The sequence below is a fragment of the Mixophyes fleayi genome, chromosome 7 (assembly GCF_038048845.1).
Source record: "Mixophyes fleayi isolate aMixFle1 chromosome 7, aMixFle1.hap1, whole genome shotgun sequence".
Classification (NCBI taxonomy): Eukaryota; Metazoa; Chordata; class Amphibia; order Anura; family Limnodynastidae; genus Mixophyes; species Mixophyes fleayi.
The window spans coordinates 114,562,163-114,623,897 of NC_134408.1; the positions used below are offsets into that span (position 1 = coordinate 114,562,163).

At 40.0% G+C, this 61,735-nt stretch overlaps 1 protein-coding gene across 3 annotated transcripts; it reads left to right on the plus strand.

Moving 5' to 3' along the window:
- Positions 1 to 20,637: 20,637 nt before the first annotated feature.
- Positions 20,638 to 56,411, plus strand: SH3BP4 (SH3 domain binding protein 4). Of its 3 annotated transcripts, XM_075180419.1 has the most exons (6): positions 28,300 to 28,370; positions 30,022 to 30,204; positions 44,441 to 44,644; positions 48,065 to 50,421; positions 51,177 to 51,365; positions 53,530 to 56,411. In XM_075180419.1, exons 3-6 carry the CDS (start codon positions 44,527 to 44,529, stop codon positions 53,752 to 53,754), a joined length of 2,889 nt encoding a protein of 962 aa, XP_075036520.1. In that variant the 5' UTR covers positions 28,300 to 28,370; positions 30,022 to 30,204; positions 44,441 to 44,526; the 3' UTR covers positions 53,755 to 56,411. The 3 variants fall into 3 exon arrangements, with proteins under 3 accessions (XP_075036522.1, XP_075036520.1, XP_075036521.1); XM_075180421.1 differs by lacking the exons at positions 28,300 to 28,370; positions 30,022 to 30,204 and adding an exon at positions 20,638 to 21,070; XM_075180420.1 differs by lacking the exons at positions 28,300 to 28,370; positions 30,022 to 30,204 and adding an exon at positions 40,770 to 40,854.
- The last annotated feature ends 5,324 nt before the right edge of the window (positions 56,412 to 61,735 follow it).

The following is a 61,735-nucleotide window of genomic DNA, read 5'->3' on the forward strand; positions in this document are numbered from 1 at the left end:
TCAGAGCACAAACCAAGCATGAAGTCAAAGGAATTGTCTGTAAACCTCCGAGATTGGATTACAATTCTAAATCAGGCCCATGGCTGATAAATACATAATTATTATTATCACTGTCATAATCCAGCAGTCACCTGAGCGTGTGTGTGTGTGTGTGTGTGTGTGTGTGAGACAAAGGGTTAATCAAATATAACCACCTGGTCTGTTTGAAAACGGTTAAAAATTATTTTGTTTCTGACCAAACTCACCCTAGTGTGTGTTCGTGTGGTAGGGAATATAGACTGTAATATCCATCTGGGCGGAGCTGATGGGAATGATTATATATTCTCTGTAAAATGTTGTATAATATGTGCAGTCGGGGCTATATAAATAAAGGATAATACAGAAATACAGTATCATAGACGACGTCCTTAGAAGCACCGGCTTAGCATCAAAATTACTGGGAAACCATTTTAGAATCTTGGGAACATTTAATACAATATATCACATATATCAGACCTTTTAAACTGTTTTAGGGAAAAAGTTAGTGCTTGTAGTAAATGAGCCCTACAGTTTTCTTTCCGTCTTTTTTTTCTGATTTGCAGTCCTACTTCCTACTCCTGTTATGATCTCTAAAATCCATTTGAATGTTTTTATTACATTGATAGAAATGCAACTAGAAATACAATTTCCATATAACTTGCTCCTGGAAGGTACATAAGGCCATCTACAGCATAGACAAGGCCTGCTGTCACCCACCTCTGAATATCCCCATAAAAGTGTCCTATTTTTGTATGCTGGTGTAAATCAGGCACACTAATTATGAATGCCTCCAGTCTGCCCAGCTCCTCCCACCAGAACATGCTAAATATTATTTGACATTTCAAGGAGCTTTTGTATTAACTGTGTCCTTCCTTTAGGTTCTCATCTTTCTTTTGCTGTGGAATCATATTTCCTACACATCCTCTCCCTTCCCATCTGGTGTTCCTCCACTAGGGCGCCGGCACCGGGAAAATGTTGCTGTAGTCCACTGACACAGCTTCTCCATGCTGTTCCCCCTTTGGAGTTCATTCAGAACCCTATTTGCTAGAACAGAGCTCCAAATGAACATTACCCTTTGTGACGCAAGCATGGGAAGACTTTCCCCTCTAGTATCATGACTGCTGATGTATCGCCTAGGAGCTGTCAAGCAGAAGCACATAGTCAGCAGTATCTGGAAGGAAACCTACTATGGATGGCTCCTCACAGACCATTCACCACTGCTACCAACAACAGCAGTCCACTACTTCTGAGTCCCGAGAGGTTGCACAGGGCTCTGCAGGCTCCTCTAAATGGGATGCGTTTAAACCTTCATGGTGCAATTCATACAAGAAAATTATTTCCAGATGCATTACAGGCAATCATCATCATCAGCTTCAGTTATTTATATAGCGCCACTAATTCCGCAGCGCTGTACAGAGAACTCACATCAGTCCCTGCCCCATTGGAGCTTACAGTCTAAATTCCCTAACATACACATACACACAGACCGAGACAGACTATGGTCAATTTAATAGCAGCCAATTAAGCTACTAGTATGTTTCTGGCTTGTGGGAGGAAACCGGAGCACCCGGATGAAACTCACGCAAACACGGGGAGAACATACAAACTCCACACAGATAAGGTCATGGTCAGAAATCAAACTCATGATCCCACCTAACCAATAATCCACCGTGCTGCCCTGTATATAAGGAGAAAACTGGGTAATGAAACCCCCCATTACCTGAAGGGAGGACCCAACTAGTGTTAAATCACTTTAAAAAAAAGAATGCTTTGCACACAGTCCATAGTTCTACAATAAAGCTCTAGGGAAGAGATCGCGTAGAGCTCTATTGTGAGCTGTGTCACAGCAAGAGACTTTGTTCCAAAAATACAGGGGTCGTCCAGATGAACCCCTATTTGCTATATGTAGGAGCAGCAGCAGCAGAACTTCTGTCCCTTCAGGTGTTCCGCCCCTATAAGGGGGATGGTTTATTCAGAAGAGTTTGTACTACATTTACATTGGTCCTAAATTGATGGTTGGATGGACTTTCAAGTTACACTTTCACACTTCTGCCATGTGCAATTCTAGTCACACCCACAATCCCATAACAATAAGCACTGATTGATATTATGGAGGCCCTAAGCAAAATGGAATATGGGAGTGCACTGATTTCTGCTTAAAGTGGACAAATAGACACATTAGAGTACAATTAAAAGCTGTGCATGCAATATTTTGTACTTTGTAAATAATCTTTACAATTTAGAGACACTTTACTGCTTGGCATGTACATTTAATCAGGTTGCACTTTCAGTGGAAGTAGACAACTGCAACATAGTTGCCAATTTTCCCTAATTTCCAGGGAGTGTCCTAGGGTTTAAGGATCTCTCAGTGGAATTTGTTGTCTCCTGAAATTTAAAATTTTGACAAAGTGTCATTTCTCATATCTTGTATATGAAAATAAAATTAAAATGCAATTATTCATTATTATCCATTCCTATTCTCTGCAGTTTATATGTTAATATTTATTTGCAATATGAAAACATTGCATTCTAATAATTTTAATGAACATGCTATGATTGTGGTTGCAGTGCACTATGTTCTGCTAAGACTGCACCACATGTAATATACTCAGATATCAGCAGAATAATCATTTTAAATGATTGGCAGCTATGGATGAGAATGGCACATATCTGTCTGCACATACTCTTCAGGACAAAAATATACACATGCAAAAGATGCATATGTTCCAACAAATAAAACATGGTTTTCCCAAAATCAGCATTAGTGCATGAAGATCCACATAGACACCCCAATCTCAAATCAAACTATATTGCATCTGGAGAAATTTTGTATAGTATGTACCCAGCAGGATGGCAGCTCGTAATTGTAGAACTTCAGTGACCGTTTAACGGTATGTTAGGTCCTGCAAGTTATGAGATCTCCAAGTATTGATGATTGTAAAGTAGAAAATTAAGGCTAGGTATACACTGGAGAATTTTCCGACCAATCTACAAAAATTGTAACTATGACTCAAGGTCCAACCGGTCGGGAGATTCATGCGTACACACTACATGCGATTTAACTTCAGATATGTGCTCTTCATCTGGTCCTATAGTCATTTAGAGAATGACAGCACAATATTCATTCATTCATTTCACACTGATTAACCACCTTGTTATAGCTATCCACATGTCATAACGAATTTAGTTACGTTAGCTTCTGTAACTCTGAAACAAACTATTCAGTCTCAGCATGAACAAACAAATGATTCCATTACAGCACTCTCTACATTTACTCACCAGGACATGTTCATTGACGGCATTGGCTGAAAAGACCATGGAGTATATTTACTAAACAGTGGGTTTGAAAAAGTGGAGATGTTGCCTATAGCAACCAATCAGATTCTAGCTGTCATGTTGATGAATATACTAAATAAATGATAGCTAGAATCTGATTGGTTGCTATAGGCAACATCTCCACTTTTTCAAACCCGCAGTTTAGTAAATCTAGCCCCATGACTCTGTAAACTCTATGGAGATCATGATCGTGAGTGCATACACACTATTTGATCGGAAGGTGATTGGAGCAAGATTATTAAACAGTACAACCAACCAAATGAAACGACAATCGGCACATTGGTGTAAGTATACACATTTACGTCATATGCGGTGAGCTGTCGTTTATCCGGTGATTGTCCCGATAATCGGCTCAAAAACCTCCAGTGTGTACCTTTTGTGTTTTTCGGTAGAGGGTCACTCACAGTACTGCTTCTTAAGCAGAGGCAGGGCTAACAATTTCCCTAGATGGCAGTCAATGTATGGGTATTTTTACTTTGAAAGATAACCACTGTTTCTGCTGAAAAATTTATGATATTGATATTAGGTTAAAAGCACAGATTCAAAATTAAAAAATGATTCCAAGTTGAGCTATACCCAAATTATTGGTGCAGTAATTATTTTACGGGTGGGGGGAGGGGACTGTATTTGCTTATTAGTTCATCACAGTGTATTGGTGAATTCATAAACTTACAGCTTATTCAGTTAGTGTTGACCCTAACTCCATTACTGAACTAATTTGTGCCTAAAACACAACAGAAGCTTTATTGATAGACAGACACATATAAGAGGTGGGTGCATAAATAAAGGCAAGACAGCCAATAAAACTTCAGTGTGATAGGGGAATGGGATGTAGGGGGTAAGGGAGGGGGGGTCACAGGCCCAAAGCTTTATTGAAGGGGAAGAGCGAGAAGAATTTAGTCCTCCTCTTCTTCCTCAGGACTGTCCATGATGTTATAGGCTGGATCAAACTGCGTTAGTCCTGGATGGACATCTTCTCCCTTTTCAAAATGAGGTGATTCCTGGCAAGCCATAAAGCGTCCTTAAAACAATTCATAAGTTGTCAGTCTCCTAGATTGCTCCATAAGCCTGTGACACATGTTGTTCCTTCTGATGGGAGGAGCTAGGAAGATCTGTCTAGTCCTTGCTGAGTGCAGACTGGATGCAAAAATCCACCTTTATTATTCCCACATTCCAAAATCAAAGTTCATGTTTCAGGATGAGATATTTAAATGAACGTTAGGCTATGTTCCTGGTTTAGTGGCTAGTTGCAGAGCCTCTTTTCCCCATAATTATTTCATTGAAAGAATGTAGAAATTGTAATCTATTTGGGGATAGTAGGCAGGACTTTGAAGCAACATTTTTCTCTGACATGTGCATTCCATCTGGGTGTACAATCCTGCAAATAGCTACATAAAGCATATGGACAGAAGCACTTTTGAAAACCAAAATGTGGACATGCTCCTATTTAAAGGCAAGGCAGTATAATAATGGTATTTCAGCAAAACTAAATGTGCTATGCAAATATATATTCTGTGTTTTGCAAATGACCTTTACAGTGCTCAAAACAATTAACGATTATTTATCTTTTGTTCTTTTGGTGTACTTTACCTATAAAAAAATAATACTATACTATTTGCTTGGGACTAATTAATATCTCTGTAAACAAAGCAAATTTAACAAAATGTTGGTACTGTGTACATAAAAGATAATAGTAATAGCACCAAGTCAGACTGCTATTTTCCAATGTGCATATGTCCTGGACAAAACAGATTCAGTAGCCACAAATTAATGTAGAAAAGACGTGGATTATCTGCAGTGGATTACGCCGGCTACTGGGCAGACAGAGGCCGCTTTTAGAATGTGTGTTCATGCTAATCTGAGACAGCAGAGATGAAAAATCAGATTAGTCCTCAACAAACCAGTCATGCAAAGTTTTAATCTTTGACTCAATTGTACAAAATAGATTTTCTATTATGTAAATGACAAAAGTATAGTGCAAACCGGAGGGGACTAATGATTAGGCAAAGGGAGGATAATTGTTCCCCATGTCCTGCACTTCACAAGACAATTGGCTCACCTGAGTCTTCATAGACTGCTTAGTCATGATGGCCACATATAGTGAATTTGTCTGTAGCAGTTTGGTCTTTTCAGAAAACATTGACTGAATCTGCTGTTTGTATGGGTCCAAAAACAAAGTCTGCTCAAAATAAGATGGAATTTTGATCAAACTGGACAGTAAATCCTCTATCCCATTCAGAGCCAGATTTAGACCTCATGGGGCCCTAGGCAAGATACTGGTGTGGGGCCCCCTCCCTGAAAAAATCCATAGCACTATAGTTTTTAGCATAACATATACCCCTATTCAGGGGCTGGCTGGCAGACTTTAGCCCAGGGGGGCAAGCACATAGCACTGGCCCATAAGTAGCGGCCCATTTTTAAAGGTTGGTCTCACCACCGGCCCTTGGAGGGCCCTCTGGGGACCGCTGGGCCCTAGGCAATTGCCTAGGTTGCCTAGTGGTAAATCCGGCCCTGATCCCATTGATCAGCTTATGTACACAGTCATCAGACAACAGTATACACCTGCTACTGTACTACTGTTATCTCTTTGTTCAGTCCACCCACCAAACACCAATATCTCTAACAATTTGACCCTTTCATGTATGACCATAACTGCAGTCATAAGTATTTCTCAAACAGTTCCCCCTTGGTCCATTACTTACAGGCAATGTTTACTCTAATTTATTCCAAAAACATACTAGTTGGTTAATTGGCTGCTAACAAAATTGACCCTAGTCTGTGTGTGTGTTAGAGAATTTAAACTGTAAGCCCCAATGGGGCAGGGACTGATATTGAGTGAGTTCTCTGTACAGCGCTGCGAAATTAGTGGCGCTATATAAATAAATGGTAATAATAATAATAATAATTGAGAATATGAATAGACTTTTTTCTGGTGAGAAAAAATATTGGCAAGAACTAAAGACAGGAGAAGGGGAATGTAGTGTACTTGGTGTGTGCTAGCAAGTCGGAGTGGCTATGCAAAATAGGAGGTGTGGCCACAATGTTCTATTCAACAATTGACCGCAACTTGTCTATGCAGCAAATGACCATCAATCTCTTATCAAACAAACACCTGATATTATGGTATCCAGCATCAAATGACAAACATTCTTCTATGCAACATATTGTTAGCCATTCTCTTACCGAGCAATTTATGGCCACCATTATTCTACACAGTAATCCATTTACACAGTAAGGGCATGATTCATGTTCAGATGTCCGTCCATCTACGTAGCGTATCTTGCACTAAATAGCTCTATTATTATTATTATTATTATTATTATTATTATTATCTTTTATTTTTATTTATTTCTCTATGAATGCCCATAAATAGACCTTATGCCAATGAACGCAATTGAATGCTATTCATGTCCGAGTGCAAATGACACTTACGGCTGCCTATGATTTGTGAGGCAGAACGAGAGGGAAGTGGAGGACTAACATAGGCCAGGTACACTAATGGCGTTCTGACGCAAGTGCGGCCGATTCAAGTCATGGGTTTCTCGTAAGTGCGCTTGTTTTCATTCGTATCATTTGCACCCACAATAGGCTGGTGTAAATGCTGATTGATAGTGATATCTGTCATGGAATTTGATTGAAAAAGTACACATATGCATTGCCACTAACTAGCACAGAACAGCTGTGTGCACGTAACATACACTCTATTAACGCATGTATGTGCAGTTCGCATTGAAATCATTTTTATTGATGTAAACAATGTAAAATTAAATAAAAAAATAATATTTGAAATGTAATATTTATGTAAATGATTATGCTTGTAACACTCCCTTACACTTACTTAGGAGTGTACACTTACTTCTTCATGCGCAGAGCCTCCACCTAATCATCTTAGTCTGGGTATGTATGAACGTGGATGTAATGACCATCAAGGGGACTTGAGGACCCCCTGTAACCATACACACTTTGCACATCTCTGACACACGATAAGATTATTCTTTTATATAAAAATATTGACTTTTTTTATTTTAAATAGATGTACAATTAGGGAATAAATAAGAATTAAAATCACAAACACTTTTATGAGGTTGCGTATTATTACTCACTATAGATATATTAATAAATGTGAATACTATTTGGTATTATGCTATTTCTAATAAAATACAAAATTAATATTATGACATTTTGATTCTTGCAATATTCCTCACTTCCAGACCAGGCTGTCATTAGTGCACCTGTGATACCATTGGTAGCTACTTTTCATTTAATTATATGCACATTTTATTTTCTCCAGGGGTAAATGTATCAAACTGCGGGTTTGAAAAAGTGGAAATGTTGCCTATAGCAACCAACCAGATTCTAGATTTCATTTTTTCAGTGCAGAGCTTTGTTTCCGAACATGTTCTCCCAATTAAGGCTCCACACAGATTTGTGCTCAGAGCAACTTCACAATAAATTATATATCTTTTATCATCTTTAGTCTTAGGACTTTTAACGTTCGCTATGGCATTTTATTGTTCAGTTATTTCAGTTATTTCAATATACAATGTTGGTTTTGTGCAGACCTTACCTTTTGAGGTCATGCATTTTTAATTTGCAATACATATGGTAGTTTTTAATCATAGAATTACATATTTGAGTGCTCATATATTGATCAATATCCAGTGAAACCTCCTTGGGTGCAAGACTATTACATTTTTCTATTTTCCGTCACTTGTGTATTGGAGTTGGCACCTGTACTTAGCCTTAGCCGACTCAGTTTGAGTTTCTAACACTCCATTAAATCAATAGCAGACACAGAATTATGATAAGTCTGGTTTGTGGTTTCTCTGCTACAGAGGATTACAGATGTGTGTGGGAACACTACTTGGCATATTCAGAAATATCATGAACAATAAAATTGCAAACCAAACTGTATGCAAATATTGTCTGGTTTGAAATGTTCCATGTTATCACAGATAACACATTTGTAACTCAGGTTGCTTAGCCTCTATCTAATACTGACTGTAGCAATCTGCTCACAATATTGTGTTTTCCCAAGGGAAAATATCTCACATGGGGGATGACCTCACTTCAGAGGAGACGGCCAAGCCCAGAAGTCCCACGTCTGTAGTAGTGTTTTTCCTTTTTCTCATGTTTGTTCCTTTTCAACCCTATCTGCTAGAGGGGTTTGTTCTTTCCATCATTCCTGATTCTTAAAGCGTGACAATTAGTCAATGAACTAGTGCTGGCTGAGGCTCACAAATCCTTCCCTAAAAATGTATAAAACTGCCATATAAATTAATAATAGCCCTGCTAAAAATAATATGACTGTATACCAATTGTTGCTATTATATCGTAAACTGCTTCAAATTAATATAATATATCAAATATAAGTGCACTACCCAGAAGGTGAACGTGTGTGCTGCTTGGGAACTAGAGACTGGGGCATTATTTGTACACTGAAATTTAAAGTTGATATGTGTGTGCTACATTATTATTATTATTATTATTATTATCATTTATTTGTTAGGCGCCACAAGGTGTCCGCAGCGCCGTACATAGTACAAACAGTAAACCATACAGGGTTAAACAGTACAGAACAGTAAACACAAAGTACCAGTGCTTCAGAAACTCCGGGACAGACAAATGGAGTAAGGACGGAGCAGAAGAACAGGTGTGGAGACACTAGGGAAGAAGTGCCATGCTCAAACGAGCTTACATCCTAAGGGAGGGTGGACGAAACAGACACAAGATGGAGCAGTGATACCAGGGGAGAGAGGGAAGAGCGAGCAGAGTAGGTGAGGGGTTAGGTGGATGATTGGTAGGCTTTAAGGAACAGGTGAGTTTTAAGTGCTCGTTTGAAGGAGCACAGGTTGGGAGAGAGACGGATGGAGCGAGGGAGGTCATTCCAGTGTAGGGGGGTAGCTCGGGGGAAGTCTTGGATTCTGGAGTGGGAAGTGGTAATGAGAGTGGAAGAGAGGCGACGGTCAGTGGCAGAGCGCAGGGATCGGGCAGGAGTGTGAATGGTGAGGAGGTCGGAGATGTAGGGGGCAGTAGACTGGGAGATGAAAAACAGCCAGTATTTATCTTATGTGCAAAATAGAAAACTAGTTTGCACCCCTTGCATTGTAACATGGTTTTGCACAGGAGACTACTTACTCAATTTTTATACTTAACTTTCCTTAATAAATTAGGCCCATAGTAGCTAAGTTTGTCTGTAACATGGAATAGAAGTCTATTTGGCCATAGCTGAAATGGAAGTTTTATGTGTTAAATCTGTAGATGTTAACTACCTTTATCCTGATTTAGAGTTGAATGTTAGTGCATTTGCACAACTGCACACAACTTGTGTCCATATACAGTGTTGCACGTATCTGGCACTTGCACTTTGGCTGAAGGGTGTTGACGTACAAGAACAGTACAGGTAGGGACGTGCAGAAACAAGTTAACCATTCCCCTTTCAGATATTTGATATTTCATTATTTCTTATTTTATATAGACACAGATTTTCAAATGTGTTTAGCTATAGGGTATAAATTCTGCACCTACATAAAGTGGGTTTTGGACTTGCATATGATGATTGTTGCACCTTAGCTTCAGCCATATCTATATGTTGGCTTTGAGGTTGCAACTAAAAATGCAGGTGTGGAAAAACAAGTGTGCAGACAGGTCTTTGCTCATACGCAAATGGGGGATCTTTTTGTAAAACTCTACATCAGGCACTTTGTCAGTTATTTCACTGCCAAAAATGAGTCCAACCCTTTCACATCCTTTTCCTAGGTCTGTTTTTTTATTTCTTATCAACCAGTGTTAAAACACAGTCATCTCCAGGAAATATCTGACTAACACTGCATGTTACAGGGCCATAGATAAGAAATGTTTGTAGGGTATCGGAGAAGCTTCAAAAAATATCCTAAAAAAGCTACACACATAATTAAATGAAGAAAAATGTTCAACTAAACCTCTTGCCATGCCCAAGATTTTCAAAGAGATCCTGGAATGTTGGCAGAACCCCAGAGAAGTCTCCTGTGCCAAAAAGGCAGAAAGTTTTAACTTAAAATGTCAAGTTTCATATGACTCATGTAGTTGGTAATCCTGCAGCCTAACAGTCAGTATTACTGTATAAATTTAATCATGTTATCCAGAAAGACCGGTATAGTTTATGTATGTATAACACAAACCTGAAGATACACAGGCATATGATATCAACCAGCCTCAAAATGCTCTCTATTCCCCATATGCTAAAGCATTGCTTCTACTCACTGTAACAATCCCCTACATTACACACCTCTGCTGTACCCTAGGCTGATTTCCCCATATATTCACCACATAGCCAGGAAAATATGCAAATCTGAAAGCTAACACTGGAACACAACTTGTTCACACTGCATAAACGCTTTACACTCTCAAAGTTGCTTTCATCATCTACTACACATGGATGTAGTAATCCTAATTCTAGCCCTCTGATGCATTGTGCTTATCACCGCTTTACACAATTAAGGTGCACAGTTGTAGCTTAAACAGCACTAAAAGTTCTGATAAATTGAATATTATATTAGCTATTAAAATAAGCCAATAATGACTTTTATTTTTGGTTAGTTACTGAGAAACCAGGAGGCTGTGTCATTCGTGTTGCGGAGAAACTTTTCATCTGTAGGGTTTCTCCCCTCCCATGGATTAAAAGATAGGAGAAATTAGAACCCCCTCCCTGGATTTAGCTGATTAATAAATGGGTAAAGAGGGTGTGTGGGAGAGTTATAGAAAGTTTAATAAAATATTTTATCATGGTGTTTTTTATTTAAAAGTATTATTTATTTACTGGTGCGTGCTGGAACTTATAGTTCCACAAGCGCCAGCGCGCTCTGGCAGCCATGGGTATGCTGGTACTTGAAGTTCTAGAAGCACAGCATATCCGCGCACTATATAGCTGCCAAAGCTGATTTTTCTACCTTTTAACACTTTATTACCCCAACACCCACCAGAAGGGGAGTTGGAAGGAGCCCTGGTGCTTACAGCGCAGAGCTGTTTTTTTGTAGGGAATTCAGCCCCATGCTCAACAGACTAGACCTGTAACGTTATTACAGGGGAAACCCTGTCATAGTCTAGAGGCTTTTTCTAGATGACCCAACGCTGTTTATCCCCCTGAAATCACGGCTACGAGTGCTGGTGCTGAGAGCACATATTTTGGAAAGGTGGTCACATTGTTGTTTTGTAATCTATGGGCGGTTGGCTAACTTTAAGTTTAATCCTGGGGAGGTCTTCAAAGCTACAGCAGGCCTATCAAGACTACTGGATATTTCTCTTTCAGTCTCAACATTTTATATGGTATATAAGTCCCTAGCATATTATTTATAATGTGTATGGGCCATTAGAATGTTCTCTGTATTGTATATTAGTCAATAGAATAGGGTCTCCATAGTATACTGGTCAGAAACATACATCCACATTTTTTGGCAATGCCCATTTATTTCTCTATATTGTATATTGGCCACTAGAATGCTATCTTTATTATATAATGGTCATTAGAAGACTCCCTGTATTATTTATGCATCTCTAGATTGGTCTTTGTATTGTATATTGGTCACTAAAATACTCTTTATATTATATAAGGGTCACTAGAATACTCTCAGTATTGTATATTCGGGAATAGAATAGGTTTCCAGTGAATACAAACACCCACCCACATGTTATTGACCCTGTTTATTTCCACCAAGTGCTCCCTCTGAGTTTCATTGTCCTAAGTTGACGTCTCTGCTGTAGACAATTATGCAATAACTCAATACTGCTTTTATGAAGCAAATTATTTAGTAATGTAAGAGAGCCAATTAAAATGTTAACCTTGACCATAAACCCTTAGTTTTCACCCATCCACACTCTCTACTTTGAAAGAAAATATAGCCACAAGATGTGGATGATCTGAGTGAAGGAAGGGGGTACAGCCCAATCATCTCCTTCACTCTAGCCAATCACAGATGGACATGCCCCCCCCCCCTCCTCCAAACATCAAATTTAACTTTTAATTTGAACAAATACATAGCTGTGGCTGGTTTGAGTGAATGAGTAAATTGTTGTTTCAATCTTCCAACTCCTGATTGCCTGATAACTGATACATTTCTGTCCTTCACTGAACTCTATTATTGGATTCTTTCCCCTTGAAGCACGCTGGTGGAACTAAATCAAATCAGATATAAATGTGATAAAAATATATTTTCAGTATAAATGCCTTTAGTCCATCCATAGATTATTTCAGTTTCTCCCTCCTGCTGGATATGAAAAAATTCCATGGGTTCCTCTGTCACATTTGGTCGGATTGCAGATTTTTTACCCTCTCCAGGACAGAAGTTGTTAGACTTTCCAGCGTAACGATTGGCAACCAAGTCCCGCCTAACCCTGGTTTCTTTTTGTCTCAGATATACCAAAATTCAAATACAAGAAATCTTTATTGAAGTACTTGAACAATGCAGTCAAAGCCTTAATTCCAGCCCATAGGCGCTAACATTTTCCACCAACAATTAAGGAATGATTTAAATTTCTATATGACAATGGTTGATATCACACTTTCAGCAGGAGAAAAACAGTCCGATTTTTTTGCAGCCTGGTTCAGCTGGTTAGAATTTAAGGACACCCATGTATACACAGAGGGCCTTGCAGGTCCTCTTTAAGATAAAGATTCTCCTCCAAAGGAGGCTACTGTAACCCCTGGCATGAGTGGCTCAGCAGCCTAGTAGGAATATTTTAAAGGAAAAAAATGCAGTTGGCCCAGTGACCCAGCCCAAGACAGCCCACTATGGGACCAGCCCGGGTAGCAAATGCCCCCATGCCCAGCCAGTCCCTGTCTGGTGTGTTGGACTCCCCTACAGCTCTTCCCTTGAAGCTGAACTATAGCTACAAGATGATGTCTTGGCCATCCTCATCCTCTCCTCATTTACGCTCCAGAATTCTTTCACTCTTTCAGGTCTCCCATATTTGATAAGTATTCCAAACTTCCCGGGTTTCCTCTCTTCCCATCCCTCTTTCTTTTTCTTTCCCTCTCCCACTTTCCCCAATAATTTGTAAAGGAACATTTTTGCTACATTATATTTTTCCTTTTGTTCTTGCACAACTTAAGTAAAGATAAATGAAGACCTGCATAGAGATAAAGGCCGTTAAACGCCAGGCTTATAAGAGTACATTGCACTTATCTTCAGAGGTTAACGTTTTACTAGCTTGTTTTAAAATTATATCCAATAGCCTGCCATTGGGCGTGACATACAAGTCTTTATATTATCCAGTAACAGGACGTTCCCTCTCTTTGGCTGCAGTAAATCCCTCCACCCCACCCTGTCACAACTTGTATATTACTTGTGTGTTATTTGTATTGTCTTTCTAACTTTCTTTTTCCTCATTCAGAGAAGGCATTGTCAGCAGGATTGCAGTGCAGTCAGCAGCTAATACATGGAGCAAGAATTATGTTGGGCCGCAGAATTCTTCCCTTTCGATCCATGTCTCTGTTAGGGTCATTTTTTGCGAATGCCCTGAGTGCCGTTTGTGCGAGCACGCCCTTTGAAGCCAGAAAAGGGGTGTACCCTCTCTGCCGCCGTTAAAGAAGCGCTTGGGGTTCTGGGCCAGTTGGCCATCCCTATGTTTGTTTGTATAGTATTAGCTTGTTAGCTGACTTACATTTGCTTTCGATGCCACCATCATTTATACAATTAAAACTCTGACCTTAGAATTTAAATCTGTGTCCATGTCTTATCTCAGGTATTTAGGTAATTATCTTTATCCAAAGGGTTAGAAGGTGAACGTGTAGCTGGAGATTATCAGCAGTTTGGCATTTAAGAATATATAAAAAAATATATACATTTAAAAAAATGATATGAAAATATAAAAAATAAACATTTAAATGAAAATGAAAATGAAAAGGGGGAGCTCAGATGTTTTTGGGTATCTATGTTGCTGGCAGAAGTTCCCTGACCGAGAAGGCTTTAGCCCAGCAACTAGACACATTTAGGTTAACTTCACATACTCTTCAATAAATCCAAATATAACCTGTGACAGGATGGACCTCCTATGCCCAACTCCTATGCCAGTCTAATCCGTTATCCGGCTGTATGCCACCCCTGCTATAGTGCCGCCAGCCCTGGTTGGCAAAGCCTAGTGCTGGTACTAATAATAACGGGGGAACCCCACACTTTTTGTCCTCTTGAATTTGCTACTATCCTATTATATATTATATCAACTAAATTATATCCTTCAATCTACTTAAATTTTTCGATTCTACTTTTATTTTATTTTACATTCTAATCATTTTACTATGTTTTTATCTCCACCTTATTTCCTTATTTTTACTTTTCTTTTAGACTATTCTTCACTAGTTATCTCTCACTTTTCACTACTCATATGTATCCTTTTATATCTTAGCATCTCACTTCCCAAACTACGATCTTCAGAAAGAAAACTGGAGAACAACACCTTCCCAGACATTGATCATCAGGACCACTAAAAGCGCTTCGCGGCTATGATCAGATAACGATCTACATATTCATCTTAGCACCAGATATGAATCTGTATATTATTGTCGGCATCAGATATGGCTGCACATATTAGTTTAGACACCATACATGGCTGCTCACATTACTGATGCCAAAATACATGGTTCTGCCCAGTCGTCTTGGCACAGGGCCATAATTAGAATTTTGGGAGCCACATAACATAATTTTGAAGGTGCTCCCAAGATTTCTAGGCAGGGACATCCCTTCCTCATCTCCCCCACCAATTTCCTCATTTACCATACCAAGCTGCTGGTTGCCTCTTTTTTCTCCACTGTGTGCTGTTCTTCACTTCAGAGAAGAACTTTGGTATTATCTGGGAAGAATTTAATTTTGGAACCCCAGAATGCTCATTCATATGGCATTCTGAGGATTCAAATATTTTACAGCATTGGTGGTCACACAGCTAGGAGGACATTAATCTCCCTTCTGACTGTGAATAGCTCAGAGGCAACTAAATGGGGCTCTGATTGTCCCCCTAGCTGCTGAGCTCCATGGTAGCTGCAGTCTCTGCTAAGCAGGTAATTACACCATCCTCTTGGCACCAGATATAGCTCTGGATATCAGTCTTTACACCAGCTATGGCTCTCCATATTAAACTTGGAATCAGATATGGATCTGCACAGTAGTTTTGGCACCATACATGGCTATATACATAGGCCTTGACAACAGGCATGTATGCCTGCCCTGCAAGTTCTCTCTACTGAACTGAAGGGAAACCAGTAAACTGTAGTCGTATAAAGTCAGCTTCGATCTGGTAAATATACAGCAAGGCAGGCTCTGTGAGGCAATGAAGAAACAGGAGGCAGGAGCTTTAAAATTATAGCAAGTAATACACTGAAATACTCTTTCAAAACACCTACTATACTTAATACTACGCTCCTCATAACATACTATCACATCTGTCAAATGGTGAGGCACTTGCTAAATTGGGTACATGATCATCTTGTCTAGGACAGCTGGTTTATCATTACCTAATATAGGTTTATAACTAGTCCTCACTCTTCTTTTTTTACTTCTATGAACTGGTATTTTTCGCTAGTATATAACTAAGCAACGTAAGAATGGTTATGTAATTGTTCTGGACTGCAAGGGAATTGGGAGTGCAGAACACTCTTAAACAATAGGCCTAACATTTCATCAACAACTCTTGGTTACTATGACTATATCTCATGTATGAACTTTGAGAAAGAGATGGAAAACTGCCAATGTAGTGTCTTACCTATTGCTATTTTAATCTATCAGTATTTATCTAGGGATCATACCAATTCTGTGCTTTTTTTTATCTGACTGCTTTGTCATAGCAAAGCCTAGCCTTTTATTAAAAATGTTCAATGAATACCTTTACACCCTAATTTGTGGAGAGGAATTAAGGTAAATCCTCTGCCTTGAACATCGCCATGATAATATCCCACTTTTTCCCCTCACCACTATAGCTTAGGTACCCACTGGTGTTGCATTAGAATTTATAACACTATTAAAAATAGGAGTGGCAATGCATGTCAATGAAAATGAGGTAAACATATTGAACAAGATTGTATTGAAAATACCTGAACACAAACGGAACACTAGCAAATTTTAAGCTAATAAAAATAGCAGTGACTATTGTGATACTAGAAATAATGGTTTCTCACGTCAGACCCTGTTATATGTGTTTTATTAGTGTTTTTGTCGAATGTAATTAATACCAGTAGAAACAAACCCATGGAGATTAAGATTCAAACTCATTTTGAATTCCACACGGCACATAGATGTTTTTACCTGAAACAATGAATGATTTAATCTACGACTCCCTGGAATTATTTTCAAGAACATTGTGTTTCACAGAATAACAGGATGAGAGAAATAAAAAATACATAATAGACTCTATGACACTGAAAATGTGCATGCAATGAAAATGAAATACTGATTATATTATTCTTGCTGAGCATAAGGGTATTCTGATGTCTGTTGTTTTGTAATTTCAAACAAACCATTTTTCACATTTTAGTTTCTCGGTGGTATTATTCTATTGTTGTAAATAGAATTACAGTCTAGAAGAAAATATGAGTTTGATGAAGAAGGGAGCAGCGAGCAGCAGCTGCAACATCTCTGTAACTAAGTATTCTTTACAGATTTTTTTTCAGGTTTTTCTGTTTAAGGGGGGGGGGCGCTCATCGGGGGGAGGGGGCACGCATCGGGGGGGGGCCTGGCCCGCGTCATTTGTTCTGGGCCCGCCTCATTTGTACTGGGCCCCATGATATCTGATGGCGGCCCTGCATATCATCATCATCTATTTATTTATATAGGTCCACTATTTCCGCAGCGCTGTACAGAGAATTCATTCACATCAGTCCCTGCCCCATTGGAGCTTACAGTCTAAATCCCCTAAGATACATACACACAGACCAAGAGAGACTGAGGGCAATTAAATAGTAGCCAATTAACCTACCAGTACGTTTTTGGAGTGTTGGTGGAAACCGGAGCACCCGGAGGAAACCCACGCGAACACGGGGAGAACATGCAAACTCTGCACAGATAAGGTCATGGTCAGGAATCAAACTCATAACCCCAGTGCTATGAGGCAGAAGTGCTAACCACTAAGGATGAATGAGGATGACAGGTGCAGACCTCTGGCAGAGCAGAAGGTTCGAGTTTGGAATTTGTAGGAGTAATCGCTCATGTTTTGACAGCTTGGGTTAGAGGTAGCATGAGGGCAGACAAGATGAAATGGTATTCAGTATTGGTGAAAGATCCATAGAGGATAGATAAATGTCTGTGTCATCTGAGTACAAGTGGTAGTGAAACCCAAAGGTTCTTTTTAGTTTTCCAAGAAAGGTGGTATAGATAGAGAAGAGCTGAGGGCCTGGGGCTGAGCATTGCGATACTCAAAAAGATAGGGCAAATGTAAAAGAGCTGGATACAGATAAACAAATACTTAAGCAGCGGTTTGATAAGAAGGATGAGAACCAGGATAAGACATTGTCCTGAAGACCTAGGGAATGCTGTGTGTGTGTGTTTGAGAAGTGAATGGTGAACAATGTTAAATGCAGCAGAGAGTATTGTCCCTTAGACTTAGCAGTGATCAAATCAAAGACCACCTTAAGCTGGGTACACACTACAGAAATTTTAACCAACTTTTTATGCCGTGCGATTTTACATGCGATCGATGATCCGATCGCTCGGTCCATGGACTGCATACACGCTAGCCTTGTTTAGGATGATAAAGGGAAGAGCGGACGTCCCTTTAGCGACTTTTTACAGCTATGTTGTCGTGAGCAATGACTGTAATTTCATACTCACTGTTGTGGATCGGTCAGAAGTTTATACATAATACACAGCGGAAACGAGATTGAAACGAAAATTTTAAACGGTACGACCAACCAAATGAGGCGAGAATCGCCCACTTGGGCAGACTTTCGACCATCGTGTCACTGCACACACTGACCCGACTTTTGAACGAGCGGTCGTATGTCGGCTGTTTGAGCCGATTATTGGACGAAAACAGTGTAGTGTGTACCCAGCTTTAGCTAGTACAGTTTCTATAGAGTGTTGGGAATGAAAGCTTGATTGAAGTGGGTCCAAGTAATTAATGCTTGAATAATGATGGCTATATACCAGTGGAAAGGGAGAGATTGCCAATGATAGTTGTAGTAGCTGGGTTGAGTACAGGAGAAAGCGAGCAACTGATTTTTGAGGGAATAGTGTCAAGTGGGCAAATAATAGTGTAGAAATAGAAAAGACGGTTGAGACATCATCTTCATCTATTAGTGGGATGAAATGAAGATGACGTCTTGGACAGTTGCTCTGGGAAAAGACCATTTCATACCAGATCTTGTCAATTTTGCCCTTCAAGTAGGAAGTAAGATCTTGGCCGCGATGATGGTCAAAAGGGGTTTGCTGATGTGGGATGGTTGAGAAGAGGTTTAATTATTAAAGGGAAATTTGGGGTTAGAAGACTGAACTGAGATTAGATTTTATTTGTTTAGCAATGTCAAGAGCATTTCAGTAATACTGGTATACAAGGAATCAAAATTGTGGGCCTTGCCAGTGATGTTTCAATTTGCTGAAAAGTTTTTCAAGGCAGAACATTTATTTTTGGTGTTATGACTGGAGTCGTGGTTGACCCTGGGAAGAAAGAGTCGATGGAACTACTTGATCGAGGTCTATTTCTAGTTTGTGACAAAGATTAGAGACTGCCAGATCAAGACAGAAAAATGTAGAAATTGGAGAAAAGATGTTGCAGAAGTTGATTAAAATGAATAGAACCACAATTTCTACAGGTGGCTTGGTTGAGTTAGAATGAAAAGAGGTTAAAGTGGTAAAGGAAAGACTAAAGGTGATCAAGCGATGGAGAGTAAAAGGAGTGTTAAAAAATCAGAAACTGAACAAAGACGGGTATTAAAATGTACCTTCCAAGCTTTATTTTGGGAATTTACCAATGTCCTTAATGGGTCTAAAGATCTGTTGCTGTACTCAACTCTCTTCTACTGTAGCTTGACCTGCTTGAAACAAGTCGAACAGGTGTTGAGTCCCCTCATCCATAAATTCCCATTCACGTGGGATGGTGGAAGTAAACTTTTGTTTTTATTATATCTCATCAAACCTTACCCAAAATCCTAAATGATGTTATTCGTTCATTCTGTCAGCAGCAGTGGTTGAAGTGGGCTGATATACCGTGGTATGCCATACCGCCACTTCTACTACTGCCTACATTGTAAAACTATCAAATTCCATTTGCTTACATTTTCCATACCGTCACTTCTAAATTTCTACTTAGAGCACTGGTCAGCAGGATATATTTGTAAACATCCACAAGTAACGCATATGTGCCGTTTGACATTTCTAAACATCCATTAAAGAGAGTAACCAACCATACACTCATGCTATTATCTGTAGTCCATTGGCCGTTAATGACAGTTTGTGGGACTAATGAGAGAATCATTTCTGGTTCCCTTTCTTAAATAAAAAGTGTGTGTGGGGAGCAGGAAGGGGGAAGGGGTTTATAAAAATATAAATAAAATAAATAAAAATAATACTGTTTCGTACTTAAAAGTATGCATATTTGTATATCTAAATTTGACAAAACTAGTAAATTAAATTCTGTAGTTAATTATGAACTGAATTGAATAAAAGTAAATGTGAGCAGCATCTTGAATTTTTCACTTGCTCCTCCCATATACTGTGCATAAAGTAAGAAGATTTTGATCTAAATTACTGTTATAAGAATGCCCAATCAGTCCTGACAAAAACACTGCACAGTTTTATTGAATGGTATAAAATTAAAACAGCTTCCTGGCAAAACTGATGCATGGCCATATCTGTGTGGAGTTTGTATGTTCTCCCTGTGTTTGCGAGGATTTCCTCCATTGCCTCCACACTCCAAAAAAACACACTAGTAGGTTAATTGGCTGCTATCAAAATTGACCCTAGTCTCTCTCTCGCTCTGTGTGTGTGTATATTAGGGAATTTAGACTGTAAGCTCCAATGGGGCAGGGACTGATATGAGTGAGTTCTTTGTACAGTGCTGCGGAATTAGTGGCGCTATATAAAATAGCTGATGATAATGATGATGATGCATCACAAATTTCAGAATAAACTTTTGCCATAAAGAAGTTAATCTGTATTAGTATTGCCACAGAACATACTATATTACATTGTTGCAATTTATCTGGCACTATGTGATTATTTTCCTGCAGACTATTGTTAATCTCATGCAGCTTTGACTGTCAGACTCTTCCTGTAGGTTCTGCTGTGACGGTTCACAGATTGTCCATATATTCGGTGACTCACCTCCGCTGTCTGTTTTAGCATTGTGTGGCTCAGTTTAATTCAGTCACTCTTTGCAGGCCAGCCATGGCTTTCTGTCGTTGTATGGTGTTCTTGTTGTGCAATATCTTGATTAGTCACCTCTCTCTGGACAGTCTTCAAGACAGCCCATGATTGGCTGAACATACGTACAATTTTTATTTCACGTCCTCAAATATATTTTTATTTCACGTTACCAAGCCTGTGGATTTAAAGGGATAGAAGAAGCCTATAGGATTTGTTATAGGAAAATGCACTTGTTTCTCCAGTATTACTGTCCAGTTTCACACTTGAAAATGGCTGTTTGTTTGGAGGCAACGCCATGTCATTAAAGTGGATGTTCTGCAACAAATTCGGTTCTGCAACAAATTCGGTGTGTGTTCCCTCTCCTTCTATCTCTCGTACTATTGGAATGCACCCAGGTATTTAATACTGAAATGTATGATTGCATTGTATATGGACATTGACAGTATCCTCTACTTTTTGAAAATAGAAGGAACACTATCACAAATAACTATGATTACTGCATAATTTTCTTTGATATACTTTTAAACTTGTTGAAAGTTTCACTTTTTAGTGTAGGCAGGTAACAGTTGACTTTGCAACTTAAATCTTTGGGGCATATTCAATTAGGTTTCCGGTCTGCAGTAACACGTCGGAACGGGCCGCAAAGGCAATCCACGGTACCGCAATAATGTGGATTTTCGTGCGCACCCCATAGGGTTGCAAAGGAAAATCTGCGTTATTGGGTATCATATTACCATCAATACTGCGCACTTTTCATGGTAACATGCGTTACCGCAAATGGGAAAGCTAATTGAATATGCCTCTGTATGTTTCAGTTGTTTTAGTTGTTTTAGTAATGGTGCAGTAGACACATGGGGGGTATATTTACTAGACTGCGGCTTTGAAAAAGTGGAGATGTTGCCTATAGTAATCAATCAGATTCTAGCTGTCATTTTGTAGAATGTACTAAATAAATGTACTTAGTAAATATACCCTTTGTTCTGATATGGTCTATTTCAGCAGTATTTACTTTCCTTGAGTCTTGATAATAGTCTCCAGGGGCGGGCTGGCCCGGGTGGCAGGGGGGCATCGGTCCCCGGGCCGCTCAGTTTTAGCAAATGACCTGATTTTGACCTGCGTCATTGGACGCGGCCGCATCGCGTGTCATGTGATGCGGCCGCCTGTGCGCCCCCCGGGCTGATATATGCCAGCCCGCGCCTGATAGTCTCCCTCTTGGATTATAAGCAACACTTGAGTCCTAAAAATAAAAGGTATTCACCCCCATTAAAAAAAAAGATTAATATAGACAGAGAGGTAAGAGGGCCCTACTCGCAAGCTTACAATCTATTGGAAAATGGGTGTCTGATACATGAGGTCAAGTTCCACACATTGCAGCCAATATTCAGAGTATCTAGTGGGCCATATGATCCAGTCACACAGCAATGTTGGTCAGGGGCTCAGAGGATTGTAGTCTTGTGCGAACTGTGTAAAGGGTGGTAATAGGGTAGTTAAGAGCGTGGTTGAGGAATATTATAAGCTTGCCTGAAGAGATGGGTTGTCAAAGAACACTTCTAGGTTTGTAGACGAGAGGAAAGTCTTATTGTGCAACGGAGGGAATTCCACAAAGTAGATGCAGCCCGAAAAAGTCCTGTAACCGGGAATGGGGCATTCAATGAGAATGGATGAGAGACGCAGTTCTTGTGCAGAACGGAGGTGTCGAATTGGAAGATATTTTGAGAGAACAGAGAAGAAATATGTAGGTGCAGTTTTGTTGTTCGCCTTGTATGTTAGTAGAAGTATTTTATATTGGATTCGATAAAAAACAGGCAACCAATGTAGAGACTGACAGAATAGCTCAGCAGAGGAAGAACGATTTGCAAGGAAAAATCAATCTAGCCGCTGCGTGCAAAATAGATCGTAGGGGTGAGTCTGATTTGGGGAAGACCATTAAGGAGGGAATTGCAATAGTCAATATGGGAGATGATGAGTACATGAATTAGAGTTTTTGCAGTGTCTTGTGTGAGATATAGGCGTATTTTGGAAATGTGTTTAGATGTATGCAGCATGATTTAAATATAGAATTGATGTGGAGAACAAAGGATAGTTCGGAGTCAAGGAGGACACCTAAGCAGCAAGCTTGTGGCGTAATAACAATTATACACAGTCTTACTGTACCTTTTTACTTCTGCAGTTTTGCTTTATATCCAATATATTATTCATCCATTATTATTAGTAATAGTGTTGGTATTATTTATATATATATCGCAACACCATATTATGCAGGGCTCTACAGAGAATATTTAATCAGTCCATGCCCCAATGGAGGTTACAGTTTAAATTATCTACTTCACAAGCGCATGCACACATACACACTATGGTCCATTTTTGTTATTAGCCATTTAAATTACAAGTATGTTTTTGGACTGTGAGAGGAAGCCTATGCAAACACAGAGAAAACATACAATCTCCAGAAAAGGCCCTGATTGTAATTGAACACATGGCTCCAGTGCTGAAAGGTCACTATGCTGACTACTGTGCCACCATGTTGCCCCATAACCCTTAATGTCCCCCACCTCACTCTGAATGTAAGACCTGTGCCCCATATGGTCTCCTCAATTCCAGTCTGTACACCACATGACCCCCTCCATGCTCCCCTGTATACCACATGCCCACCATATGCTCACCAATGTGAGTAGAGGGGGTGTAACAAATGGGTGTGGGACATGACCAATCATTGTTTTAAGCTGGAGTATATCATTCATATTTTCGACTCTGCAATTGTAATTGTGACAGGATGGACCTCCTCTGCCACCCTGTCCATTGTTGATGGGGGCCGACTGGGATTGCCTTGCCACCGTCCCCTTTCTTTATCCCAATTTGTGCCCCCCTAAATGGAGTAGGAGGGGCTTGTTGCTGCCATCACTATGCTCCTTCGCTGGCACCTAGAACCGGTTCCTTCTGGGTAACTTTCGCTGCTAGTGTACCCCCTCGCTGGGCACCTGGGCTGGTACCCGTGACATTTTCCTTTAAATCAGGATTGCTGTGGATAGTTCCCCTGGCCTATCACAGAGCTGGAAGGTAGCAGGCAAATCGTTGGTACTGGAATGCTGGGTCCCAACCTCAGAACAGCCGGATAACGGATTAGATTGGTCTAATCTGTAGGTCACAGGAATTGCCGCAGGTCAATAGGCATCAAAGCAGGATCTTGAAGCAGTGATGTTTTATTAGCTCAGGTGTCCTAATAAGGACAGTTACACTAGTTTGTGGTACTAGTGAACTTCAGAAGGTACAGATGGTATAAGGATACATTACATGGTCAAACAGTGCTCCTTTTATACACATTCTGACACATATTTTAGCAGTGGTTAACACTGCCCACTGTTCATAGATGGCTCTGCAAAGACTGAGATATTACATCAGATATTTAGTATCAGTATGCAATATGGTCTTCAAACTTGGATTTAAATGCAATGCAAAGTTTTAAAATTTACACCAATCTGTTATTTCCCAAAACTTGCTGTTTGCATTATTCAGACAGGTTCTAAGATACAGGATAAAAACTACACACGAAAGGTAGGTATCGTCCTCCTGCGGTGCGTTCAGACTAAAGCAAGTATTTGTCACTTTACATAGAAAAGGTCTAATTAGCCTTAATGAGGATTTTCTCTCAATGATTTTTAGGATTTAAATGTGTACAGGGTTATGAATGGATGGGGGTAGGCAAAGAGAAAATGATTGTGGATAGAGGAGGAGGGAAAGATGAGAGTGGGATGGGTGACTGGCAGACAGGAAACCAGAGACACTGGGGAGATGTAGTTTGGCGCAAGGTGTCACATTGATGTTATGGCTGGAATCTCAGCTCATTTTTCCTCACACCAAATGAGCGGAGATTCTTACCGTATTTGTCGGCAATGTGAGCAGCGGTGATATCCGCATGTCATATCCCTGGCAATTGAATATCTCCCTGAGTGTTTATAGGGTTCCTAGGAGAGGGGAGTTGTTACATTGGTACCAAAAGCTTCAAGTCTTGTGAAAGACAGATACCTTAATCATTGAGTAAGCCAAATAGGTAGTCCATAGAGGAGACAGACCATATACGATTTAACAAGGAGATTCTACTCGGAGGGGCCTGCCTCTTACATTCAATCACAATTACAAATTTAGCAGCACTCTGCATGTTTGGCAATTGATCTAATTAGCTTATTGAGAAGCAGAACCCTGGGGTCTGCAAGCAGCTGGGTTTTCATAATTTGATGGATTAAATTGATTACATCATCTAGAACTGGCCATTACAGGATATTCCCACCAAATATGAATGAATGTCCCTGTATTCCCACAGTTTCTCCAGCAAAGGTTGGAGGACTGGGGTATATCCTGTGTGTCTTTGATCAATTTTATCTCTTATACCTTACTGTTTCTTTAAAGTAAATATGTTTTGTAAGCTGAGCCACTGTTTTAGATTTACATAAATCTATAAATCTATCTTCAGATCTACTGTAAATTCCATAATGTCATGCAAAGAGAGATAACATTACATTCTGATGTCATTCAGCTGCTAGAACTTTGTAAGTAAATCCAGTCTTGCAAATAGTGTTAAAATCAGAGTCACTCCTGCCAGACAACTGAACCGGATTTACAACCCTAGAACAGAAGGACCTTAAATGTTTCTTGGTTTTAGTGCCAAAAACATATCTACAATACTATGCTTTTTTCACATTTCCAAATAGTCATAATAAATTTAAACTTGTATATGAACCTAGACCTAAAGGCAGGAAGGAGTTAAAATAGGTACACAATACAGAAAATGTCTCCCGATGCGATAACTTTAAAGATTTTACCTACGACTGAAGTCCCGATCAACATGCCGATTCATGCGTACACACTTACACGATTTACATTCAGATCTGTGCTCTTCATCTGTCATAACCATCTGCTGAAAAGATTATGACTTTGTAAACTCTATGACGATCTGCCTACACTGCTGGTCATGAGAGCACACACACTTCAGAATTTGCCTGACATCATTCTTTCACTTATAAAGATTTTTAGTCCAGTTATAAAATCAAATCAAACGATATGATGTGCTTTGGTATGATAAAACATGATGGTTGGAGAGTGCACACTAATGCAATATCCAACCTAACGGTCATTTATCGTGTGATCAGCCCGATCACTGGGTGAAAAAACCTGTAGTATGTACCCAGCCTTAGGTGCAGTTTGACTCATGACAGAAGACATACTATAAATATTTTACATAAATTACCCCTCAGCATTCTCTGGTTATTCTGACTATATTTGCACTGTCACTTTGCAGACAGTTCCATCACAGTAAAATGAAAGAATTGATAATATGAACACTGTATATATTGCATTGGATAAATCATAGTGTTAAAGCAGCCTAACATAGACGAACAGCAACACAAGCAGGTGTAGTACACAATCAGCAGCAATGGTTTAGTCATATGTCCTAGCTGGGACATTTCCACTGGTGTGTGCGGCTATACAAGTGAGTTTTTAGTTGGGGGGGAGTAAAGGGAGGCCTAGCTCTTTGGAAGTAAATATTTAACAAGTGGAGATTGGGGGAGGGGGTGTGATATATTACCTTAGGGTTAGCTTAGCCAGGACTAGACAATCTGTTGGCTAATGTATTGCTGGACCACTAACCAGGTAGTTAGTGTATGGTAGAGTGTCATTCTTCTGGCTGTGTATGGCAGCATTCTCATGTGTACAAAAATATTTTATGGTGATTAAGAATGGTTTTAAAATACTACCTAAATTTATGATAAATGTATTAAATTGTCCTATGACATATTAGAAATATTTCAGATTTTGATGTTCTTTTGAACTCTGCACAACCTCTTTGAAAATTATTTTTATTTACCATAATGTCATAGAAAGATGCAACCCTTCTGACAGTACTGCCTACCGCTGTAAGTTGCCACTTTATGCAAATGGTAAACTTTGGTTACAAATATAGCAATGTATTTGGGACTCCTCAGCCAGGCCATTGCTTTTATTAAAATAAGTTTTGGACCCATCATTGTGCACTTCAAAATTTTGGAGTTTTTCTAAATTGTGTCCATTGATTGCCTCTGCTTTCATTTTATGACCCCAAATTTATATATTGTCCACAGGGATTGTTTTTGCTTATAGGGGAAGCATAGGTCGCTTGGAGGTTGTCAGTAGCATCCAACAGAGAGCTCCAAGAGAGCACTGATTGGTTAATAGTGTAGTCTTGTACATTGTGCTATCTGTACATAAATGACCTACAATACCATTATATTGTGTATACATGTGCAATTTTTTTTGCACAGTCCTCATCATTCTAGTTATTATTATTATTATTATTATTATTATTACTACAACGTACATTGAAAGAAAGGCAGAATGTCCTGTTTGGGGATAGGGCATGCCCCAACGGGCCGATGCAACTGGTATGAGAGCCCCCCTTTCCTCTCTGGTACCCCAGCTTTATAAAAGGGCAGGCATGCCATCTGACCCAGGACCAACATTCCAGGAGGGCCTACCTCTGCCCTCTTGATACAGTGTTTTGCCCAGTACAGTAAGCTGTGGTGTGACAAAATGGTGCATAGTAATCAGCCTCCAATATTTTGCACTATATTAACACAGGGCCACAGTGGCTGCACTTTACAATGCAGCAAATAGACCGGGTTCATATTGAGGCGGTCATGCACTGCACTGACCCGGTGCCTCTGCTTTGTTCTCCCCGTAGTTCTCTAATCCAGACAGCCCATAATATAATTGATTATTATTATTGTTTACTTATGTAAACAATCTATCATGTTACACAGTCCAGAGTAAAAGACGTCAGCGCAACAGTCTAATGACAACTAGAAATCACATGTGCTACTATAGGTAGAGAATTCCGATCTCTTGTTCAGACTAGAAAAACCTTCAGCGCACAGTAGGGATCATACTAATTGCAATGCAAATATAGATAAATAAAATCCAAAGATGGAAATAAGAATAAAAAGGTATACTAATAAAAACCGACAATCTTGTTATACCTATATGAATTGGATAACAGATGTTAAGTTTCTATATATAAAACAAGTAAAGGGCAAAACAAAATGTCTCTGGTTAAAAACATTCAATAATGTAGTTTAACATATATGTCCAGAGATGTTGAATATACGCAATCCGAACCATAGAATCTTTATTCACTTGTCTTAAAATGACATCATGTATTTTCCAATGTTGTTCACAAATAGTCACACATAGGAAGCGTCAGAGTATCCATATGTAAAAAGAAATTCAAAATATAGGTGTCACTTATAGGATATAGATTACGAGTTGTCTCCAAGGCTTTGAAGCCTCTAATTGTATGCAAATAGATTACTTTCCTTTCGGGGTTACCGTTAGTATGACTGCACCACTCTTGAGAACGTTCTTTTACCAAAACGAAACGCGTTGAGATTTTTAGCAACACTAATTTCCATTACATGTCGGAAGGTCGTTAGTTCCGTGACAGCACATTGTGTTATGCTTTCTAGAACTTGGCCAGTTAGTGTATTTTGTCTCATACATTTATTTTAATATTGTTGATTTGTTTTTTATGATGAATGACAACTACCAGTGGAGCGCTTGCACACAGGATCTGAGTTAGACTTTCCATTGACTCTTCAGATCGGACTGTGCTGGAGAACATTTCCACTGCAGCCGGATGAACTCTAGCTGTGTCTGCTTGACCAAGATGTAAGTTATGGATACTGTTTTAGTTTAAATAAAATTATGGTTGAATATAACATGATCCTAATAATTTCACTTGGAAACAAACCGAGGAGGACTGCAACTGAATGAACGACATATATAGGAGGAGCCGCAACCATTCGAAGAACATGTTCATCCTTTGGTTTGTATGTAACACTTCTCTGTTCCTCCATAACAACTGAAAGAACAAGGAACTGATCTGATCTCAGGAGTCTCCTTTTGGAGTCTCCCCAATTAGGGGCAAAATCATGTGAGGTGGATAGTATTCTGCACGAGGTTTGAAAAATAAAGGAAATGGAGAGGGGCCAAATGGATGCTATGAGCTGGGGTAGACTCTGGCGGGTGCTGGGACCTCCCTAGGTGGTAGCTAACAAGTGGCAGTCTAGATTCTTGGCTATCTATCCTGTTCTTTCACTATTAGATTTTGTTTAAATCCTTCATTTTTTTTTAGTAAGGTCTATATACATTTAAATTTTGTTTTCATTTCCTGACTGTAAATCTTGTTTCGGTGATATTATAGATTGGTGACGGGGTTGTTGTAATGCAGAGCATTGTGTTAGAGGATGTCATATTTCTTTGATGTGGGTGTTATGATAATATGAAGCTTCATTTCTTTTTGTCCTTTTTACCCCTTGATGTTGTGTATATAGTCTATTTTATTTTGAGCAATGTGATATGGGATTTATTTTTGTTTGAATTTTTAATAAAAAAAACATCACTACAGCTACTTTTTCGAAATGATCAAAATGCTATCTGTGCCCACCTTGCCATCTGATATCATACCCAAAATAGTGTTGGGCCAAGCAAAACAAAAGTGTTTTTTTTATGTAAATGACCACCCTTTGTTGATACCCACTATCAAATGTATGCCCCAACAGCATTTTACCCTAGCAAAACTACAGCTACTTATTCTAAATGATCAAAATGCTTTCTGTGCCCACTTTGCCACCTAATTTCATGCCCAAAACAGTGTTGGGCCAGGCACAAGTCAAATGGGTTGTATGTAGCTGACCACCCTGTGTTGATTCACTCTCTCAAATTTGTGGCCCAATGGCATGTAACCCTTGCAAAACTACAGCTATTCAAAATGATGAAAATGCTATCGGTGCCCAATTTGGCACCCGATTTCATGCCCAAAACGGTGTTGGACCAGGCAAAAGACAAGTATCTTGTATGCAACTGACCACCCTGTGTTGAGTTCCACTTTTACATTTGTGGCCCAACAGCATTTAACCCTTCCAAAACTACAGCTGCTTGTTCAAAATGATGAAAATTGTATCTGTGCCCACTTTGCCACCTAATTTCATGCCCTAACTCGTGTTGGGCGAGGCTAAATGCTATTGCAATTTGTGCAAGTGACCCCTTTAGTGTTAATCTAATCTGAAATCAATGATCCATCTTGATTTAATCCTTTAAAAATACAGTTTTCTGAATGAGCCGCTGGAACACGAATAAGAAATGAATAAGAGGCTAACTCCAGCCTCATCACTTATTATGTAACTGTGTTGCAAATGCTCATCATTTGCTATATAAAAGTGTCAGTTTTGCAGAAAGAAAAACATTAGTATCACTAAAGATCTGAAGTACAGTAACTTGATTCTGATTCCTGAGCAAAGAGATTATATCTGCCGTGCAGGAGTTAATAAGGACGAGAGACTGCCCAGCCATGGAGCCCACCCCCGGGGCTGGATCTACACATTACCCCTCCTCCTCCAAAAAGCTAGGACGGTGTGTTCAGCTTCAATCCAGCAAGTAGAGGGAAGCGATGGGTCTGCGGTGACCCGGGATAAGGAGGAGCCCCGAGCATGGTGTAAAGGAGGTAAGTGATCTTCATATAGTGCAAATAAGGCATCATGCCCCTCATAGAGTAATATTACACCGATGATTGTGTGTTCAGAGTTAGGCAGATTCATGTCACATTGTGATCTGTTAAATTACTATTGTGCACTGTTATTTTCTAGTCTGTACATGTTCATTTGGACGTGCTGTGTACATGTATGTGGTTTCAGTGGTTTTGAAATACAAGCTCATGTTTTGTTTGTGCGCTGATAATGTTATCCTGCTAATTGCTCCTCTCAGGGGTATTGCTGTACTAGATGTCTCTGTATCTTAGAGTGCCGAAGTGCCCGTGTATTGTGCTAGATCTTTGCAGCTATGAATGGATTTTTTTTTTTTTTTGTAAAGCTGTTTGTTTTGTGTACATACAAAGAGCAGAGAGGCTCATCAACTATATGTACCCTAGAAGTTGTCAGGGTAGGATCGGGAAAGCTCATGCCTTTGGAATGTTATTCTGATTCCTCCCATATGCGGACACCTTGGGGGGCAGAAGTCTGTCTTTATGGGATCTTCTATCCTGTCAGTACTGGGTGATGACAGGACAAGGTGTTCTACATCAGTCCCTTTAAATAGTCCCATAGTTTGTTAGTTTGATCTACTAGTTTATACCATGCAAAAGTGTTCAAATACTCCTCTTGCTACATGATGTAATACAGTTTACACTAAATTTCGTCTGGTCATCCTTGTTCACTTCCAGAAAGGAAATGCATGTAACTCCTTCCCAAACAGATCCTGATTTATGTCCCTAACTCATTTGTAACCAGGCTGACACTAGAACATGCTAATGACCCCTTCAGAGAGCCTCTGAAATTAGCTCTCCCAGTAAATGTTTACCCTTTCTGCATATTCCTTATATTAAGTGCCTCCTTTCTGGCATAGGACCCAGTGTTTGCATTAATTCCACTCTCCAGGCTCTGTCAAGATTAATTTGGTTGCAGCTGGTTCCAACGTGTGTTGCAGTTGTGCTTGGAGAGTGAAGGATGTATATGCCTGAAGGAGATTATATATATATATATATATATATATATATATAATTTATTTTTTATTTTTTTATATACTACAGGCTTTATTGCATTACTTGTCAGTTAGTAGTGTTCATCCATTGAATGTGTCAGTGTTCTTGGCCCTTAGGACGCAGTCTTCAGTTCATTTTCCCATCCCGGGAGGTTCCATAGTATATCATATGGTTGATGTAGCAAAACCATGTCTTGCAGTTCTTTACATTTTATGGTTGTGTGTGTTTATTTTTTTACAAGCATGTCATTAATTGGTTGTAAAAGTTGTTTATCCGGTCATGAAAGTAAAGGAGGTAATTTACTGCTTTTGTGGAGCTGCTGAAAATTAATTGTCTGTCTTTACTCTACTAATTTCCCAAACCCACAGGACATGTTAAACATTGATGTTCCTGAAGATATAAATTATGATGCCACACAGGCAGAGCTGCTTTTACTATGAGGTATTTCTGTTGTTGTAACTTGGAAGGTATACAGATTGTCCAGCCTTATTTAGCACAGCACATTTTTTGATAGGTCACATGAGTGTTTCTTTTTACCTCAAACCTCCTTCCAGCAGCTCTGTGTTTGTGTAAATAAGGCTTGAAAGGGGAGACAAGAGGCGGATGTCAGGATAGCAGCTGAAGTATCCATGGTAATGAGTGTGTGTGGAAGGCCCAGGCTCTGGGTGGTGAAGTGAAGGGCTCTCAGGAGGCTTTTCTAAGGGCAAATGTACATTTATTGTCCCAGCTGCTTGTAGACTGTACAATAAGCAGCCTAGACACCCCCAGACAAGTTAACTGTTTCATTGCAACAGTGCCTTAGACTGCACTGAGGCATGATTTGATCTCTCCTGGTTTTGGAAAGGTTAATATTGTGACAACTGCTTTCTGCCAGTGTTGCGTATCCTGTTGTACACTGTACTAAGCAGTTCGCTGCCTCTCCACTAATCTTGTATTGGTAAATAACCTTTTCTTCTGCCACGTCTCTGAGGGTGACATGTGAGCTGAAACACTTGTGGGAGTGTACGTGATGGGGACAGAGGAGCTGCATAGGAAATGGGGATTTTCTGCCCTTAGGGGATCCTGCTGTCCTAATCATATAACAAATGAAAAATGACCACTACTCTAAGCGTTGTGTTCCCTAGGTTTTAGGCTTTAGGCTATGTCCTTGTCTATGAAGACAGAGCAGCTAGGGAAAATGTCACTCTGCAATTATCAATGTCTGCAGACTAATAGATTATCACTCATCTCCATAAAATGGTGTGTGTGTGTGTGTGTACAGTATTTGTGTATCGGCTTTTTCTAATGTTGTTTATTATTTCTGTGCAGCTCCTGTGTTTAATAATAACATTGAAATATTGTTTTATATTTTATTTTTATGGCCACCACTGACCTCAGTGAGTAACGCTGTCAAACTCCAAGCTCCACAGATGTCATTATGGCTGTTCATAAACCATCAATTTATTGCAGTGCAACTGGATTCCTATGAGCCTGCCAGAAATCTCTATAGACCTCATTTTGAAGATAATTTTTAGCATGCTCTATCTTTCTAACAGAGGGGTAGAGCAAGTCTGTATCGCACCGTTGCATAATCATTTAGTACTCTGATGCCTTACACAAAGGGAAAGTTGGACAGCGTACTATTGGAACAATTACTTAAATGTATGTTAGACCAAGGGTGGAAAGAGTAATGTAAAAATAAGAAGCCAGCAAACAAAATCTAGGCCCTAAAATGATCATTTAAAGTGAGTGGAGAAGATTTGCTTCCATTGAAGTTGATATAAATTATCCTGATTTTTCACAGATTTTTGCTATTGGCTTACCATAAGTGGCAGCAGCTAGACCCTTGTAAAGTATATAGCTATGTGATTTAGTTTAAGGACACAGCCAGATAATTGTTTTTTTTTTTTAGGGGATCAATACTCCCTAGGGCTGCACCTTTCCTTCAGTCTGCATTCTGTTCAGAATGGGACGCAACGAAACTGGAAAAACTTATTTTGGAAGAGCCCTTATGGTGGATTCACACTTAAAGCAAGTGCCATAAATACCAAGCCACGGTGAGATCTTCTAATTTGGTGTAGCATTAGGTCATTCACGTAAATGGCTTTTCCTGGCAACAGCCAGGGGTCTCTTTATGAAACATTGTTCATTAAAATCCCTTGAAAACTGCAGTTTTTAGGGGATAACCTCATATTTAAGTATCCTCTTAATTTATGACTAAGGCATCGCAGCGGTTATCGGAGATCTGCTGCTGTCCCTGTCACTTCAAACGCAAAAGTGGTCCCCATAGGTTTCTCTGGGGACTGCTATTCTGCACCATTTAACAAGTTTCGAAAAAAACTTGTGCCCAATGGCTGAAGCCTATGGGGAGAGCATTTCTGTAGAGGGATCTTAGGATCCCTCACCACAACTTAGCTGGTCTCCCCTCCGGTCACTATTGCAAAGGTGGCCATATAGGCGATAGGCACGAAAAACTGACTACTAGGAATAGGAGTCAGTTTTTCGTGACTGCTGTTTCTAGTGAAGACTAGTGAAGATTGTTAATAAGTAGTCACAATAGCTCAATCCTTATCTTTGTGATAAAGATTGAGATGGATTGTGTTGAAAATGTGATTAGTTATAAATATGCCCCCAAAATACAGGATTGTTGAGATTCTGTATCAATTCATCGTCGTCATTTATTTATATAGCGCCACTGATTCCGCAGCGCTGTACAGAGAACTCATTCACATCAGTCCTTGCACCATTGGAGCTTACAGTCTATTCCCTAACACATACACACACAGACAGAGAGAGACTAGGGTCAATTTTGATAGCAGCCAATTAACCTACTATTATGTTTTTGGAGTGTGGGAGGAAACCGGAGCACTCGGAGGAAACCCACGCGAACACGGAGAGAACATACAAACTCTACACAGATAAGGCCATGGTTGGGAATTGAACTCATGACCCCAGCGCTATGAGGTAGAAATTCTAACCACTGAGCCACCGTGTATCAATTGCTGATTTTCTCTGATTTTCTCTTTCAATATGTAGCTATAAAGTATTCTGCGCAAATATTTCTTTATTTCCTGCAGGACAGAGAATAGTTTTGCTGTGGTAAGAAAGAGTCTACTTACATGACGTTTAATAATAATCACTGTGAATGGGAAAGTGAATAGTAATTATTACAATTTATAATTGGATTCAAGGAAGTATTGAGCATTCTTTTAGGAGTCCATAAAACCTGAAATATAACTGACTCAATGTTAAAAACATCTTGCAGCACCAAAAGTATGTAACCGTTCCCTAAGGCATACTGCTCTAACAAATGTATTTTGCTTTGTCATGTCAAGTACTTGGTAGATATGACTTGTTTCTAAACTGCAATTAGCTTTGTTCAATCTAGTGCAAGTTATAAGAATAATACCTTTTATTGGATAACTGCACACTTGGTTCTCTTGGTAAATATCCTACTTTAGTTATCTCTCTGTACAGGTTGTGATTAAACATGGAAGTTTTGTGTACTGTCTATTTTGCACCCTCTGAGCCTGACCTGATAGTATCAGACCCCCATCTGTTATGAGGTCTTGCCCCTAACCTGTTGTGCTCTGAGAGAATTATGACACAAATAAGGGTATTAAATAAAACAATTGCTCTGTTGTCTGACTGCAACTCTAAATATTTACATTACACAAATACAGAGTTGGATTAAAATCAAATGGGGCCTAAGCAGGAAGCAGCCCAATGTCTGGCCATGGACACATTATAAATAGCAGTACATTTGCCCTACACATTATACCAGAGAAGAAACTCCTCTCTTATTGCTAAGCCCCAGCGCTATTGACTGCCTCATTACCTCATACATGCTAAGGAAGTTGGTACAATAGAAGAGTCCCAGTACTGCTATATGTGCCCATGCTTTGCATATTAATGCTGAAAGAGAGACACACACACAGTGCTCAATATCCCTGGGACCCTCTACTGATCAGTGCCTAATTCAGCTGGAAGTCCAGCACATAGGATGCTGCTTATACCACTTTCATACTGCCGCCCCGGCAATATCCCGAGTTGTTAACCCGGGATATTGCCGGGGCACAGGGCAGTATAGATAAGAAGATTCCCGGGTCGGGCGGGTTCATACTGCACCTGCCCGACCCGGGTTTTAGAAAAAAAAAAGTGGGAAAAAAATGTTTTAATTAATAAAAAATACATAACAAATGTTTACTTAACTTATTTTCAGCCAGCGGTGTCTCCGGTGCGTTGCCGGCTGTCAGGGGGACCTCTGGGTACTAAAATGACGTAATTTCTAGTCCATTAGAAATGACGTCATTTTAGTACCCAGAGGTCCCCCTGACAGCCGGCAATGCACCGGAGACACCGCTGGCTGAAAATAAGTTAAGTAAACATTTGTTATGTATTTTTTATTAATTAAAACATTTTTTTTTTACTTCCCCATTTTTTTTATTTTTTTTTACAGTATGAATGGTGAGACCCGGGAATTACACGGGTTGCACCATTCATACTGCAGGTGAGCGGGGTCCAACCCGGGAATTACCCCTCGCAAAATCCCGGGTCTAAGTCCCGGGATTTTAGACCCGGGATTTTGTGGTTGGACTATTCATACTGCACCAAGACCCGGGTTTTTCAGCGTGCCTCTGCAAAAACCCGGGTTTTTGGTGCAGTATGAATGGGGTATAACTTGGCCCTACGTCTCTTCTTTCCCTGCAGTGTCATCATGTACCTGGGTGAGGGTTGAGATCCTGGCAATGTGGAGGCACCAGGGACATGGCACCTCTGTTTGTTTGTTTTTTGTTTTTATTGCCCAAAATTGTGATTTGTGTGCCTTTAAGATGTTTATAATCATATGCAATCCTGTTACATAACAGTAAAAACTATTGTTCTCTCTCACTAAACATTTTAGGTTCAGATAAGCACTCTTCAGTGTGCTTCAGTATGTTTATCATTGTGTATTGGAAATTGATAAACGTTTAAAAACTTCACACATACCTGCAAATTCTAATAGTATAAATCTAATTGCATTTTAGGTTTAGGGTTTTTAATTGATAGTGTATTCCTATGTTCTCATTTATAGTGTAATCATCTCTGGGCCAATTTGTGTTCAACTCCCAGCTGGGATCACGTGTCTACCACCATATGGTTATATTTAGTGGCATTAATGTACTTATTAGACAGTGATTCCCCCAGGTCATTGATAGACAGACATGTTGAACCTTCCTGTGGGTACAGTGTGTGTTATGTCTCTTATCTGGGATAAATCTCCCATCTCCTCCCTAGCTCTCAGTACAATTCCCTAACTGTATTGGCATTTCCTTTCTCCGTGTTACCTCCCAGTGTGTTCAGGATTGTTATTCCCCCACTGTTTTATAGAGTGAGTTGAAATGATTTCTGTGGTTCGGTGCAAGTCCACAGTTATAGAAGATGTATCGTCTTAAGCGCCTCTGAGCCACCCCCTTAATTAATAAACAAAGATTGAGTTTATTGTATTACAAGTGGTCAATGATTTGGTAGTGTTAAGAGTTTGGTCTGCTGGTGGGATGTGGTGATCTGGTAAAGTGCTTTGTGCCATATACCCAGCAGTGAGGGATTCTGGGAGGGAGAGGGTGGGGGTACTTTGCTTTCTCTTTTGATGAGAGGATTAAGGCCAAACTCCCTACCCTCTCAGATCCTCCATCCGCTTGCTACTTCCGAAACAAGCTAACCATTTGTTTGCCAGGCACAGCTATGCAAGTTCTCACAGTGTATGTTTGCTGGTTAATGAGTAATCGATGCCAGATTGAAGAGAAGTTGTGCTAATATTTTTTTTCTTTGGCACTTTTACCCATTTGTCACTGTTACTTAAATATACTCTGGGCATCATTACTCTGGGGGTACTGGGCACTGAAGCTTGTTGCCAGCCTGTTTTGTATGTGTGTCTGTGTATATATTTTTTTATAGTTGTATGCTTTGCAATGTTGTATCGCTACATGCACTCACCAGCAAATAAAATATGTTGTATCGAATCATGAAAGTCCTTTTATTCAAGGAATAAAACTTGATTTCTTTATTAACCATTTTAACTGTACCTAAAAGTAAAAATGTAAAGTATTTTTGGATGCGTTGAACACTGGATCTGCCAGATCTCTAATGGCACGTTTCAAACGTTGAGTGGTTGTCGAAACTATGTCCTTGTTACCTTCCTATTCACGTGGTCTCCGTTGTTGGCGGCTGGGCAGTATGCAGAGCAGTCTGCTCACATCTTGTCCCATTTAGTACACTACATGAGCAAATTCTCGCTCCACACTGACTAAATACCTGTATGAATGAGCCTGTTGGGCTTTGATGTAGAATATTTATGGAATAATGTGTTTTTAAAAATCATGAGAGGTGAATATGTCTTTTGAGTGTTGCTGTGTATTTATGTATTAAGTAGTAGGGTATCGTAAGAAATATGAAAGGAACAGAAGAAAATGGAGAGACAGATGTACGGGGAGGAGGTGAAAATTAGTAGGCAATCTGACCAGCTATGTACGTTAATTAGGCATCAATTAATATAATATGTAATCATCAAGGCACATCATTTCTTCGTATTCATTTTCGAGTGATGTGTATATGCCCTGATAGGACATCTAGAAACCAATGCAAGTTTTGTTTTGTTTGATTTTCATCTCTGCACAAATCCTATAACTTGTCCCTCACAAGTCTTCCCTCTGGCTAGAGGCCTGGTAGCCTCGTCTTACCTCCCCCTCAGTAACCATGCAGCTCCCTTCCGGTTTACACACACAATAGTTCACAGCTATAAATACTCATTAGTTTGTGCAGACTGGGTGGGTGTAAAGTGTCCAAATTCTCTTCCCCTCCAGGGAAACTCACCCAGCCAACTTGTGGGAATAAGTGGAGGAGACATCAGATGTCACCTTAATGATAGCTGCAGGCCTGTCTATTGTACTAATCGTCTTTTACATTATATGGATCTACAAAGGCATCTGGGAGCCAATACCACTGACGGGATTAAATATTAAGCTCCTCAACCCCTCACACTTCTCACCTGCAGAATTACCATTCAGCAACGGAGAAACATGACAATTGCAAACACCATACAGCCTGGATTTACAGTTTGTTGTTTTCTTTCTTTGTCTTCCTTGTGGCTTCTAGATAATGTATGACCATGTAGCCTAAAATTCATGTTAATTTACAAATCACCTGTGTGTCAATCAACAGTGCAAGAGCTAAAATGAATTTAACTTTTGTTATGCCCGTCGCTGAGGCTGTCACCATATTAATAGCTGTATGAACTCCTAGATGCTGCTTGTTTCCTGTGCATGGTCCAGTCTACAGTACGGAGGGAGGGGGGTGAAACTGGGGGAGCTGCAGGGCTCACAAGGTTACGCAGAAAAAGATGGTGGCCCTCTCACTGTGGGAGAGAATTCTCTTCACCAGTAGATCTGTTAACTGAAGACTTGTATAACCTAGGGGGCAAGGGGAAGGATTGATTTGTTAATAGGAGTGAGGGGAGCGTTTAAAGTATTTTGTTTTTATTATCTTTCAATCATGCACCGGTTGGAAATGTACAGGATTTAGCACAGTCAGAAACCCCCAGGTCATGAATGACACAAAGAGAAAAATGGAGGAAAGTGATCTAAGTCTCATTGTGTAGGCCAAACAAGAGTTAATGGGTGTACCTGAATGTCAGCAAATCCTAAGCAGGTGACGAGCGTCATCCTGATCCTATAATCGGGAGCAGCAGATGTCAGGAAAGGGCCTGCTATGGGCACAATGTACAGGATATGGATGTCCTGACCATCACTTCAAATAAATACAGCAATTTGATTTTGTCCTGCACAATTTGTCAGTCAAATAAGCTCAATTATTAAGGCACAGGATCACAAAATAAAAATTAATTGTGCAATATAATTATGCAAATAGAACAATGTTAAAGTCTCATCACTTTTTTTTTTTTTCCTTCCATGTTCGCAAACATTGTTATGGATACAGTGCCTTTACCCGTATATCGGTAGTCTTACTAATTTCTTTAACTTGTTTGTGGTCCCTGTTCTACCAATATATTCTATGCAACCACTGAGCAGGCAACTATGTCTATAAAATACAACTTAAACTCCTGTCTCCTGTGCAGTCTGTCAGGACCTGTCACTATTACTATAACCGCAGCTTCAGATTCTTAATCTGCGGTCTGTCCTTTCTCTCTTCCATGTAACCACTGTTTCTGGATTTATGTCTAGGAATAGATTGCAGCCTCTCTATTACAGGTATACTATGCAAAACACTTTCCTACCATTCCCAATATTCACAGTGGTGGGGGTTTGGCTGGTATGTATCCTGTATGTCCAGCTTATGGTTTGATCTGTTTGTGGTTTTCAGGGTGTTTATCACATTAAATCGTAAAATGTGGCATGTGCCCTAGTAATAGGGAGGTTGTGTTGACCCAGTATTTGGGAAGGGTGTGTGGTATCCATCAAGCTATTCCAACCATTGTCCTGCAGTTTCACTGTATGCACATTGTATCCCAATGTTTATTGTTGCCAGCAGTTTCACTCTTGTACTTTTTCATTGTGTGTAATTTTTTTTTTTTTTTAAATCCTTGTTTTTGTTTTAAACCATGTGGTTTTCTGAAACCCCGGAGTGTCCTTTATAGATCTCTGGGGCTTCCTGCTGTTTCTGTTGGTAATTGTCTCATTCTTCATTTGCAATTGACTTTTAAATGAAGCTAATTCCTGCAAAACTAGAAAGCTGTGAGAGGGAGGGAAAACTATGATCATATTCCAGCAGTGTCGGTGCCTGTGGAATGGGGCCAGTTGGAGAACGTCTCTCTTCTTTGTATCCCTCGTTTGTTTTTCTACAAGTCTAGAAGGTTCACTTATAAACCACAGGTGGTGCAGACCTGCAATGTTTGTGTGTAACTTCATCTTCTTATCTGCCTAAGGCATTTTAAGGTGCATGTCCACTTTATGTTTGGATAAAAACCCTTATAATAAATTTGTTTGCAGATAAACATCAGAGATAAAACATCACATCAAAGTCAAATCTACTTCCATATTGGGACCATTTTGTTAATCTCCTAAATTATTCATGAGCGAGAGGATTCGTTCTCACAACTGTTGTTCAGATTAGGGTTTGAATTTTAATATTAATAAAGAACCATCGTGTGCTCAAGCATTTGCTGTGCTACCCAGCAAAATAAAGGCTCATAATTCATTGCATACATACACTAGGACAAGTGGACATGGCTCCTTGTCCCACGTCTGCTCATGCTATGAATTCTAAGCAGCCTATGTCCTTGTTACTCCCTAGTTCTGTTTGATAAGGTGGAAAGCACACTGGCCATGGTTGGGTGCCTCTGGCTTACAATACATTCTGCAATATTGTTGGAACAGTACTTGCTGTTCTTTATCAACTTCTGTTGACGTTGAACCTCCTCATACAATTGACACTTATGAGCTCTATTATGAACTTTAATAAGGTCAGATACGTACAGTTCCCATATGCTGGAACAGTTGTAACATTATATTTATTTAAAGGTCCTACAGCTGGGCCAAACATTAGTTCTGCAGAGAAACATCAGATCACATTGAGATCAGAAGAGCACCAGTATGAAGTAAGCAGTAGAATAACCAGTTTCTGTCTCGACCAGCTGACGATAAGGTAACACCATGCAATCATTGGCTAACCTAGTACATACACTGTGATGACATCATAATTACTAGAAAGATGGAGCCACTATTCTGATAAGAAGGGCCACATGTGATCCCTCTTGAGAACTGCATGTAGCTCCAGGGCCACCAGAGCTAGAACACTCTTTAAAAGGACACTGATTTTAGACATAGAATCTAATCAGGCAAAGTGCCTGGTTTATTTTCATGAAACGATGATTTGTTTGCTTAAAAGCTACATTACAACCTGGGGAACATTTTTCCTATAAATAGGATAATGTCTAATGTACTTTATCCTTACAGGCGATTATTGCATAATGCAGCCATTTTCCATGTTGCTTATAAGTTGCATCTTCGCTGCTGTGCCGAGAGAGTGCTCTATTATTCACGTTGTACGTTCTTATCTACACTAGACACGGTGATGCATTCATTTGGATTTTAAATAATATACGTGTTCTTATTTGTCACTTAATCTTGGTACGCAGAGGAATCCCATTGTCACTTAGCGCAGGGTGTAGCAGAAATGAATAGTCAGTGATTTGGCACATCTAATTTCATCTGTTTATTCATGAGTTAAACATCCGTTAAAATAAAAAAAGACTTTTTTTTTTTTTACACTTGTGCGTTGACTTTTTATAACCAGCTGTTATCTGGCAGGAATGAGATGGTGATAAAGCATACATAGCTATTCTCAGTCAGTGAAGGTGGCTTATGTTAATGTGACTCATTAGTGCCTAAGTTTTTTTTTTTTTTTTTTTTTTTTTTTGTGTTGCTTGTGGATAATGTGTATCAAGTTTATGTTCTATTTTCTTTTGCTTAAATTGTTATTGTAAGCTTTTCTGGTCCTTATTGCACTGCTAGTCTTGTATTTCTTATCCAGCTGCTTTTACCATCAGACTGTTTACACAGTAACACCTTCCAGGTGTGCGGGTTATAAAAATATCACACACTTGCAATACCTCATAAAGATAAGAACATTTTGCCTTGAAATCTCTCTAGCCCACATGTTGTCATATATTTCTATAAAGGAATTGACCTGAACAGCAGTGTTGGACTATGTCATTTGTGTTATTAGTGTGTTTTGTTGTTTGTGGGGGTGTGTTTTTTGTTTTTTAATATATAGTGCCCACATATTACACATTTACAGATAATATTTAATCGTTCACATCAGTTCCTGCCCCATTGAAACTTGCACTCTTCTCTACCACACTGACACATCCACACTAATGTCATCTAAAGTCAAGTCACGCGAACACAGGGAGGACATACAAACTACACAGATGGGGCTCTGATTGGAATTGAACCCATGATCACAGCACTATGAGGCAGCAATGCTAACCACTGTGCCAATGTGCTTCCCTATTTTATTCTATAGTGCCTGCTTACTATTTGGAAATCAAACACATTAATAAAACAAGACTCAATATTAACAAACAAAGGGGCATATTCAATTCCGATCCGGGGAAAATGCGCAGTACTGCCGGTAACACGGTATCGCAATAATGCGGATTTTCGTACGCAGCCCTATGGGCTGCGAACGAAAATCCACTTTATAGCGGTACCGCGGATTAGGTTTGCGGCCGTTCCGGCGTGATCCCGCGAATCGGGATTGGAATTGAATATGCCCCAAAGAGTTAAGGAGTTTATAATCTATAGGGAATTAAGATGTTTGTATATGAGGTGCCACAGACTGCATATTGGTCCAGCTGTGTTGCAAGAGAAAGTGTTTAGTGCAGCTATATATTCCAGTCACATAACAATGATGGTTAGGGGATGAGTAGGTTATTTGTGGCTAGAAAGAGAATAAATGTAAGGTTTGAGTGGATTGGAGTAGAGGAGTGTTAATTGGGTAGAATAGTTTTATGGAAGTTATGGGGGTGGTTCAGGAATTGAATAAAATTGAATAAGCTTGCCTAAAAAGTTGTATTTTCCGGGTAACCCTTTAAGGTTTGGTTGCGTAATTGCGCAGTGTAGCCCAAAAAAAGTCCTATAATGAGTGTCAATGAGAGGCACAGAGCAGATGATTTAAGTTGGGAGATATTTTGAGACAAGGGAAAAGTTGTATGGTGGTGCAGTTTGTGAATTGCTTTGAATGTCAGAAGAAGTATTTTATATAGCTTCCAGTAAAGTAACAATAGTACCAATGTAGGGAAAAGCAGAATAATGTTTTGTTAGGAAAATTGGTGTACCTCCTGCATTCAAAAAAAGATGTAGGGGTGAAAGTATTGTTGAACGTTATGTTTAACATATAATTATTGATGAAAACCGTTATGTTTTAAAAGGAATGCTAATATTTATAAGAGTGGTTTGTTTTCTACTATTTTTGTGTTCTATAAATTAACATTATCAGTGTTCTCTCCAGAAAATCTTGCCAGTCGAGTGGGGGCAGTTGTAATACTTAACAATAATAATGAGAAATGTTGGAGGTTATTGCCCACACCTGCCAGGACTGGTCAGACTGGTGGTCATTGGTCTAACACACACTGCTGGCTGTAGTGCTCACATAGTGCCTGTTATACTAGGAGGAACAATGGTTTATTCCAGTGGTTCCCAAACTGTGTGCCTAGGCTCCCTGGGGTGCCTCGGCGATCTCACAGGGGTGCCTCGGCCAGGGCCAGTGGTAAGCAAGGCGGGGGACTAATTGGTAATTATTTTGGATTAGGGGTGCCCTAAAAAATTTATGGAGACCCTAAGGGTGCCTTGAACTGAAAAAGTTTGGGATCCACTGGTTTATTCTATTATAATAGGACTCTGGTGGGCTCCAAGAGCTGGCTGGAGCACCCAGGAAGTAGTTGCTGGGTAGAATACTGATTATGTTACCTAAGATGACATGCCATTCACAAAACGTGTGAAGCACATTTAAAATGCACAATGAAATTGCTAAAGCTGGGTACACACTACACAGTTTTCATCCGATAATCGGCTAAATCAGCCGATATACGACCACTCGTTCAAAAGTCGGGTCAGTGTGTGCAGTAACACGATGGTGGAAAGTCTGCCCAAATGGACGATTATCGTCTCATTTGGTTGGTCGTACCGTTTAATATTTTCGTTCCAATCTCGTTTCCGCTGTGTAGTGTGTATAAACTTCCGACTGATCCACAACAGTGAGTATGAAACTACAGTCATTGTTCACAACAACATGGCGGTAAAAAGTCGCTTAAGGGGCGTCCGCTCTTCCCTTTATCATCCTAAACAAGGCTAGTGTGTATGCAGTCCATGGACCGAGCGATCGGAACATCGATCGCATGTAAAATCGCTCGGCATAAAAAGTTGGTTGAAATTTCTGTAGTGTGTACCCAGCTTAACGAATGTTTTCAAAAACGTTAAGGCATTTTCAACGGAGGGTGTCACTTGTGCTTTTATTTTTGAGATAAAGCTTATGGTTTTGTATGCTGTGACTATAAGTGTTCAGCAATTCATTGCTTTTTAAACTTTGAATTCCATATGTAAATGTTTTAAAACGCTACTATAATTACTTTGGGGGGGATTTTCAATGGAGAACACAGTATACTCATGTGACGCCATTTACAGTCTGTTCATACATTACGTAATATGTTTCCCTCTGTTCTCTGCAGCTGCCTCCCATCCTTGGACTGGTGATTATAGAACTGATATCTAGTAGCAGGATATGTCTCCCTGAGTGAAGAGAAGTGACTACAAGATGGCTGCTCAGAAGATCCGGTCTGCTAACACCAATGGCCTCCCTCGCTGCAAGTCTGAGGGCACTCTAATAGATATTAGTAGCAGTGTGCCTGACACAACCCTTAGCGATGTCAAAGGTGAACCTTGCAATTTATATACTGTAATACCAATCAAATACTATTCTTTGAAGTTTGTCAATAGCCAAGCAGTGACCTCTGTCTGTTTTTACTCTAATACAAGTTTTCTAAGATTTTAATTTGAAAGTTTCAGCACTTATATAATAATATATTTATCACACTTATATCAGTTGAATGCATAGAATTGGTTCAGCAAAGACATTTCATTTTTCTTTTTTCCTCTTTTTATTGTGTGTTTTTTGAAGGGCATTAAGGGCATGGTTATTGGGTAGGACTGTGAAATGTGGGAAGATCAGTGTGTTTGAGTTCAGAAAGCAGCAGTTCATGTACTTGGTCTCAGCAAGGTTCGTTTTAAATCCACATCTGTCTTTTTTGACATCTACTGATCACTATAGCACACAGAAAGCACGTCACTCTTGGAAATGAGAAATTGGCTTCTGTAAAACATGGGCATTCTAGAACCGCCGTTAAAGGATCACTAACACTAATAGAAAAGTTGGCTTACATAAAATAGCTACTAATTACAGTCACCCATCCAAAAGTTCCTAGAGCTTATCTGAATTGAATACTTTTAAAAAAAATTGGTGCTATTTGAGGGGGGAGGGGGTCAGATGAAGTGCAGCAGACCATTTGTCTGCATTCCCACTGAAGCCTTCGTTTGCAGAATGACTGATAACAGAGAACAATAGCTTGTTCTGCTAGCAAATTTAAATAGTCAAAATCTCAAGTTATGTCAGTGCATGGAAACTTTTTTTTAAATGCATATTTGTGTGATATTAGTAGCTCTTTTATATATTGTAACTTGTAGGGTTAGTGGTTTTTGAAGGCCTGATCTACCCAAAATACAAGATGGCTTTTTATAAAAGTGCTATTGGTAATGGCAGCCTCAATTATGAAATAAACATTTCAGGCACTTCTCACAAATCATTTGCTTATCAAAGAAGGTTCTTACCTATACACAATAGGCCTCTTTTATGTAATCCAATTGGAGTATATGCATAGTCCACAGGGATCTATAGTAATGTTTGTTTTTGATTTTTGTTTTTTTCTTGGGGGTGGGGGGGTGGGTGTCGTGCTTTCTAGTATTCCAAAAACCTTTCAAAAGCACAACCCCATTTACTTCAATAAAGAAACTCACCAAGTTTATGTATAGATTTAAAAGCAAAAAATGGCAATGTGAGAAAGCTCTTAGCCTTTTTTCTTTTTTTCTTTAAACTATATGAGTATCTTTAATGATAAATCGTCCATCGACTGAGAAACAGTTTATTTAGACATTGGCAACAAGAAAATGTGCATGTCTAATGTCTACCTATCTCCTACACCCACTGGTAACAGCCATTTTTTGCATGACTGTGCCCAGGGCCGGATTAACCATAGGGCTAACTGGGCTACAGCCCAGGGGCCTCGGGCATTCAGGGGGCCCTTTTAAGTGCTCAACAGCAGTATTGATCGGTCGGGGTCGGGGGCGCCCCCGGTGCGATCAATGGTGCTGAGCACTTTCACTGCGGTCCTTCCCCAGCACACTGTAGTCTCCTTACTGAGGAGGTCTCGTGAGTCTCCCTCTCACGAGACCTCCTCAGTAAAGAGCGTACAGCGCTTCGGGGAAGGACTGCATTGCCAGGAGAAGGAGGTAAGTGGGGGTGGGGGCGGGGCGGCTCGGCTCACTGGGGGGGGCCCTCACAGGGGAATGGAAGCCCTCTTAGCCCAGGGGCCTCCATTCCCTTAATCCGGCCCTGACCGTGCCACATATCACAGAGTGCCTCAATAACTGGTAGTGAATTCATAGGCTGCATTCTCATTGACACCCATTCAGGTCATGATATCACTGTGCACAGCTGTGTGTAGATGATGAGGCCACTTTTAAATTTGTTTCTGTACAATGTACTGCCCAATATATCTTGGCTACGGTTTTTTGATTGTGAAAACTCCAACAGCGAGGAGACCTACAAATAAAAAACGAATTTAGGTAAAACAGATTTCAATCTAAATTGACTTGCCTGAAAAACGACGCTGCACATCTCCGGTGCACCAGCTCGCTCACCGCAACTTCTTCCGAACGAAGAGCTCTCCGCTACTACTCTCTGACGTCATTGCGCCTTCTATTAATGTTAATTTAAAACGGCAATGTTTGGTCAAGTGTTTAAACACTTAACTGTCAACACTGCAACTACATCTTGGGGATGTAGTTGCAGTGTTGACAGTTAAAATGTCATGTCACAATATCTACACCATAAAGTCGACAGTCAGTATGTTTACATGTTCTTGTTCATAAGGTCGACACAGTTAGAAGGTCAACATTTATTACTATATTTAAATCTGCAGTACATGTAAAAAAAATTAAAATTACAAACTGAAGGAAATACATGGAGTGGCCTTCACTCTCCTCAAACAGCTTAACCAACCCTAATACTACTAGCTGGATTCCCACACACACAGGGCCCGCTGAGACATGTAGTGCACCACGGAAAAAAGTAAATAAAACACTCCAATGTAATTAATGATTTTAATTGAAATTAAAACACCCCCACACAACACTCCTTTCCCATCTTTATTTCTCACCTACGTCCTGGGTCTTCATTTGTAATACATCCGAAAATCATTGATGGACAACGCAAGACTAGCTCCTAAGAGCTCCACCGCAAAATGAGCTCTTAGGGCAGCACTCATATTTATAACCTGGCGATTTCCCACAGCTTTAACTCAGCGCTTGAGTTCAAGCCGTGGGAAAACCCCATATTATGTATATGGCTAATGCCGTAAGACCTTATTTAGCACAGGGAGCTATTCTTGCGTTGTCTAAAGCAGGGGGTCCTCCCCTTTCTTTTTGTAAGTGTATTGCCGTCTTTTTAATATAGTGCTCTATTCTACATTTTAACTGTTGACTTTACAACTCTGTCTACAGTTTACATGTTGACCTTTTAACTGTGTCTACATTATGAATATGTCGACAGTCAGAATGTCTGGTATATACCAGATTGCTTGGTGTATATACATTGTGACTATCAACGTTTGATACCCAACCCATAAATTACATAAGAGAAGTGTCTCCGCATTCCCCAAAACAGAATATCTGCTGAAAGTTGTCAAGTTGGCTAACTTTTCAGGTACTCGTTGAAAATCTTTGCACTCATTTATCCAGTTATGACTTGTATTTACATAAACACATTGCAAAGATTACAGTAAACATGTTTAACTTCAAGTGTTTCAATTGACCCTCCCTTATCACTGGGCTGCTTCTGAGTTTTGTTTTATTTTTGTTTTTTCTGGAGTGAAACTCATAAATTGCCCTTTACACCTGTTTGCGTATATACTATCGTAGCCTTATTTTGTTTTAATTTTATAGTCATGTCTAATTTTGCTGGAATGGTTAATCTGTTTTTCTAATTTGTTTAAAATCTTTTTTTTCTTTTTTCTCTTTAGTTTTGTCTCCAAGCTCCCTGCGCATTGATAGTCCTACATCCCTGGAGAATGTAAAGGAGGTGGTGGCCATCAAGGATTATTGCCCCAGTAACTTCACCACTCTGAAATTTTCCAAAGGAGAACACCTGTATGTGCTGGACAGTTCTGGTGGTGAATGGTGGTATGCGCACAACACAACAGAAATGGGCTACATACCGTCTGCCTACGTGCAGCCCCTCAACTATCGGGACTCCTGTCTTAGTGACAGCGGTATGATAGATGGATTGCTGGAAAGTGTTGATGAAGGTGTGAAGGAGCTGGATCTCTTAGGGGATTGGACTGATTTCCTCAATCAGAACAATGTCAAAACAAATAACAACCCTTTCTTGCGGCCAACTGTTTCAAACCCCTTTCTGAATGGACCTGTGATCACCCCACAATTGATTCCTCCAGATTCTGGAAATTCAGTGGATTTACTGTTTTTTGACCCACTGGCTCCTTCTTCTGCAAGCTCTACAGAAACTAGTACTGATGTGTTCTTAGAACTGTTACCCCGTGCCAACCAAAATAATGTGGTTGAAGAGCCAGCCCCTGTAAGAAGGGACAATCCTTTCTTCCGGAGCAAGCGTTCCTACAGCCTCTCCGAGCTGTCGATCCTTCAGGCAAAGTCTGAGAGTCCAGCCACGGGCACCTTTTTTGCTGGTCTCAAGTCCCCAGCTCCTGAGCAGTTCCAGAGCAGGGAAGATTTCAGAACTGCATGGCTGAATCATCGTAAGCTGGCCCGGTCATGCCATGATCTGGACTCGTTAGGCCAGAATCCTGGCTGGGGTCAGACTCAGCCTGTGGAGACAAGCATTGTCTGTAGGCTAAACAGCTCGGGGGGTGCCGTGCAGCTCCCGGACACAAATATTAGTATACATGTCCCAGAGAGACATGTTGCTCCTGGTGAGACCCAGCAAATTTCCCTGAAAGCCTTGCTTGATCCTCCACTGGAACTCAACAATGACAAGTGCACCACGGTAAGCCCTGTATTGGAAATAAAACTTAGTAACATGGAGGTGCAGAGCTCCCTCACATTGGAGGTAAAAGTCTCTGTAGAACTTCGCAGTAATGTCGCTGCTGGAAACATGGTAGGAATAAAATGCTTGCGGAGTGATGCTAAAGAAGGTCCTTACACCATGTTGCCACATGCTTATATATATGGGGACAATGTTCAAGTCAACCTGGATAATTTGGAGCCAGTTATGTATGTTGTGATGGTGGCTCAAGCACAGAGCATCGTGCCTCCTTCCATTGTGTGGGACTATATTAATAAAAAGGTTACTGTAGGGCTCTATGGTCCTAAACACATACATCCTTCGTTCAAGGCGGTGGTTGCCATATTTGGGCATGACTGTGCCCCAAAAATTCTTTTGGTCAATGAGGTAAGCCAGCAGACTTATGGGACTGCACCAGTGTCTTTGCAGCTGTGGGGAAAGCAACAGTTTGTACTACCTAAGCCTCAGGATCTTCAGCTTTGCCTTTTCTCCAACATGACAAACTATAGAGTCGATGCTGGTGACCAGGGCAAGATTGTGCGAGGGTTCCAACTTAAGCTGGGCAAAGTCAGCCGGTTAATCTTTCCTATTCGTTGTCATGACCCTGCACAGCTCTCCGATTTCACACTTAGAGTGCAGATCAGAGATGAGTTGGGTAACAATCTGTCACAGTACTGTGTACAGACTCCGCAGCCACCTCCAAAAACTGGACTCAAAACCACAGGACCAAGAAGATTTCTTAAGAAGAAAGAAGTTGGAAAGATTGTTTTGTCTCCGATGGTGGTCACATGCAAATACCCAACGTTTCAGGACAGACCGGTGACCAACCTGAAATATGGGAAACTACTAAAGACTGTTATGCGCCAAAGTAAAAACCAGTATCTGCTGGAGTACAAGAAGGGGGATGTGGTAGCTCTTCTTAGTGAGGAGAAGATCAAACTCAAAGGACAACTGTGGACAAAAGAGTGGTACATTGGTTATTATCAGGGAAAGGTGGGTCTGATTCATGCCAAGAATGTGCTGGTAGTAGGGAAAGTGAAGCCAAGCTATTTCTTGGGGTCAGAGCTGACTACAAGCACCCTGCTAGAACAGATCCTGCGCCCTTGTAAATTCCTGACCTATATCTATGCCTCCGTGAGGACACTTTTAATGGAGAACATTGGCAGCTGGAGGTCCTTTGCTGATGCCCTTGGTTACGGAAATCTTCCCCTTTCCTACTTCTGTAGGGTAGAACTGGAGAGTGAACCTGAAAAGGTGGCATCTGTATTGGAGAAACTAAAAGAGGAGTGCAATAACAATGAAGGCAAGGAGAGGAAATCCTTCCAAAAAGAACTAATTTCGGTAAGAGTAACTTCTAAATGCAAATTGTTAAAGAGACTTAATTTGTGTTCTGTTTTGAGCTAGGCTGTGTTCCAAATGGAGAAGAATATGGTACTGGTGTGAAACTGTAACTTGGACAATGCACAAAGTCGTATGTTTAGTCAATCTAACAATTTTGACAATGTAAGTGCAGGTCTGACCTCTGTGACTACAAAGCAAAGTCCTGTTGTTGAAGCAAATAATGCTTCATTTAGTCCATTGAAACTAATTGCTAGAACAATTTCGATCTCGATCAGTGTATTTAAGACTTAAAGTGGCATAGAAATGGCATTGTGTTACAGTGTATAGAATAGAAAATGTACTCATTTTAAAATCTTGTTAGTTAGTGAAATTCCAGGGTACACTTTTGGTTGTTTATCTGGGGGTGGGTGTCTAATATTACACAAGACACCAGGGGGTAAATGTATTAAGCATCGGTTTCTGCAAGTCGCGGATATCGGTGACTGTGCAGGGGAAATTTAAAGCTACTATGACTTTCAAGGCAAATCTTGCCTTGAAAGCATTTGCCGTCTTAAATTTCCTCGCCAATATCCGGCGACTTGCAGAAACCGATGCCTAATACATTTAGCCCCAGGAGCAATATGGCATATGCAGCGTATAATTTAGACAAGGTTTCTGTTCTACCATAAGATGTATATGTTTATAAACTCGCTAGCCTTGTGTAGATGGAAAAGCAACACCTGAAACTACCTTGCTTTCTTTTCTGCTGCTTCTAGGCTTTGCTGAAGATGGATTGCCAAGGCCTGGTGGTCCGTCTGATCCAGGATTTTGTCCTGCTTACAACTGCAGTTGAGGTTGCTCAGCGCTGGAGGGAGCTAGCAGAGAAACTGGCAAAAGTATCAAGACCCCAAATGGATGGCTATGAGGCACCTCATCGTGACAAGAATGGGGTTCTGGATAGTGAGGTAAGAGTGCTCAGCCTGGCAAGGAGGGTATGCAAGAAAAACTGTCCTATATGAAGAATATCTTTACTTATGAAATGTGTGTACATCGCACACAGATCTCTCCCCATTCTAAGGGGCAGTTACCTTCCGGGATCGTGGCTACGTGTGGCAGCCTCCTTCCCGATACCGCTACACCACAGAAATCTGAAATGCGCAATTGCACTTTATGTGCGTGGCCGCAATCCCGGAATGTAATATGCCTCTAAGATGTACAATTTGTAGTATTTTAACAATTTTTGCAATGGTGAGACAATGACGGATATTCTCATAAATGGTGTTTGAAAGATTATCGGGTAGATTCAATTCTTTAGAATAATGCAGGGTGCGCATTGTTACCGTTACTATGGTAATTTCTCTGCTGATTTCTGCTTGCAGCGCTGTGAGCCGCGAGCATCAAGCCGCGTTGAAATTATCGTAGTAACCGTAACAGTGCGCGCCCCACATTGTTCTAAAGAACAACGGGGGGAATTGAATGTGCCCCTATGTCTTGTATTATGGTGAAGCCATATAACTAATGTTAGTTACTGGAATTGCTAGTAACCCATATGTTTTAGAACTTTTATCATTTTTCGGAGGCCCTTATTGATTTTATAACTGAATCTGTTGGTTTTACATTTTTAAAGACATATACCTGCAACATAGGGATGGGGGTAAACCTTCACAAAGATATGGTGGGCATATGTCTGCAAAAGGAACACTAATGTAGAGGAATTCTTATATTACTTCCATTTTAGGTAATGGTGTGCTATAAAGTAGCTTTGAGCATGTAGATCCTGTCTAACCTAAAATCATATTAAATTTAAATGTATATTAAGTGCTAACTCTTTTTGATTGCTCTAAAATGCTGTTAAACATTACAGCTAATGAAATGCAGGCAATATGCTAAAAAAAGAAACAAAAGAAAATATGGATATGTTTTGTTATCTGGCAATTGCAATAATCAAATATTTTGTATGTTTTTTGACCATGTAATGAACAAGGTCATTTATAAACATTACAGTGCTACCAAATATGATCACACATACATGGCCTGATTTAAGGGTTCAGGCTGCCCTATGCTAATATGCTCGTAGCCCCCCCCCCCCCCTTGCATTCCATGCCAGGTTAATATATGGTTGGTAAAAATAACCTTTAGTTTAATATCCAGTTTTTCACACCCTCCCCACCAATGCTTGTGTTCCTGTGAATTTGGTCACAGCAATCTGTGTCACTCATTATGTTTTCATTAAAATCAGAACTGTATAGTAGATGGAGGCATGAAGCTGGTGAAGGTTGGGGGCGGCTAACGCAGTGCCATGCCGGTTGCCATCCTTGTCTCTCCTACCCGCTTATCTTCAAGCACCCACTCCGGGATGACTTATTGTCTTCAGCCTGTACCATGGAAATATGTCAAGATTAAAACCTGCAGCCTGTTAGATAATCAGGCCCTGCAAATATATATAGGTCTTAAATCACAATGTTTGCAAACTTTGAATCTAGAACTATTGGCTAACAAACATAGGTTTAGGATATAGATATAAACATTGTAATGTGTTGGACTGTTAAATGTTAATGAGAATACCCAATTGAGGTTTATAGTCATAAGTATATAACTTTGGTCTCGTCCAAATGAGTGGCTTATTACAGAACATGCCGTGAGTAAGCTGTGTAGGTGGTAGTGCCACATCTGCTCCATATGTAAATGTATTTTTTAATTTTATACTCCTACCCATGGTGAATATTTCCCTGCTGTCTCTGTGGACAGCATACCAATTGACCTCTAGCAACTGCTGTTTTGTCCCTGGTGTACTTGTATGAAACTGCATGTGTGGGTGAGTTATATACTATGAATTTAATTTCACAACTCACTCCTCGAACTTCTGCAAGTGAACCTCATCCACAATTCCTTATAAACTGATACTTGAGGACTGAAATGGTTTAGCTCAGGCCTGTCCAACCTGCGGCCCTCCAGATGTTTTGTAAAACTACAAGTCCCAGCATGCCCTTTCAGCTATCAACAGGCTGTCTACTGGCAAAGCATGCTGGGGCTTGTAGTTTCACAAACATCTGGAGGGCCGCAGGTTGGACAGGCCTGGTTTAGCTAGTAGGTTTCACAAATTCAGTTGCAAATCCTTTTGTGTTGCAGGCGATGTGGAAACCAGCATATGATTTTCTTCTTACCTGGAGCTCTCAGATTGGGGACAGTTACCGAGATGTCATCCAGGAGTTACACACAGGATTGGATAAAATGCGCAGTCCTATCACCAAGCGATGGAAGCATCTCACAGGAACTCTAATTCTTGTGAATTCGCTGGAGATCCTGAGAGCAACAGCCTTTAGTACGCAGGATCTTGAAGACTGTGTCATCTAAACTTAGAATCGAGGAGGACGGATCCAGCAGGGTGGGGGGTGGGGGGTGGTCATGTTTTACGAATCTCTTATTGAACAGAGACCTTTGCATCCTGGGGCAGAACATGGTATTGTTCATAAATGCATTTCAGTCCATTCCTGGCATAACACCCTGAGTGCACACTAATGCTCCAAAGACCTGTATATTAGTGGTGCAGATTAACTCCTGCATGGTCAGGGGTTAAATCTGCGCCACGTTCTGTATTTAATTTTTTAATCCACGCAGATAGCCCTTTGTTGAAGTCTGTGCACTGGATGACACTGGTTTTTAAGCACCGGTTCTTCCTTGTCTGTTATAACTAGGGTGTGTGTACAGTGTAAATAAGTCACAGGGTGGTTTATCATTTAGTTCTCCTGACTACTTACTTGTCTTTGTTCCTGGTTTCTGGACAAGCACAAAAACATTTTACGTATTGTTTTCGATCACCCTTTTTCAATTTTTTTTTTCCTTTCCATCCTTTTTATAGCTGTGTGACTTCCACAGACAGGACAATTTGGGTTTTATACTTCATATTCTACGTGGGACATTTTATATAACTTTACCTGATGTGTTTTTGTACCATGTGTTTTTTTGTTTTTTTTTAATTTATCTTTTTGGCTAAGTATAGCCATATGTACATATGTAATTAAATTCTAGAGCCATTTCCCTGACTGTATGCACGGCATCTTACAGGACAATCTTTTGACACATGTGCCTGTTAAAGCAATAAATGAAGACAGGAGGGGGTTTAACAATCCCGTAAGGCAGTATCTGTGGTGGGAATAAAGGCTGGTAAGCCATGTCCAGTCTCACCATGTTACTCATACTGATATTGCCTGAAAATAATAATCTCCTGAAGCGGTCTGTATGGTCCACAGGTCCTTATGACTAGTATTTGCTGTGCCTTATATCTCTCTTACTAATGTGATAAATGCACTGCTCCCTGATTGACAGATGGGCTTACAGTTCCTGCTCCTATATTAGGTCAAGTGTATCATTTCTATGGTCTTTTATCGAACAAGGTCTACACAGCACATAAAAGTGGGGGTGAAAACCATTTCCACTAACTGACCATCTTTAACTGGCGAAAGCTGAGGACTGGGGGCAAGCAAACCATCCCTTCATTTTCTTAGAGTTTTTTTGTTAGGTTTTTTTTTTTTCCTTTTTATTTCTGACAGATTTCTAACTACCTCGCATCCATTTCACATAAGTCTAATAAAAGTCTACGGTCAAAGAACCAAACTTCTCGCGCTCTTTCTTTTGAAAGCTTCTGGGTATTGTGGTCATGTGGATGATGCTCTGACTTTGTCAAGACAAGGTTACAGGGCTCCAGAGGAGTTCCGAAGCTGTGTATAGGTGAATTATCTGGTTTGCAGACATGACTTGTAGCAGTGGTTTGTTTTTTATATATAACTAATTTTTTTTTTCCTCCCAAATGTGACCATTTGACATATTTGTCCATCACCACATATATATTGTTGAAAGCACATTTGAGCGGTGCTCAACCTTTTTATCTGCCGTCCCAAGTGCCAATGCAGCCCTTTATATGGGTCAACAGGTACCAATAGAATTCTGGTACCCCAGTTGGTGTTGTGAGCCACAGAGCGCATACCTCTGATCTGGGAGTTGAAGTGAGCTTTCTGCACTCGTATTGATTGAATTGATTCCTAAAACCTACATCTTTATTTCTAACATTGGGGTTTATTTACCAACAACGTGCAAATTTGTAATTGTGCATTAACCCATAGCAAGCAGTCAGCAGTTTGCTGTCATTGTCTAACTTACACTAAATTGATCAACTCTTTGCTAGTGATGGCTAACTGCACATTTAAACCGTTCAGTAAATCTCCTTTCTCCATCAGAATTGTCTTATCTACAGTACAGCAAAGACTATCTAGTGCAGGCCCACGTTCTCTTGTACACATAAAATAATGTATTTCTGCATTGTCTGAGGTGCCCACAATTAAATGGTTAAGTGGGATTCAGAATGACTATTTACAAAAATATTTAAATATAACCTTTACTTTATTATTTTAAACAAAACGCATCCATTGAAATCAAATGTATAAATGCAAGAGTTTGTGTGCGTATGTGTATATAATATAATTTTATACCTCTTCTCCAACAACTTATTGTAAGCTTTTACTGACTGTTCCTTATGATTTAATCTCTCCTCTACACTCTGTGCAACTGCCACCATAATTGCTAACTCCTCTAGAAAGCTCCATCTCAGATCTTTGGAATATGGAAATGTTACTTTCTCTGCTCCCCTGTACATATCCACTTGTAAAGGTTTCAGTCTTTGTGTTCAGGAAGGACTAACGCGTTCTGATAAGTTAGAGAGCTGACTTGTGTATAGAAACAATTGTTTCTGTTTCCTAATATTCAACAATAGATGTGCTTGAAAAATGTCAGTGGTTTGAAATCTGATCACGTATCTCCAGTTTGAAGGCCACAGACATGTTGGTGGTACAATCCTCAATGGACCCGGACCTGAACTTGCGGTTCATTATTTGTGTTAAAACACAAATAATGAAATATTTTGTAAATATTTTTTTCTTTTTGAAATGCTATTTAAATAATAACATTACATTACATTTTTTTTGTGTGCTATAAATGATAATAAACAATAAAACAATCATGGTATGTATCTTTGAACAGAGGATATGTAATTGTTCACAACAGTTGCTGTCCCATAGGAGCTTACAATCTAAACCAAACACACACACACCTAGGCGGTAAATGTATGAGCTCTGATTTCTGCAAGTCACTGGAAATTGGCGACTTTGCAGAGGAAATTTAAAGTGGCGTTGGCTTGTAAAGGCAAACTTGCCTTTATAAGCCATCGCCGCTTTAAATTTCCCCTGCAAAGTCACAGATTTCCAGTGAGTTGCAGAAATTGAAGCTTTATACATTTACCCCCTAGGTTAATTGACTTCTGGCAAAATTGACCTTATCAGGAGGTTATGTTTTTGTTTTTTTTTTATATATAGATCTCCAGATAAAATTCAAGAAATTCCGTAAACCTTTTGAACTGGTTCATATCCAAGTCTCCATGCGTGTGGAATGGTGGGATTTTAGGCTGTACCTTTATGGTTTAGAATGTAGTGGAGTTGGCCCATAAGCTCTGCAGTGGTGATGAAGATGGAGGGGCACAACAAGAACTGCTTATGGGAGTAAACCATTTTTAAACTAGGCATGTGCTCCGTCATTGTAAATTGTACCTGCTGATATTAAATTTTCTAGGCACTAGTGACTGCTTTTCTATTACAGCCTCCCCTGTAAGTAAGTGAATTTTAAAAACTGTTTACTTATTGGTGTTCAGTGCTGAGCTCCCCCTTATGCCCTCAGCCAGAGAGCTGTCAGTAATACAGAACTGACAAATCAATTTAGCTCACTAACTTAAAAATGGTGACCGAGAGGATGAGTGGGAGGGCCAATCACAGGCTGCAATATCTTGACTGCAGCATGTGATTGGCTGTCCCACTCGCACCCAAACACCTCGGTTTTTGCCCAAGGATGTAAGAGGAGTCTTGAGAAAAGCATGTAGCAGCCCCCCAGTCCTTTGGAAAATAAGTGTGACCCTGCCTGTCCACTTTTTTAATTGGGTGTCAGTGCAGCTGTAACAAGATGTTTTGGCCAACCTTATGTACTTGCTCAGTTCTTGTTTCATTTGTCTCCTCTCCATCATAGTGTAATCACTTCAAGACAGGGCCTTCCATTCTGTAGTACATATTATGAGCACTTGCTGTATTGTATTGTGGGCTTCATTTTACTTTGCAAACATCAATTAGTATGGCATTATATCATTTATACAAACATATAGTGGATATCTGACTACTACCGTACTTCAGTTATACACTTGCTGTCTATTACTCCTACTTTATCTAGATCACCATTTGTGATCTTTTCAGTTTCCTAATTCTGTGCTATTTTAAGTCCCTCTGTTCTGTAGTTGCAAATACTTTCCCTTGTCAATATGTGTTGACATGACTTTGCATACATCTTATACATTTGTATATAAGGAGACTAGACCTCAGATCAGGCTAGGCTAACCTGTGGCACTCCAGGTGTTTGTGAAACTACAAGTCCCAGCATGCCCTTCCAGCAATAAGCTGCTATATATTGGCAAAGCATGCTGGGGATTGTAGTTTCTAAGTTTAAATAAGTTTGTACTTATTAAGGTCCCTTACTCACTGGTGTAAAAACTAATAGAATCTTATCAATTGGAATGGAACCGATTTGGTTACAAGCATCATCATTTATTTATATAGCACTGGCAAGTTCTGTAGTATTTTACCATTAAGAACAAACACAGTATTAAAACAATACTGGTTAATACAGAGAGGTAAGAGTGCTCTACTCACAAGCTTATAGTCTATGGGACAATCAGAGTTTGATACATGAGATTAAGTGCTACATATTCCATATTGGTTTAGACAGATTGCAAAGGTAAAAAGTGATCCAGTCACACAGCAATGTTGGTCAAGGGGTTGTTGTCTTGTGTTAACTGTGTAGAGGGTGGTAATAAGGTAATCTTGGGATATTAAGAGGGTGGTTGAGGAATATTATAAGCATGTCTGAAGAGGTGGGTTATCAGAAATCTCTTGCAGGTTTGAAAAACCTAGGAAAGTCTTATTGTTCGGTGTCAAGTTGGGAGATGTATGTTGGTGCAGTTCTGTTGATGGCCATCAACATTTATTTATATAGCGCCAGCAAATTCCGTAGCGCTTTACAATTGGGCTTGTATGTTAGAAGTATTTTATATTTGCTTTGGAAAAAACAGGCAACCAATGCACAATCAGAGTGGATCAGCAGAGGAAGAACGATTTGCAAGGAAAATCAATCTATCTGCTGCGGGCAAAATAGATTGTAGGGGTCTGATTTGGGGAGGACCAGTAAGGAGGGAATTACAATAGTCAATGCAGGAGATGATGAGTGCATGAATTGAAATTTTTGCAGTGTCTTATGTAAGATATGTTTGTATTCTGAAAATATTTTTAGATATATGTAACTTGAATTAGAGTCCATGTGGGGTAGAAAGGATAGTTCTGAGTCTAGAATAATGACTCGGGGTGGGCGTCTGGGGTGGGACTTATTGTCATGTCAACAAACATAGAAATGTCTCAATGACCTATACCCAGTAGGATTTGCAGTTAGATGCTGTCTAAGTTTTCTTGCATTCACTACAAATGAATGCATTAGGCTCAGAGGAGCGTCCTGCAAGCGATCACACTTGACGCGTGTTGTCATTTGTGTTTAACCCCTCACGAGTGAGTAGGCAGCATAAGTCGTATCGCCTTTGGAAATATTTTTGCTTTTTTTTTCTGTTTATTATAGCATATCTCAGAACAGGATTCACGTAGAGCAGCTTGTAATAAGCTTTAAAACAATATAGACACATTGTAACCGTATGACAACTTTATTTTTAGAGCTGTTAAGTATACAAACAGGAAGGTAACTGAACAGCATTTCACCAGCGCTCATTAGCACTTGTACAGATCTGTCATGACGCACCACAGGGGTCAGGCAGATTCTGCTCTTCACATTCCACTGTCTGCTATTTCCATGCCACTTTCTCTCCAACTTGCAGGTTGCCTGGTTACACTTGCACTTACAATTATTTTACCTGTGGCAGAAGGCAGCTCCCATTACATTGGCATTTTCCTCCTATTATCAATGGAAGTAATGGTAGCACAAGATTTGTGTCCATTATAATTTCACCAGGGACAAATTTTTACTCCCCCCCCCCCCCCCCTCTAATTTCTTATTTAGAAAGCATTCTCCTTCCATTTAGAGTGACAGTAAGGCAGTTTCCTGTAATGGTGGGGGGTGCAGACAGACCCTGCTGCAGGAGGAAGGGAGATTTGTAAACAAGGTGACAGCAGAACAATATATCAATGTAGAGCAACTTGGTGAAAGACTACAGGCTTCCTGCTGCCTTCAGTTCAAAAACAGGACTTGGCGCCATCTAATGTTACAAAGAGATCCTGTCCTTCAATAAATGCACTGGTCCTTTTTCAGAATTTATTACCCTGTCACTTTTGCATGTTGGATGGGAGAGAAAAACAAAGTATTAATGTTCCAAGAAGAACATGGTCTTCATGATCCTATTAATATAGAACAATGATGTACAGTCATGGCCAAAAGTTTTGAGAATGACACAAATATTTTGTCTCACAAAGTCTGCTGCCCCAGTTTTTTTATGATGGCAATTTGCATATACTCCAGAATGTCATGAAGAGTGATCAGATGAATTGCAATTAATTTCAAAGTCCATCTTTGCCATGACAATGACCTTTATCCCAAAAGCAAAATTTCCACTCTATTTCAGCCCTGCCACAAAAGGACCAGCTGACATCAGGTCAGTGATTCTCTTGTTAACACAGGATCGGGGCACCAATAGTGCAGAGCTTGGTCGGGAATGGCAGCAGGCAGGTGTGAGAGTGCATTTGCACACACAATGAGGCAAAGACTTTTGGAGGATGGCCTGGTGTCAAGAAAGCCAGCAAAAGAAGCCAATTCTCTACAGGAAAACATCAGAGACGGCCTGGTGTCAAGAAAGCCAGCAAAAGAAGCCAATTCTCTACAGGAAGAAAACAGAGACAGACTGATATTCTGCAAAAGCTACAAGGATTGGACAGCTGAGGACTGGTGTAAAGTCCTTTTCTCTGACGAATCCCCTTTCAGATTGTTTGGGGTTTCTGGAAAAACGCTTGTCCGGAAAAGGAAAGGTGAGCGCTACCATCAGTCCTGTGTCATGCCAACAGTAAAGCATCCTGTGACCATTAATGTGTGGGGCTGCTTCTCAGCCAAGAGAGTGGACTCACTCACAATTCTGCCTAAGCACACAGCCATGAATAAAGAATGTTCCCAAAACATCCTAAAAGAGCAACTTCTCCCAACCATCCAAGAACAGTTTGGTGACACACAATGCCTTTTCCAGCATGATGGAGCACCTTGCCATAAGGCAAAAGTGATAACTAAGTGGATCGGGGATCAAAACATCGAAATTTTGGGTCCATGGCCGGGACACTCCCCATACCTGAATCCCATTGAGAACTTGTGGTCAATCCTCAAGAGGCGGGAGGAGAAACAAAAACCCACAAATTCTGGCAAACGCCAAGCATTGATTATGCAAGAATAGGTGGCCATCAGTCAGTATGTGGCCCAGAAGTGGATTCACAGCATGCCAGGGCGAACTGCAGAGGGGTCAACACTGCAACTATTGACTCTTTGCATAAACTAATTGTCAGTAAAAGCCTTTGACACTTTTTTATTTCCTATTCATTTCAATGGGGTTTCTACATGTCAGCAATCCTATTGAAATGACAGGGTTACAGAAATAAATGGGTTATGTGCATCCAGCGCATATCATCTGTATATATAAATCATCATTTAAGCCACATATCAGGCGCATGCACAAATGCATAGCAATTCTATGTATTTTCAAATATGGGTTGCTGTATTTTATTATTTTACGAGCAAACACAATGTTAGTAGGTAACCAACCTACCTACTAATTGCATCCCCCATACTGAATAACTATCCAATCACTCTTGTATATTTTTTGTCTGCATGACAAATTTAAGAAATGGTTACTCATGTAGATATTACAATTTTGTTTGATATTTGGAAAACTGCTAATTTTCTGTCCATGTGTATGGGTAACAGCAAGATTTCCTCTTGGATTTAAGCTTCAAGATATCCAAGAAATATACACACCTCAAATATATTGACCTGTCAAACAGTAATCTAAAATAAATATAACATGATTATCATGTGAAGACACTTGAGAATCAACAAAAATGTAGTACAAATACACAGTTCCCGAGCTCCAGATAAAATGATGTATCCTGCATGTAACAATAGGGGAGAACGTACTGCGTGGGCATAGGCTAAGCATGTGCAGCTAAATCATTCCGTGCTGCACTCTCCAAAACATCAGTCAACTTTAACAATT

Bases quoted from the DNA above. Each gene is read 5' to 3' on its own strand.
- SH3BP4 (XM_075180421.1), top strand. From the start codon at position 44,527: ATGGCTGCTCAGAAGATCCGGTCTGCTAACACCAATGGCCTCCCTCGC. The intron at 44,645-48,064 runs GTGAACCTTGCA...TTTTCTCTTTAG, and splicing joins AACCCTTAGCGATGTCAAAG to TTTTGTCTCCAAGCTCCCTG. The intron at 51,366-53,529 runs GTAAGAGTGCTC...TTTGTGTTGCAG, and splicing joins ATGGGGTTCTGGATAGTGAG to GCGATGTGGAAACCAGCATA.